This window comes from Abrus precatorius, unplaced genomic scaffold (assembly GCF_003935025.1).
Source record: "Abrus precatorius isolate BTA unplaced genomic scaffold, Abrus_2018 Scaffold7, whole genome shotgun sequence".
Lineage (NCBI taxonomy): Eukaryota > Viridiplantae > Streptophyta > Magnoliopsida > Fabales > Fabaceae > Abrus > Abrus precatorius.
The window spans coordinates 13563204-13635292 of record NW_020874417.1 but is presented as its reverse complement, the minus strand read 5'-3'; the positions used below and the strand labels follow the sequence as shown (position 1 = coordinate 13635292).

At 30.0% G+C, this 72089-nt stretch overlaps 5 protein-coding genes and 1 pseudogene across 6 annotated transcripts; 3 read left to right on the top strand and 3 right to left on the bottom strand.

Annotated features, from left to right (window-relative positions):
• Nucleotides 1-24008: 24008 nt before the first annotated feature.
• On the top strand, nt 24009-26061 carry LOC113872576 (60S ribosomal protein L7a-1-like). Its single transcript, XM_027510228.1, has 7 exons — nt 24009-24084; nt 24177-24227; nt 24301-24502; nt 24587-24756; nt 25304-25432; nt 25635-25727; nt 25844-26061. The coding sequence occupies exons 1-7, from the start codon at nt 24082-24084 to the stop codon at nt 25973-25975; spliced, it is 780 nt and encodes a 259-aa protein (XP_027366029.1). The 5' UTR covers nt 24009-24081; the 3' UTR covers nt 25976-26061.
• A 4638-nt stretch (nt 26062-30699) lies between these two features.
• Nucleotides 30700-33120, top strand: LOC113871507 (annotated as a pseudogene).
• Nucleotides 33121-36625: 3505 nt separating this feature from the next.
• LOC113872252 (probable methyltransferase PMT3) lies at nt 36626-42488 on the top strand. The gene is made up of 8 exons (XM_027509664.1): nt 36626-36796; nt 37763-38261; nt 38988-39152; nt 39244-39426; nt 39551-40145; nt 40721-40833; nt 41095-41315; nt 41837-42488. Exons 2-8 carry the CDS (start codon nt 37983-37985, stop codon nt 42123-42125), a joined length of 1845 nt encoding a protein of 614 aa, XP_027365465.1. The 5' UTR covers nt 36626-36796; nt 37763-37982; the 3' UTR covers nt 42126-42488.
• A 3642-nt stretch (nt 42489-46130) lies between these two features.
• On the bottom strand, nt 46131-50384 carry LOC113873279 (kinetochore-associated protein KNL-2 homolog). Its single transcript, XM_027511331.1, has 4 exons — nt 49648-50384; nt 49386-49444; nt 49106-49182; nt 46131-46320 (listed from the first exon to the last, which is right to left on the bottom strand). The coding sequence occupies exons 1-3, from the start codon at nt 50273-50275 to the stop codon at nt 49138-49140; spliced, it is 732 nt and encodes a 243-aa protein (XP_027367132.1). The 5' UTR covers nt 50276-50384; the 3' UTR covers nt 46131-46320; nt 49106-49137.
• A 100-nt stretch (nt 50385-50484) lies between these two features.
• On the bottom strand, nt 50485-51453 carry LOC113871505 (kinetochore-associated protein KNL-2 homolog). Its single transcript, XM_027508598.1, has 4 exons — nt 51363-51453; nt 51211-51296; nt 50928-51072; nt 50485-50652 (listed from the first exon to the last, which is right to left on the bottom strand). The coding sequence occupies exons 1-4, from the start codon at nt 51426-51428 to the stop codon at nt 50485-50487; spliced, it is 465 nt and encodes a 154-aa protein (XP_027364399.1). The 5' UTR covers nt 51429-51453.
• A 1447-nt stretch (nt 51454-52900) lies between these two features.
• LOC113871155 (nucleolar protein 14) lies at nt 52901-61100 on the bottom strand. Of its 2 annotated transcripts, none has more exons than XM_027508010.1 (13): nt 60656-61100; nt 59537-59675; nt 59171-59241; nt 58882-58941; nt 58585-58797; nt 58365-58493; nt 57270-57956; nt 56368-56560; nt 56069-56262; nt 55223-55327; nt 54379-54518; nt 53798-54076; nt 52901-53691 (listed from the first exon to the last, which is right to left on the bottom strand). In XM_027508010.1, exons 1-13 carry the CDS (start codon nt 61013-61015, stop codon nt 53427-53429), a joined length of 2835 nt encoding a protein of 944 aa, XP_027363811.1. In that variant the 5' UTR covers nt 61016-61100; the 3' UTR covers nt 52901-53426. The 2 variants fall into 2 exon arrangements, with proteins under 2 accessions (XP_027363811.1, XP_027363812.1); XM_027508011.1 differs by having other exon boundaries at nt 59537-59678; nt 60656-60776.
• Between the last annotated feature and the right edge of the window lie 10989 nt (nt 61101-72089).

Here is a 72089-nt window from a genome sequence, read left to right as displayed (position 1 = left end):
CTTCATATATAAAATAATAATAGATGTCTAGAGCCATTAATGGTAAACACAAGTTTATCAATGAACACAAGTTTATATTATCATACAGTTAGGATTACCTTATAACCCCAACTTCAATGGTCAAAAAATTGTATGATACAAAAAGGGTAGTACAACACATAATTCCTATACACTATGTTAATTACATCGATATAAGAGCAATAAATCATGTAAACATAGAGTAACCCAGCTCCCCTTAAATGTTGCAAACATCACTAACAATGAAAGGCAATCTCCAAATTATTAATTGGGAAATGCAAGAAAAAATATATTAAAAAAAGTGTAATACCTTGTTTACAATTAAAAAGTGTTAGCATATAAAAAGATTACCTAGTATTTTTTTTTTCTTATATCTCTTAGGAAAGACACAATTTTAACACACTTAGAATTCATACCCAAAAGCTGAAGGAAGACAGTGTTAGGCCACTAATATGGTCAAGATTACTCATTAACTTGGATAATAAAAAGAAAAAATATTATATTCTTAATTATGTCTCTTATCAATCAAGTAAGTTAGAAACGTAAAAAATAAAATAAAAATCATTCATGTGCTTTCACTTATTAGTATTTAATTCTTTTTGAGAAAAATAATTATAATCAACTTTATTAATTACCTGCAAAATTTAACCCTACACAAAGATATAAGGCCAGTTTGTCTAAGTTTCAAAAACAAGTTATGCTATGATACAATTCTTTAAAAATTTCACAAGATACAAGTTTTAGCTTTTAAGAGGATAAAGTGTAGGTTATAACTTATAACCATTGATTACATGCACAAGTATGATAAAAATTTGTTAAAATCACATGCTATAACTTTGAAGTTTTAACCTCTAAAGTAAACTCATTATAGAAGAGCCAAATACTTTTTTTTTAAGCTTTCTCTATCCATTGAAAAGCTTAAATAATTATTATAAATTTTTTAAAATATTTCTGTATTTAGAAAAACACTTTTCCTCTAAAAGACACGTACAATTGATTCTTACTTTAACATCGTCAATTGTCATTTACATCTATTAGTGAGTTCTATGAATCAACTATACAATAAGATAATGATTTTTCCTATTTCAAAATATTTAACATGATAAGTTACCTCATGCAACCTTTCCTTTTGTGGTACTATGAATTACTGACTAAATTTGTAGCTTTCTCTTTTGTCAATCCCATGATGACACATTCATATGACTTCTTAATGTGCAATTATAAATATATATTTACATAACAAAATGCACCACAAGTTTGTAATACCTTGTTTACAATTGTACCTTTCAAAAATCAAATAACATAGATGAAATTTAAATAAGGAATAATTACTACTTACACTTCCGCCTATAGGTATACTTAAGAACCCTGTGAAATAGACATGGCACATATATAAATGCATAGATACAAAGTTATATGTTATTCAAATACTTTGTTCCTGCAACACAGATGAAAAAAATAAATAAATAAAGACCATGAAACCCTAAGAAATAGAAAAGGCACACATATAACTACTTGTTTAAATCCATTTTTCAATAAGTTATAAATTCAAGACCTCCAAAAACCTAACAGTAGACATACATCTTTAACTTATGCTATGGAATGAACTAATACAATTCTTAGAAGGCTACCACCTTGCAAAAAGGATGTTTATGGATTTAGAAATCAAGAAATTTAGTAAGCGTTTGATTTCAAAAAAGAGTGAGCGAGCAAGATAAGAGATCTTAGATTATGTAAATTTCTTTTGCCATTGAAACCCACGGTAGAGAGAGAAAAGAGTTTGATTTTAAGGAGATTATATGTTTAATAGGAATCCATTTTTAGAGCTCTTTAATATTTTGTCATGATAAAAGCATACAACTGATAAATTCAGATTTTACTAGGTTTTTTAACCAGTTTTCTAAGTTGTTTTTGATAGAAAAATATAATTTAGAATGTGAAAATTGCACAAAAATATATAAATGTTCAATAAAGTCAATTTTTATCTTTAGTAACTCAAATTGTGTGAATTTAATAGAATTCTGATATAATTTTGTTAATTGAACTAGTTTTGCAAGAGATTCTAAGTTAAGAGTCTTGAGGATAAGGATTCAAGAAAAGAAAATAGAAGAAAGTGGCAAATCTGGACAAAAAGAGTGAAGATTCTAAAGTTTTATACTGGAAGTGATCACTATTGGAGCATAATGTGACAATTTGAGGTTAATCTAATAGAGAAGAATGAAAGTGCTCACTATTTCTGTATAAAGTGAACACTACAAAGACCTTGTTCAAGAGGAAGAATGAAAGTGTTCACTATTTCATAAAGTGACAGCTTTGAAGTTGATTCAGCAAAGCATGATGAAAGTGTTCATTATTTCTGTGTAAAGTGAACACTATAATGTCTATATTCAGGAAAAGAGTTGTGCATGTTCACTTTGTGCACTCATAGTGAACAACTTTGTACACTCATAGTGAACATGCGCAAGCCTGTTACCAGGAAAAGAGCTACACGTGTTCACTTTGTGCACTCATAGTGAACACGCGTATGCTAAATTTTAGAAAAACACCACAAAGTGATAATTTTCTTCACTAATAGTGATTACTTCAATCAAGGAATGCTACAGAAATCCTTCTGTGTGATCACTTTACGCACTCATAGTGATTATGCTAAAAAGGTGGGAAAATTATAAATACGAACTTAGTTTAAAGATTTGGGATCTTTTGTCATTTTTTCATTTCTACACCTTAAGAGAGTTAAAAAGGGAGATTAGGGGTGACTTCCAAGCTCTAGACCTTGAGGAATCAAGTTAGGGATTGAAATTATGAAGAAATTCTGCAGTTCCTCTTATTCTACTCTTTCTTTCTCTTTTTCTTTTAGGAATATATTCAGATTTTTTTTTGTTAGGGATTGATAGATACGATTTTGATATTGTAAATTGATTGTAGATCTGGATTCTAAGAGCTTGATTATATTGAACATCTAATTTTGTCCTTGATACAATTCTTAAATTAGTTATTCAATTGAATTGAACCTAGAGGATTTTCGTCAATTGAAGTTGAGTTAATTTCTCATATATGACTTTAATGTCAATGTTATTTATATCTTAGGGATAAGCATTCATGATCTTATGATCTCTTAATTTTTAATGTTTAATTAATTTACACATAAGAAATTAGTGTAGTTAATTGAATATTAGGATCATTGAGTCAAAATTGAACTTTTATTAATCTAGTGAAATTATCATCAATTAATTAAAAAACTTAGAGTTCAAATCTCATTCAATTTTGCAATTGATAAAGAGGTGAAATTATTCTTAATTACATTCACATATCATCTCATTTCTGAACTATACACTCTATTTTACTATTACTTTTTAATTTTTAGCACTTTATTGCTTTTATCTTCAAATGTTCAAAACACTATAAATTTTGTTTGGCTCAACTAGTTATTGATTTGTGATGTGGTAACTGAAAGAACTAATCCCTAAGGACGATACTTAGGACTCAAATAAATTCTAAATTTTATAACTTGCTACAACTATACTAGTACACTTACTAGTTAGTGCTTTCTTGAGCTATGTGACAATGACGATGTAAATCTATTTTGCCAATTTTTTAAATGTTAAAAAATACTGATTTTGTCAAATAAAAAATATGAATGCTATAAGTTATCGACAATTTTTAATAATTGTTATCATAAATTTTTTTATTGATTAATATAAATAAATATATTAATTTATATTTAAAAATAATTTACTAACAAATTATTAATGGTTACTAAATGATTGTCACTAAAAATTATTTTTGTTGTAGTGTATTCATAGTGAGTGATTTGATTTATATTATATGTTTTGATAAAATTTCTACATTAAAAGTTTATCATAATCTTTCTCCTTTATTTCATTAGTCTCGAAGTCCAATAAATAAAAAAACCAATTGTGTTAAGATTTTGGCACACAACCCTCCTCTTTTTAAAATATTAAAAAAGATATTATAATAAATAATATTTTAGAATTTTAATTCTTAACCAAATTTAATGAATTTATTTATTTATATAGCTAACTTCATCTAATGACATAAAGTTTATTATTATTGTTATAAAATATACATGTACTTTTTTTATATACATGCACTTTTTAACATTATTGTCTTAACTTTAATTTTACAAACCATTGTCTTAAAGGAATACCAAAAAACCATTGAACTTATATGGATCACTTTTATTTCAATGTAATTATCATGATTAAACCTTTCACTTTCTTTTAAATATTTTCTGAATTTTTGGTTAAATTTATATGATTAATAAAGTGAAAAGGCAAAGCTATACATCTAATTAAGAAAGAAAAACACCTCCTCACCCCTCAACCTTATCAAAATATCAAAAGTCGTCTTTCATTAAGAAAAAAAAACATATTTTAATAATTGATCACGTGAGTCTTTACAAATCCTTTAAGACTCTTCCTTTCTTTTTTCAAGAAAGTTTTGCCCTCTATTAAGGGTTTTGTCCTAAGGTTTTCTTCATGAGTCTTGCACTGTCACAACTTAAGAAAGCTCTAGCCCCAGAAAGGACTACTCCCTTAGCTCGTCCATTGCTCTAGCCGATTATTATGAGGTTAAGCATCTTAAGCAGAAAAGCTTCTACTAAGGAGTTGGAACTAATGAACTAAAGCAAAAAGAAAGTCAAGATAGATTTTAAGTCTTATTTAGCATATATGAACAAGTACATACAAGAGGATATCCCTGCAGAACTTCAAGCCACACAAGTGCTTTCTAACCCTATTCACTTTGAGTTTGTTTCATATAAAGATAAAGTTATTGAGTCTAAAGACCTAAATTTAGTCTTAGAAGATGACGAAATAATAAAATTTGTTCTTGAAGACTTTAATATTGGTCCTAAAACTGAAGATAATGAAGAAATATTTTAATAATACTCAAAACCTATGCCCTAACCTAAAAATTCTCTCAAAGGATTATGAACAATAGTGTTCTTCACATAAATCAACACTAATAATTAAACTTCTAGAGAAATCTATCAATTTTAACTATATGAATCAAAAGTTAGAAAATATTTAAGTGAGACATGGTCTCCTTAAAATTTTAGACCTTAATAATAAATTTTCCTTTGTTAAATTCAATAATATAGAGAATTATAAGTATGTTTTATTTTAGAGTCCTCAATTGATCCTAGATTTAGGTCAAAGGAATATAGTCTTAAAAAGATTCATGCCTAGGTTTGTATCCCAACATTTCCTTAGAACTTTACAATGAGAAGTTTTTGTAGGAGGTGGAGTGCCTACTTGGGGTCAATATTAAAAATTGACCCACACACCTTTTTGTTTTCTAGAGGCAGATTTGTTAGAATATGCATAGAAATATATTTTAGAAAAAAGTTGATTCCTTTGTTTAGAGCATTAGGTCAAGAATTTAAAGTGAAGTATGAGGGGTTGCATATCATTTGCTTTAGTTGTAAGAGATATGAGCATAGACAAGAAATTTGCTTTGAATTAAATTAACATAATGATGACCACTTAGAGCATTTGGCCAATTGTACTCCTAAGTTAGTTATGCAGGACTCTACTAACTATAGTTAAGCAAATAATAGAATTGTTTAAGGTAGCTAGGAGGGGATATAGTTAAGGATCATGAGCAATTATTGGGCTCTTGGATGTTTGCTAAGAAACCTTTTAGAAAAAAAAAATCAAGTCAATTTTAATCTTTCAATAATTCTAAAAATGGAAAAGGGAGAAAGTTCTCATCAAGATCTATGTTTAATACTTTAAGGAACTCTATCCAAGGAATGGATCAAGACAAAACTGTTTCTAGTGGATTGCCTCACTTGAATCACTCAATCTTATGTATGACTTCAGAATTAACAATAGTCCAAAAACTAATAATCTTCTAAAGAAAGTTGGTAAACATAAATTTTTGTCTAAACCTATGAAATTGGCAAGGGAGACAATTGGTAATCCATAACTAGAGGATTTGTGTGAATCATTTAATGATATAAATAGCCAACCTAATAATTATGATAGTGTAGATATCATACTTATAATGTCTAGAATTCAAAAGGAACTTCATGAAACTAATGAGAATGGTCACTCTATTCAAGATCTAATTGGTTTCAAATTTACTTGTCACGACCCCTTTTTTATAAGGAACCGAAAACATTATTTCTATATCTCTTACTTATTTAACATAGATAAATAATAGAGATTATAAGTATAAAATTCACTTCTCATTCAAAATAAAACAAAGTTTCTTACAATAAATATCCAACATAATAACATAATATTATATTTAGTTCATAATACTAAAAAATACACAAAATTTTTACTACATCATTCCCTCTATATGAGGTCTCAAAATATAATGAAAATGACTTTAATGTAAAATTACTCAACTCTAACTTTTTAACGCTTCTCCACTGGCTCCTCAGCCTGAGAAGTAGATGCAATACATGCTATATCTACTCACGTACCACCGTACAATCATCACAGTACACACGCACACAACAGCATAGACAAAAATGCAAGGGTGAGCTTACCAAAAATAAAATAAAATCATATATATAAAGCAAAATATTTCTCACAACAATAGCCCCATGCCTCATGCATTTCCAGCCCATCTAATATACAACATGAAAACGGTTTTTAACTGGTGTCACAGCCTAAGTAATTTAGAAGGAACCAAGCTGATCTGGGAATGACCCATTTCGGTATCTAGATCCATACAGCATAACACAACTCAGCATGCTCTACCGTTACACGTCTACCCATCTAAACGTGTAATTCGACTCTATAATGATGCAAAACATATATCTCGGCATGATGTAGTACGACTAAAATCATTTCAACAGCTTAGCTAAGACAAGTTTATAATAAATTAGCCAAATCTCAGTGTTATTAAATTAGTTATCAGCAACTACAGCATAGAAAAATAACTTTTAAGTATTAAATCCTTTATATCTTAGCTTTTACCAAAGAGATCTAACAAAACTGACTCAAACCTTTCTTTAATAGCATATCAAACCGTTCAAAACATAATTCATAGACTAAAGTAAGTTTTCCTTACCTTGGAACGGTGATTCACTCTAGATCTACCAAATATTACTTGTTTAATCGCAAGATTCACCAAAGATTTGGCTTTAGAACGGAGTTTCTCCTAAGAACACCATGAACTTTTATGAGAAAGAGAAAAAGAAGAGAAACAAACGGTAAATCTAACTTCAAATTTAAAGAAACTTACTTCAAATCCCTTAGAACGGACGCAGAATCATAGATCTGGAGAGAAATCTAAGTTTAGAAGGGTTTAATATGAGAGAAAATGGTGGTATATGGCATTGGAACCTTTGAGAACCTTGGATAGAAGTGAAGAAATAAAAATTTCGTGTGAAACCCCCTTTTTATAGAAAATTTTTCAAATTTACTGTTCACAACCAGAATTACTGTCCACCGATGGAAACACTGTTCACCGACTTACTGTTCACAACGAAAACATTGTTTAGGATACTATTCACGTCGAAAACATTGTGCATGCGTACTGTACATGTACTGTACGCATATGTAACATCAGAGTGATGTCACTGATGACGTCATGGTATGTCACTGTTCACCGATACTGTTCACTTTTTTTAAAAAAGATAATTTCAAACTTCATCTAAATCTATTCGAATACCAAATAATCATTCAATTAACATTTAACAAGTATAAAATATTATAGATTACAAGCCTAACATTACCTATCAATAGAAACCTCAATATGTTATTCATAATGATCCTATTGACAAGCCTCCAAATCTTAACCCACTATGGAGATAGGTAGGCCAAATAAGGAGAACCTTAAAGCCTCTAAAGATGTCCAAATGTTGGATTGTAATATTAACAATTTCTAGTATACTAATGATGTCGCCTTTCCTTAGAATTAGGTTTTATGAACTGACTATTTTTGAAATGTAGGAGATGCAGGGAATAAATCCTTTTCTAGGCTATTAAATGATTTGATAACCATTTATAAGTTAAACTTTATTTCTCTTTTTGAATCTAGGATTAGTTTGAGTAAACTTATATGATTATTAATAAAATTAGCATAGATGGTTCAGCTAAAGTGGATGTTGTTAGATTTTATGGGAGATCTAGTGCTACTAGAATTTTAGGAAAGTTAAAATCACTATTTTAAAGAAAACTAATCTTTTCATTCATCTAAAAATTAATAATTTTGGATAGAATATTTCTTCCATCTATGTTAGCCCTTAGGAGGGACTGAGAACTAATTGTTAGAAGGAGCTGACTCAATTTGGATCCTCTATTAATATTCTCTAGTGCTTAGTTGAGAATTTTAATTTTGTTCCTTATGAAACAAAAAAGTTTAAGGGTAGACCTACTAACCTCCACCAAATCAAAGAATTTGCAAATTGCTTAGATACTTATGGGTTGCTGGATCTGGGGTTTAAGGGTAATCTCTTTACCTAGCATAAGAGAAATTTTAAGAAAAGAATTGATATAGTTATAGCTAATAAACCTTTACGCCTTTTATTCCAGAATAGTTCTCTTATACATATTTTTCTTTTAAAATCTGATCATGTTGCCCTTTGACTCAAAATAAGGAATAAAAACACCTTTAATGATAATGAAAGGCCTTTTAAATATCTTGCCTCCTGAATGTCTCATAGTGACTTTCACAATCAAGTTAGGAGCTCTTGGCTTGTTTATAATTCTTACACTGAAAATATTTCTAGCTTTAAAACCAATATTACTACATGAAATAGACTACTTCTAGGAATATTTTAATAAAAAATGTTTATTAAATAAATTTAAAGGTATTTCCTATAAATTAGCCTTTAGAGATAACTCTTTCATCTCCAATCTCATGCAATCCTTGTGGAAAGAATATCAACAAATTATGGACCAAGAGAAAATTTTTGGTATCATTAATATAGGACTAATTGGATTGAATGGGTGACAAAAATATTTTCTTTTTCATAAAGCTATTATTTTTGGTAAACATAAAAATTTAATTGAGGCTTTGAAAAATTATAAGAATGAATGAGAATTTTACCCTTTAAAACTCAAACTTATTGCTTTTAATTGTTTTAAGAATATTTATTTTGACCTTAATCCTTATGTTGTAGGTTTGCATGGTGTTAAATATTTTTCCTCTCTTAGGGATTATAATAAATGAAGTTAGGGCTTCCTTCTGTAACATTGACTTTAAGTCTCCTAGCCCAAATAGCCTACATGTTGCTTTCTTAAAAAATCAATAAGACCTTTTATTTTTAATTTTATCCTAAAAAAATTTTAAAATCATGAAAAATAGCTACTATAAATGAATTTGCTATAACTTTAATCCCTAAAATTAAGAATCTTGTATATATTAAAAAGTTCATGTCTATAACTTTATGTAATGTGAGTTATAATTTTTTTACTAAACTACAAGCTAATAGAATTAGGGAGTCTTTACCTCATTTGATTTTTGCCAACCAAACAATTTTTTTATAAAAAGACAAGGTATTGATAATACCCTTATTCTTCAAGAGATTGTGTATTCTTTTGCTAAATTAAAGGGTAGGAATAATTATATGATTTTAAAAATTGACTTAAAAAAAGGTTATAATAAAATTATATGTGATTTTATTGTTGATACTTCGCAAAAAAATTAGTTTAAATGATGAGCTAGTTAATCTCCTTTATTACTATATTTCTTGTCTCTCTATGATTAAAATAATAGTAGCACTAATTTCTTCAACCCATCTAGGGGTATTCATTAGAGTGATCTTACTTCTCCTTATATTTTTGTCCTATGTATAGAAAGGCTTGCTCACCTATTTAGGATCAAATTCTTATTGAGAGTTGGTCATCATTTCCTTTTAGTAGTCTCGATCCCAAGATTTCCCATTTATTTTGTTGATGATGATATTATTTTAGTAGCAAAAACTTATATGAACCAGATTAATATCATCTATAAGGTTCTTTCTAAATTTTGTACTGCCTCAAGTTTAAAAGTAAATTATGATAAATTAGCAATTGCATAAGTATTAAGGACACCTCTCAATTTTGGTAGATACCTTAGTATTCTATTAGCCATGAAAAACCTTAAGGCATGACATTGCCTTCATTATTGATAGGATTAGGAAAAAAAATTCAATGAAAAATGAATTCTCTATTCCTAGCTAGTAAGCTTACCCTTGCCCAATCTTAAGCGAGAATGGATCATATTTTCTCATATGTGCTCTTGCTCAAGCAAGAAATTTGTCGCTTAAGCAAAAATTCACGACATAAATGGGTAGCTCTCTCTCATGTTTTTCTCAAGCGAAAATACCTCGCTTGAACAAAAAATTAGCAATTTTTGTCTAATTTTATCTTTCAAACGAGAATTTACAAGTTTTGAAGGGTATTTAAAGAATTTTCATTCTAAAAGTTATATTGAAAGCCAAGAAACCTTTCTCACACTTCTTTCTCTGTTCTCTCACTTTCCTTCCTCAGAGAAAATCCTCTTGAACCCTGAATCTCTTCTGAATCTAAACTCTAACATCCTTTCCTCTTGATCTCAAGTAAATTTCTTAGAGTTCAATCTTTCAATCTCACTTTTATTTCTCTATTTTCTCCTTTCTTAAAAGTACTCCACGTTGTAATATATAGAAGAAACTTGGTCTTTGGACAACATCTCCTTCGAAACATTGCACTTCCCTCTAAATCTTGAGGAGATCTTGGTCTTAGAAAAATCAACTGGCATGCTTTTGATTGTGAAAGACCCATTGCCAGGTAAAAAGAGTTAATCCTAACCCAAACCCCTATTTTGTTTTGTAGCTTATAAAACTTCAATATTCTTGCTTTGAATTGTATAGCCCTAATGTTTATTAAGATCTCAATGCTAAAAGAGGATTTTTTTTTTTTAGCATGAAAACCAAATGATCTATTTCTGAACATACCTAGATAAGAAAGTTTACGATTTTGATATTAATATTTATGTATAGTTAATATTAGATTATGACTCTGAATAATGTGTTAGAAGATGGTAAACTTTAGGTTAGATGATTTTATTAAGACTAGGAGAGTGTAATCTCCCACAATATATTTCTGAACTGTATGTATGACTGGTCTAAGTTTGAAAGTGTCCAATGTTCAGCATATTGCATTGATTTATATGATGTGAAATTAATTGTATGAAATTTTATACTTTGAGAGACTCATATAAGAGATATCAAAATGTGTAGTATTAGATGATATGTTACAGTGATTTTGGATCTTTATTTAAAAATTGATGCTTATTTTAAAAGGCCGAATTCATGTTATGATAAAAAAAAATTATAGAAAGAGAATTAATGTAAATGATTGTGAAGAATGTTTAACTGTCTTTGAAGGATGAAATCTATTTTATTATGTATATGTGAATTAGACTAAGTCTTGATGTGTGAAGTCTTAGACATGTTTTATTTAATCAAATGATGAGAAACAAATGAAGGAAAATGCATTATTAGTGAAAAGTTATGAAAGAAAATGGATGTGAATATTTGAGAGGAAATATGTGTCATGAAAAATTGACTAAAATATGTATGGATAGTTATAGAGATACACTGAGAGAATAAAATATGAAGATGATTTGAAAATTTTGGGAGAAATGTAGTGTGAATGCATCACATGGCCTCACACTCATTTTCGGACTAGACTACTAACTATACTTTTACTAAAGGGTCCTTTATTGTATAACGCATGTATTATGAGATGTTGATTTATGTAAGAATATATAAAATGACATGGTCTTAGTGTATGTTTTGAAATATTAACGATGTGCTTGTTATGATGATTGATTTGCTGTAAGTTCGTTAATATAATATGCAAACAAGTATTATTTTGATGTATTGTATTTAAGAATATTTCTGTATTATTGTTATATTCATAAAATAAAGATTTAGTGGAACGGTGAATACTCACCCTTACAACCATTTTTTAGGAATTGAAATGAAGGATGATCCATTTTAGGATCATATTCTTTATGGTGTTGCAATGAAGAATCTACTCAGTTAAAATTTAAGTTATATCAAGATTGTAATAATTTTGATTAAGCCTTCATCAGAAATTGATTTTGATATGTAAACAATGTTTGTCAAATTTTGGCACTTAAAAGGGTTGATAAAGTTTATTATAAAATAATGATTTAAATTATATTTGTAATATTTAGCAATTAATTCCCTCAATCTTATTTTTAATGTTAAATTTAAATTGCAAAAATATATTTCTATGTTATGAAGGAGATTTATCTATAAAGTCTTCAAATCTTGATAACTTATTGTTTTAAGATTTAAATCAACATTAACATTTCCTAATTTATCTAAAATGTTACCTATTTTTATTGAAATTTATGAATAAAAAAAATAGGGACGTTACAGCGTCCAGTATAAATTTAATTATTAAAGTACAATTTATTATTTTTTATTTCTAATATTTTTGTAAAAATTTGTGAAATGATTTATTTACAAGAAAGTTTTAATTTCATCACATTTTCATACTAGTTGTTTTAAGATAAATTCACTTTATTTCTTTTATTTTGTCATAATTTATTATACAAATTGAATACGAAATTAGGGATGTTACTAAACTACTATGATAAGATTGAGGGATTGAACTTCATTTATCATCATCTTCATAATTTGGTTCTAAAACACATCAACAATTACCAAAGTTCTATGATTTACTTTTATTATATTCACTAGTTGGATTCTTCTTACCCGAAATTTTAAGATATAATTATTGAGTGATAATTTCTTACCTAAACAATAAATAATCCTAAATTACTAGTAAGAGTTATATAGCATACAATAGATTAAAATCTATTCCTAGAGTCTCAACATATTATGTGAGTTTACCCCAGCTGAGTCCCAAGTTAGTTGTCACACTCAATTCAGATTCTTAGATCATGAATCATTCCCATAAGGTAGAAACAAGCATTACAATCAAGATCAACACACTCAACTCATGGTAAATAAACAAACATATATTAAAAATATCAAAACATTCGAAGTATGAAGATTACATCCAATCTCTAGAGATTATAATAAGAAAATGCAAGGAAAAGATAAGGAAATTAGTTTTCCCAATGGTTCTTGGTCACTTTCCCAAGCTCCTCCACTACTCTAAATACCAAATTAGGCCACTGTGTACTGGGGCTTCAAAGCCCTCTCCGACTCTCCCTTTTTTAGCTAAATCTTCTATCTTTAGGTATTAAGTGAATTCTCGCTAAACAAGTCAATTCTTGCTTAAGCGAAAAACAACTCAAGACTATAGGTCTTCTCGCTCAGGCAAGTTAATTCTCACTTGAGTGAGGACCATTCTCGCTCAAGCGAGAAAACTAGCAAAAGTTCTAGTCTAAATTCTACATTTATCGCTCAAGTAAGAATTTTCTCGCATGAGCGGAACTTGAAAATTTGGGCGACTTCAGCAAATCTGCTTCATCTTAAAAAAATCATAAAAAATAGAAAAAAAAACTTCAAATTCAACAAACCAAATATGCATTTTGAAGCCCTAGATGCGTAGAATCTAATGCAACTAAAATCAGTCAAAAATAATATCTATAAAGGCTAAAAGAGTAGATAAAGGTCAGATTAGCTAAAAATGCGAAATTAAAACATTAATGCAAAACATGCCCAAATCATTTTTATTAATAAGAAATGGTGAAAACTCTCAAAATGAAGCATACGAAGAGTGTTTTGAAGATACAGTAAAGCTATAAATGTGAACATCTCATCAAGCTTTTACTCTTAAGAAAATTCATACATAAAAAAGTGGATCAAATATATTTTATTATTTGACAAAATTAGAGCTAAAATTGCTAGATTTAAATGACATGAACTAAATGCATTAAAATATGAATTGTAAGGAATTTAAGTGCAAAATATATGAAAATGAATCAAATAAGTATTAAAATATACATTGAAAACTACTAAAATATGACACTTATCATATACCACTAAAATCTTCCAAAGTTCTACATTTAAAATTGGATAATAATTTTGTTGATCTATATTTTGATAACGATAAATATTATTTATGAAATATTTAGCTATTATAAAATCTAATGTATTTATAGCATCATGAATAATTTTTCCATTGCTAGTTATAAGATCTCCACTAGACTCAATTTTTATGTTATTAAAAAATTTTATTTATTCTTTATCAATAAGATAACTATTTCGTTATCATTTTAATTAACTAAAAAAATTCAATAATTTTTCCATTGCTAGTTGTTCCTTGTTCAGAGAAGTTTGAAACTTTTTATACTTTTATTCATCTGGAATGGTTTAAATAGGATTTTCTAATTTTTTTAGTTGTTGTTCATATTAATTAGATGAATGCAACTTATGATAAATTAACTTTCCATTTTTAAGGTGGCATATTATGATGGCATTGGTAATCATTTGTCATACTATTTTAAAAAGATAATCTATTCTGTGCAAGCGTGGTACTAGTAAAAGAAATGTGATATTCAATTTTACTCGTAAGAATTTATAATTCTTTTATACATTTAACTTTTCCTTTTGTTATATTTTCTAAAAATAATTATTATGTATCAGTGAACGTAGAAATCAAAGAGTGTGAATTTAGTAAAATTTACACATAATTTAATTAAAAATTAAAAATAATTAAATTTGAAAATTTGAAAAACAAATATTAATAAAATTAAAAATATTGTAATTCAATTAAAAATATTTAATAAAATTATTTGTTCAACTAATTGATAAATACATATGATAGAAATAAAGATTTATTAATTCTTAGACTAAAATTTCAAATCTTGTCATTAAATATTTTAACATAAAAATTAGACTATTATGATTATATATATATATATATATATATATATATATATATATATATATATTATGAGAATGAAAAGATTAAATTTAGGTTATATAGTCATTCATAGATTAAAAGCTATCGCAAGATCAATTCTAAAAGACAGTGAATTTTAAAAAAGTATCATGTAATTTTTATATTTTAATCTTAATTATTGATATTTATTTCTTGTATTTTTATATATAAAAAGATATCCTCATTCAATATATTTTCTATAATTAACTGCTAGGACCCTATTAAATATTAAGTAATACTAAAGTTATAATATTATTTTATTAATTATTAATTATTAATTTTGAAAATAAGATTAAATTATATATTTAATCCTTATAATTAACATTTATTTATAAATTAATTTGTATAATTAGAAAAATTATATATTAATATTTATACAAGTATTTTGTTATATTTACTCAATATCATTTACCTTTTAATCTATGTCATTAATTGTGTCACAATGGTAATAATTATAACAAAACAAAATACTTACCAAAGTTTAAAACAATTTTTTTTATATAGAACTAGTTTATAAACAAAAATTAATTACAAAGATTAATTATACATTTTTAAAAAAAATTAAATATTATTTAAATTAAATATCATTTTTGTTATTATATTTATAGATTTAGTGAATATATAAATTAATCAAAAAATTATAATTATAATTAATTAAGTACTAAGAATAATTCACATATAACAAAAAAAATTTATTACAGTAAAAAAATTGATATGTTAAAATATTTTTCATTAATATAATATCTAATTAATAAAAAAATATCATAAAATTAATTAATGAAATTTTAAGTCATTATAAACAAAAATTATTTGCTTATATCAAAATAGATAAATTATGAGTTTATTTATGTAATAAATTTGATTATTTAAAGTTTTGACTAAGTGTATAATTTAAAATTTTTAATATAATAAATTTTTAATTTTTATAAAAAAAATTAAAAATTTTATAAAAATAATATATTATATAAAAATATAATAAAAATATTAACATTGAATTGTTGATATTCTATTTATTTCTCTAAAAGTTAGATAAAAATATAATATTAAATAATTTTTTATTATTAAAAAATTAAAAATTAAAATTAAATTATAATATATATTTTTCAATTAAGTTTAGTTTCATGTATTTTTTTTTAAATTATAATTAATTAGAATATACATACAGTCTTTATATTTAAGATACTTTTAAATTAATTCTTATAAATAAAAAAATTACATTTTAATTTTTATACAAGTATTTTGTTGTGTTTTATTTTTTTTATAAATTAACAAATAATATTCTAATAAGAAAGACTAAAAAAAGTAAATAACATTAACTAAAATATAATAAAAATTTTATATATGGATGTATTTTTTTACAAATAGATACTAATTCATTAAAAATGATAAACTATAAAAAGTTTTTTATGATCTAATGGCGTCAATTTTACTAATGTAAAATATAAGTTGACATATAAGTTGACATAGATGTAAGACGTTCATATGAAACTAGAAACTTATAATTCAAGAACACACGTCCCTTTTTTTATAGTTAAAATAATGTGTTGCATGATTACATTTCATGTCTGAAAACGTGATACATTCCATGTTTAAAAGCGTGATAATTAAAGATAACTACATTCTATGATCAAGAATAATTTGATAATCTTTCCATAATGACTTTACGAGGTTGGTTAGAAAAGAATTGTTCTCATATCCTAATTTTCTATAAGTCCCCTCTGTTAGATAAAGGATACATTTCTTCCTTTGAAAATCATTACTAAAGACTTTTTTATTCTAATCAACTATGTTATTCTTAAAAGTAGAGACATTATCTTTCTACAATTTAGAGAGAACCCAAGAATTTTCAACTTGGTTATGAAAATCAAGATGAGACAAGGAATTTGAAATTAGTATGATTCTATCTAAAGGAATTGTTATCTTTGATTTTAACCTAAAGGCTTAAGTGATTAGATTTAGGAAAATAATATTAATAACAGTGCTACTAAAAAATAAGACATGTTAGGAGTTGTTGGCCACAGCCCTATCCAGCCTCTCTTTTAGATTACCCCTATGCCACCATATGCCAAGTAAAAGGGTTTCCCTTAACAACTAGGTTTGAGAGACCACACTGGAGAAGGCAATAAGCAAAGCTACTTATAGTATTAGGGTTGGGAGCCTTACGTCCTAGTTTTTCAAAATGGTAGAGAATAGAATTAAAATTTCCTATCAGACTCCATGGGCAGTTGACTGAGAAACTAAACTCTATTAGTTCCTACTAGCAGGAGATCCTAAGGTGTTTTTGGGGACTAGCATAAACTGAAAATAAAATTCAATCCTCATGATCAGAAGTTGTAAGTTTAAGGTGAATAAAATAACTAGACTTGGTTACTAATGAAGCAAAAACTTTCCTAGTGTTCTAGAAGCACTAAATACCTCCTAAATACCCAATGACATCCATTTTTGCATGCTTATCAAATTTATTTTCCTAATTACATTCTTAGCTCTATCAGAACTAATTCTCGGTTCAAACAAAGCCAAGAAATCTAACTTATACACAACTATTAGATCATTAACAAGCCTGTGAAAGGCTCTACCTCTTGCCCCCTACAATTCCAAAATAAGCAATTCATGAAAAAGAAAATGAGGAACTAGTTCACATCTTTAAGATGCTGAGAAAAGGCCTGACTAGAGGGTTGATTAGATTTATCAACATCCATTATGGGTTTTAGGTCAAGAGGCTTTTCAGTAGGTCTCTGAATCTCAGAGACCTAGTCTCTCATATAACTAAGTAAACTTAACCCTCGAAGGTCTTGGATAGACCTACTACTTACTGGGTTGATTAATCTCTTTATCCATTCTATTTATAAGGGTGAAGATTTCTCTATGATCTTTGTTATTAAAGTTGTGGCCATCTTTATCAGTATTGTTCTCATTTATTATTCCTGACTAATTAACCCCTTACCTTCCTTAATAATATTTTCAGTTCTAAATTTTGTTTTACCTTTGATGAATTTCTTAGAAGGAATCCCTTCAGAACCATTTATTCTTAAAGGTTTACTTTTTTCAAAATCCTTTTGACTTTTTCCCCTCCTCCTCAGATCTAATTGGTAGATTTGGATTCCCATCCAAGGCTAGCTTATAACCACTTTCTAGATTAGAACTACCCAAGATATCAAATCTTGAACCTAAGGGCACTTCCTTATTCATCTTCCCATAGATTGGATTAGTTGTTGGGCAATGAGGCCCTACTTTTCTCCTTACAGGCCTCTTGACTAACATTCAAGACCCAAACAGGCCTTACTCCTCTCTTCCAATATCCTCCTGACTCCCTTTGTCTATCACCTTATTTGGTTCTTGGAGAGGAATAGGATCCTCGTTATTATTCTTTGCAAGGTTCATAGGGCAAGGAATAGGTTTAGAGTTATCATTGATATGTTTATAAGGATCAAGGTAGAATTCCTACCTATGGCCATACTTTCCACAGTAAAAGCAGATTAGGTGAAGGCCTTCATCCTCGACTTTGAACTCTTAGCCAAGAACTTTGAAGGAAGCGACAAACTTTTTCCTAAGGTCAAGCTCTACATAGATCCTAACAAACCTACCTCTAGATTGGAGGGAAGTACTAGGGTCAACCTTGAGCATTAGACCCAGATAAGATCCTACCTGCCATAAGAATTTTTCATTATATAATTTAAAGAGAAGGTCCGATATTCTGACACAAACAACAATTTTTTTAAAGGAGTGGTCTTTAGGCTTGAAAATATGCCTCCAGTGTTGAACTAATAGGTTAACTACAAAAATACTCGTTATTCAAATCTAGAATCTTCAGGGGACCATTACGTCCCCATAGAGTACCTAACTTCTTATTCAAGTAATTAAAATTAATTGTTTTGTCTAAAAGTTTAACAATCAGAACGTGTTTCCAAGGAGAACACCATTGTTCATAATCTTCTAGAAGAATTTTCAAATTATGGCAAAGTATTTGTTCAGTATCAAGTAGATCTTGTTCATCACTATCAAGATTAATGTTAAGTTCTTCTAATACCCATTTTACAATATCCTCACCGAGGGTAAGATGTGAATCTTTAACTTCTAAAACTTTATAAGAAACTACATTAGAAAAGTTAGGGTTCAAAAGTAACTGGTCATTCAAAGCATTTTGGCTGTTTTCTTGCTGCCACCATGGGAAAGTAATGACAGAGAGTCGCTACCAAAGTTTATTAAAAAAATATTGAAAAAATATTTAATAAAATAATCTTTGAAACCAAATTTGGGCTCGGAGAGTCGTTTACGTGCAAGAAAAGTATTAGCATCTTACGACATCCATTGATTAAAACGATTATTTTCTAATTAATTATACAAAAATCATTTTAACTTTAAAAATATTTATTTCACTCTAAAAAAAATCATTGATGTTTTTTATTATTTTTTTATTTATCATTATTTTGTAGTCTTATTTCTCATTCTTATAAAAAAAAATTTAGGTTTTAATTTTATATATTTATTTTATAAATGAACACAGTTAAAAGTTTTGAATGAAAGGAATGAATTATATAAAAAAAAAAAGCTATTTTTCTCCTATTTCTATATTAAATAAATTTAAATAAAATATGACATGATTTTTTTTATTTTTTTAAAGTAATAATTCATTTTTTTTATTTTTTATTTTTAAATATAGAGCTAAAAATCTAATTTGAATACGGAAAGTAAATTATTTATAAAATGTTATTCTTTTTTTTATTATCATATTCAATAAATTTGAATAAAATTGCACTTAGTTTTTTTATTAAGTAAAAATTTATTTTTGTATTTTTTTTTAAGTAAAGAACTAAAAATTTAGTTTTAATTGTAAAAATGGATTATTTACAAAATATTATTCTCTTTTTCTTCTTATTTTCATATTAAATAAATTTAAACAAAATTTAACTTAATTTTTAATTTTTTAAGTAAAAAAAATTGTTTTTATATTTTTTATTTTTTAAAGAATTAAAAAATGGATTATTTATAAAATATTATTCATTTTTTATTTTTGTATTAAATAAATTCAAATAAAATCTAACTTATTTTTTTTAATGAAAATTCATTTTTTATATTTTTTATATTTTTTTAAATAAAGAACTAAAAAAATTGAATTTTGACTTGAGAAAATGGAATGTTTATAAAATTTTATTCTCTCCTTTTTTTTATTTTCATATTAAATAAATTTAAATAAAATTTAACTTGATTTTTTAATTCATTTTTTTATTTTTTACTTTTAAATAAGGAAACATAATTAAAAACAATAATTTTATATTGAAAAAAAGGATTAATCATAGAATATTATTGCTTCGTCTCTTTTTCTTTTTCTTTTTCTTTTTCTTTTTCTTTTTCTTTTTTTTTACATTTTTGACATTAATGAAAATAATCATAAAACATTTTTTCTTGACATTTTATTTACTTATCTTTTTTTTAAAATAAAAATAACAATTTTTTTCTTTTTAGAATTATTTTTACTTATTCTTATTTTAAAATTTTCTTAAAATAATTTCAACTTAAAAAAAATAAAAATTTAATTTTCGGACTTGACGGTAAAGTTCTCGCTCCTACGTATCTTCCGTATCTAACAAAGAATCAAATGTCACGTAGTTCTTTTGAAAATTAAGTTTGGGTGAGTTTCAAAGTTTTTTTTTAAAGCTTGATTTTTATTTTATTAGTATTTTTTTATAAATCTACTCATGCACAGAGTTTAAATTAGTACAAGACTACTCAATAAACTCTTATGATCCAAGTAATGTTAAAGGTGGATCCACTACTTTATCAAAATTATTTGGCCGTTGTGTAGATTTAAAAGACCTTTTTTTTAGATAACCAAAATGTCCTATTAAAATTAGATTTTTTTATATATATACAATAAGGAAATAAACGAGAAAGATATAGAACAATAAAAAATAAACACAAGAGTGAACAAAAATAATAAGAAAATAATTCTTATTTGATTTAGAAATTATTTTTTTTGGAATTTGAAAAAAAAATTGGAAATTTTAAGATTTGTAAAAGAAGAACTTTTAGGATTTGAAAATTTTAGATTTTTATAATTTGGAAAATTATTAGAGTTGAAAAAAAATTTACTTTTTAGGGTCTGTGAAAAAAGAATACTTGGGGTTTTAAAAATTGTTTTTAGGGTTTGCAAAAATGACATTTTTGGGTAGAAAATGTTTAGGGTTTGCAAAAAAAAAAAGATATTTTCAGGTTAGAGAAAGAAAATCGTTTTAGGGTTTGCAAAAAGGATGTTTAAAGGTTAGAGAAAAATGTTTTAGGGATTGCAAAATGGACATTTTAGGGTGGAAAGAACATTAGGGTTTTTAGGTTTACAAAATAGAAAGAGGGTTTATCATTGAAAACATGTTTTTAAAGAAAAACTATATTTTGTAGGGTTTTGCAAAAAGAATTATTTTTGGGGTAGAAACAATTAGGCTTTTATTTTTTTACAAAACGAACAAATTTTTCATGTTAGAAAAAAAAAATTAGGATTCGCAAAAAGGAAAATTTTAGAGTTAAAAAGAAAATTAGAAATTTTGTAGGTTTATAAGAAAAGTAAAAGTTTTTAGATTAGATAAACTAGGGTTTGCAAAAGGAAAAAAATTTAATACAGACAAAAGAGAAAATACATAGAGATAGGATGAGTAAAAGAAAAAGGAAATAGTAATTCTTACCGAAAGATAAAGAGAAGTGAATTCTATTTTTGTTGAATCATTTGTGATGACTTAGAGTTTTTGAGTAGACTTTTCCTTCAATCTTCTAGATATGTTCTTTCTAATTGATCTCTAGGACTATGTTTTAACTCTCAGTTGATTTCTTTTAGCTTTTTCCTCTTTCTCTTCGTTTTTTGAGCTCTCTCTCTTGAATCTCCTCTTTCTCTTCGTTTTTTGAGTTCTCTTTCTTGAATTCTCTCTTTCTTTTTCTCTGTGCTCTCAAAGTGTTCCCGTAAAAAATAAAAGGTGTCCACATAAAAGTCTCATTCTCTAAAGACCTAAACTTCCTATTTATAGGCATTTTCTAAAACCCTAGATTTTAATAAAGACTCTCTTATTTTCTAATGATCAGTAATTAGTTTTTTTCTTTTTCATCCATTCTCTTAAAAATCTACTAACTACTAGGACTATTTCTAAATCTGATTTTATATTTAAAAATTAAAAATTTGAATTTAAATTAGTTTTTTATCTATTTTCTTAACCTCTTTAAAAAATTAAGTTATTATATTTAATTTTTATTTTAAAATTTATTTTTGAAAGAGACTCGGATAAAATTGGGTATTCACATGTCCAAAACCTCCTCTAAAATCAGCGAAACCTGCTTTACCTTCTTAGTGTTTCTTTCCATTAAATTTGTCTTTTCCTTATAACGTTTTTCAGCCTCTTGTCGAGCCATGCAGTGCTACAGGCGTTGAACAGGGCTTTGAAATGAAACCATCATCGAAGAAGACACAAACCTCAGCAGAACTTACAACACAATAATAAGAATTTATATGAATATTTATAAAGACCAACTTGAGATCACTATAATTTTTATCCTCATTCAATATATTTTCTAACAATAACTATTAGATCCTATTAAATATTAAGTACAACTAAAAATGTAATATTTTATAAATTATTAATTATTAATTTTAAAATTTAAATTAAAGTATACATTTAATCTTTATAATTAACATTCATTTACAAATTAGTTCACATCTTTAAAAAATATGTTAATATTAATGTAAGTATTTTGTTTTCAATATCATTTACCTCTTAATTTATGTCCTTCATCATGTTACAATAGTAGTAATTTTGACATAACAAAATATTTATCCAAGGTTTAAAACATATTTTTTTCTTCTTTTTCATACTAGAATTAGTTCATAAATAAATGTTAATTACAAGAATTAAATATGTATTTTAACTAAAAATAAAAAAATTGCTAGACTTATTTAAAAAATAAAAATAAAGTACAAAAAAATAATTTTACATTTTCAAAAAGATTGAAAACATATATATTTAAATTAATATCATTTTTATAATTATATTTATTACTTTATTAAATATATAAATTAATTAAAGTTATAATTATAATTAATTAAGTACTAAAAATAATTCGCATATAATAAATTTTTTTATCATAGTAAAAAAAAGAATAAATATGCTTAAATATTTTTTTATGAATAAAATATCTAATTAATAAAAAAAATCATAAAATTAATTAATAAAATTTTAAGTGATTATAAAAAAATTGTTTATTTATATCAAAATAGATAAGCTATGTATTCATTTATGTAATAAATTTGATTATTTAAAATTTAGAGTGATTATGTAATTTCACATTTTAAATATAACAGTTTTTTATTTTTTTTATTTTTTTAAATATTTTATAAAAATATAATAAAAATATTAATGTTGAATTGTTAATATTTTATTTATTTTTCTAAAGATTAGATAAAAGAAAATATAAAATTAAATAAATATTTTTATTAGTAAAAAAATCAAAATAAAAAAAAAATTGAATTATAATATATATTTTCTCTCAATTAAATTTAGTTTCATGTATTTTTTAAAATTACAATTAATTAGAGTATATATATTTAGTCTATATATTTAACATATTTTTAAATTAATTTTATAAATAAAAAATTACATTTTATCTTTTACATGAGTATTTTGTTATTTTTTATTTTTTTAAAATTAATAAATAATATTATAACAATAAAAACTAAAAAGCAAATAACATTAACCAAAATATAATAAAACATTTATATATGGACTGGACGTAATTTTTTACAGATAGATACTAGTTCATTAAAAATGATAAACTATAAAAAAAAAAAAAAATTATGCACTAATTGTGTCAATTTTATTAAGGTAAAATGCAAGTTGAGGTAAATTTAAGACATTCGTTTGAAACTAAATTTTATAGTTTAAGAACATAAGTGCATTTTTTTTATCGTTAAAATAATGTGCTGCATGGTTAGATTTCATGTTTGAAAACGTAATAATAAAAAATAACCACAGATATGTTAGATATTTGTGACGAGTGCAAATAATTATGGTATTTATCTGCAATTACTAGTTAATTGTCACGAAGGCCCATGAACTACATAGATGGGCTGGACCTAACCCGACCCAACAACCCAACGATGTTTAAGTTAATTAGGGTTTGAGCGTTCATCGTTTCCAAAGCCCTTATTCATTCCTTCTCCGTCGCCCCCAGGCAGCCATAACCAGAGGCAATGGTGAGGGAGTCCCATTTAACGGTGTCGTTTATGATGCTCTTTGTTATCAACCCCTTTTATCTATTTACTTATGGTGTGTTTGAACTTAACAGGCTCCAAAAAGAGGTGTAAAAGCTCCAGTTGTAGCTGCGAAGAAGAAGCCAGTGAGCATCTTATTTATTTAATTTTTTGGTCTTGTGTAAAATAATGGATAATAAGTTAATAATGTTATGGTAGGAGAAGGTGGTGAACCCGTTGTTCGAGAAGCGTCCGAAGCAGTTTGGGATCGGAGGAGCGTTGCCACCGAAGAGGGACCTGACTCGCTTCGTGAAATGGCCGAAGACCGTTCAAATCCAACGGAAGAAGAGGATCCTCAAACAGAGGCTCAAGGTTCCACCCGCACTCAACCAGTTCACCAAGACACTCGATAAAAATCTCGGTACGGTTTCCAATTCATACGGTTACACGCTCTCTACGGTTCCTATAATAATATTAATTTTAAGTGGTTTTGTTGTGGCAACAGCGACCAACCTTTTTAAGATGCTGCTCAAGTACAGGCCCGAAGACAAAGCAGAGAAGAAAGAACGTCTTTTGAAAAGGGCGCAAGCTGAGGCTGATGGCAAACCCATTGAAGCTAAGAAGCCTATCGTTGTTAAATACGGTCTCAATCACGTTACCTACCTTATTGAGCAGGTTTTTTATTCATCACTGTTGTTGTTTGTAGATTATTTATACAAATTGTTTTCTGAAAGCCGTATTCTGTTTATCTTTGATTCCTTATTGTTTTGCCTAGCCTAGTACAGTTTGGTCTTCGAGTATGTTACTTTTTCCTCGCGATTTTGTGAATAAGTTAACCCACTCATATACTAAGGGCTTGTTTGGGAGTTGGGTTTTGGAGGGGAGGAGAGGGAAGGGGAGGCCAATGTAATAAATAAAATAAATTTTATAGTTATATAATAATTATTAAAGTAAACAAAATATTAGCACATTAAGTTTATATTAGTCTATCATTTTATGACTTTTATTTCTAAAAATTATGAAAATAAAGAATGCTAATTGAAATATAAAAATTTCTTTCCCCCCCTTCAGGGATTAAAGATAATCAAGATGTCACTTCCAGGGTTCAAATTGCATATTTATTCTTATTGTCAATATTACTGACTCTTGAAGGAGTGAATGAATATGCATAAATATTCTATACTGATGTTTGAGTAATGTAGTTTATTTATTTATTTGGCAGAATAAAGCACAGCTTGTAGTGATTGCTCATGACGTTGATCCAATTGAGCTGGTAGTCTGGCTTCCAGCATTGTGCAGGAAGATGGAGATTCCTTATTGCATTGTTAAGGGCAAAGCACGCCTGGGATCGGTAATTTTATTTAAATTGAATAACCGAGTCAATGTTTTAGAATTTGGACACTGGATAATGTGATCAGGGATAGGCTGAATGTGTTATATAGCTGGTTGATTGTGTTTGGTTTTTGAAACGTAGTAACATTGTTTTCGAAAGTTTGCCAGTATGAATTTTGATTTATGACCTGATTCGGTTTATTGATGTGCCCTTTTGACAGATTGTCCATAAGAAAACTGCTTCAGTTTTGTGTTTGACGACTGTCAAGAATGAAGACAAACTGGAGTTCAGTAGAATCTTGGAGGCTATAAAGGTGGTTAAGTTTAGAGCCTTTGATATAATGGTTCAACTGTGTTATATTTTATGTGTTTGCCGTTTAGTACTCTTTTAATCAATGAAATTAACCAGAGTGTCTTGTTTTCTTTTCAGGCCAACTTCAATGACAAGTTTGATGAATACAGAAAGAAGTGGGGTGGTGGGATCATGGGTTCCAAATCCCAAGCCAAGACCAAGGCCAAGGAAAAGCTCCTTGCCAAGGAAGCAGCCCAGAGAATGTCCTAGAATTGGTTATTTTTTCAAGTCTGAGGTTGTCATTTTTCTATACTTATGGGAGCTTATACAAGTTAAAATGTTTTAGGTTTCATTTCTTTCTGGTAGTTTAATCCACAATGATTGATTTTGATCTTCGATTTCCAGCAGCTATTTTAGACTTAACATGGAATGCTTTCTTTTTTCGGTTCAGAAGTATTTTGTATCGATATTAAGATTTTGCAGTACGTTATATTTAGTACTTATGCGCTTCATATTGCTTAAACTTTTAGACCGTGGTCCTTTTTTCTGCTCTTGACGCCATCTAAGTATATGAAATTTTACTTGATTTAGATCTTTAATTATGGGGTTGTTATTTAAAATTTGATACTTATTTCCATTTTAAAAATATATTGCATTTTAAAATAATGAAACATTTATTAATTTTATTTTTATGAAATTTTATAAAATTTATTTATTTTATAAGAACCTTTGAGTCAAATTAATTAATCACCCATATAATAAAAGTAAAATAATGAAATTATCGATTTCCTATATTATCAACATTTGTTTAATGGGATCAGCTTCTTCTGAATAAACGAATGATACAAGAATCAAGGTGAAGCCCACCTTTAGCACCGTGCTAATGTTAGGATCCAGATTGCCTACAGTTCCCGCCAGAACTGCAAGCTGCAGTTTTCCTCTCGCTTAAGCGACCAAGTACAGGGCTTAAACATGTAGAAATGCGCCTAAGCGGGCAAGAATAGACTTTTAAACGAAATTCGCTTAAGCGAGAAAAAGAAAGATTTGAAGCGAAAATGGACCAGAGAGCCATGTTTTTCAGTCACCTATTTCGCTTAAGCTAATTGTTAATAGCTTAAGCTAATTTAAAATCGCCCAACCTCTCGTAAGCGAAAAAGAAATATTTGAAGCAAAAATGGATTAGAGAGCCATGTTTGTCAGTCACCTATTTCGCTTAAGCTAATTGTTAATAGCTTAAGCTAATTTAAAATCGCTTAAGCCCCTCGTAAGCGAAAAAGAAATATTTGAAGTGAAAATGGACCAAAGAGTCATGTTTTTCAGTCACCTATTTCGCTTAAGCTAATTGTTAATAGCTTAAGCTATTTTCTCCTCGCTCAAGCCACGACCAGCGAATTTAATTGTTATCAAGCGAATGTAAAACAGAGAACACATGTTTTAGGCAGTGTAATTAGCTTGAGCGAAATTTAAATAGCTTAACCTAATTGTGGTAGGGCTTAAGCCAGACTTTTACAAATGCAGCGAACATTTTTTAGCTTAAGTGATTTTTATCAGCTTAAGCGAATTTATCAGATATTACATTTACCTGCACATGCTGATATAATCGCTTAAGCCCATGTCTTTAGCTTAAGCGAAATATATAGGAGCTTGGGCGAAATTGGATGGCTTAAGCGAAAGGTACAAAAAATCCAACCTAATCCTAATACAAACAGCAATTAAGGGGGCCAAAATACACTTGATTACATATAAATTACGTCAAACTTACATCTTACACAAAAAGGAGTTGACAAGCACATAGAAAATGGTTGGGAAGATGACTATTTTTCGGGTAACTGAGTTTCAATTTACAAACAAAAATTCAGAGTAAATGATATTGCAAAATTATTCTAATTACCAATTGTGATAAATATTAAAATCCATTAATGAGAACTATAGGAATAAGTATTCAAGAACTACTAATGAAATTCATTAACGAGAACTATAGTATTAAGCATTCAAGAACTACAAATGAAATTCATTACATAACATAACACAAAATGTTGACTCATTAAAATCAATTACAATAAAATCCCAATTCCAATCATGTGGCTCCAACATTGTCATCCTCTTGCATTGCTTGTGGCTCATCTCCCTCATCATGTCCCTCTTCTTCCTGTAATTGTTGACCTTCTTGTACATCTCCCCCATCAGTTTCCTCAATGTCCTGAATGTCCTCGTGGGGTCCTTCCTCTGGCTGTGGATCTGGATCCTGTGTAGTTTCATCTTGAAATGTGAAGGTAGGGTTATCTCCAGGCCATGATACAGCTGCTGCAAAGGTCTCGGGTGTGAGCCATGGGAAAGCAGAATCCTGACCATGATGTTGGTGTAGAGTGAACCTATGGAAAGATATGATGAAGGTAATGAGGATAATAGTGAAATAAAAATTATAAAAGTAATTAAAATAGTAAAGGAGATAACATTTACTTGTAGAAGGACTCGTTTAGGTGAGTGTAAGCACGATTGTTTGCTGCTAATTGTTGCTCTATATGAGTGAGATGGCATATGAGAGTTGGATCTGTTTGTGGTGCTTCAGGCATAGATGGTTGTGTTCGTGGTTGTGTTGGTTGTGATGCAGGTGGTACAGATGAAGACGGTTGAGAAGAATCTCCTACCGGTTGTTCCATTGGATTGGTGCAATAATTTCTGATGAACTGATAATTAATTGGTTTCTTCAAAGTAATTGTTTGATTGGAGGTGTCTGGAATTGTAACACCTTGGGAAGCACACAGAGCAGTGATTAGTGATGGAAATCCCAAAGGTCTTGTTGTTGATGCAGTATTGGAGGTATTGGACAATACAAACTGGTGCAACTCATCTGAAATTATAGCTGCTATGTCAACAGACATCCCCTCCATGTTGTATATCATATGTGCTCGGGGCATCCGGACATTTGAGGTGTGTGTGGTTGGGGCTATGTTGGCAAAGAGAAAGGATGCCCATATTTGGGCCAAAGTAGTCAAAAACTGTCTTTTGAAGCGCATTGGCTTATTCGCTGCATTTGTTTCACAGGATTTTCCATGGACACATAAGGTGTTAGCTACCGTGTCATCTGAAAAACCTGACAAAGAGCCTTGATGTTGTTGGTATTGGCATAGCTCCCCTTCCCCCAAGGTCAGAGGGTTGCCTAACAGGGCTGATATTGCATCTCTGTCATAAGCAACAGTGTGTCTACGAACCCAAGACTTCCGCTCTGACCTGTGTGGGATCAATGGCCATGCATTTGCATAAAATTCTTTGACAATTACCTCATGAATTTGGTTAGGAAGATTTGCCAAGAATTGTCATTTTCTTCTTATAATCTCCTGCACAAACTCTTCATATTGTCCTTCTTGTAAAGAGACGTTCCTCTCAGGTAGCAATTCCCTACATTGTAAGTCAAGAAATCTCTGAGCCTTGGCCCTAGTTTTTAACCTAAATATATCAAATGATATGATTTCTGTTTCAGCAGTTTGATGTGATTGTTGATGTTGTTCAACAGGTTCATCATGTTGCTGTGAACCTTGCCCAATTTCAGGTCTTTGCCTCTTTCTTTGAGGAATAGACTTCTTTGGTGCCATCCTGAAATAAAAAACAAATTATAAGATTTATTGTTACTCACCTTCGAATTACGGAAGACTGAACATGAGTTCATATAGTAAGATTTTAAACAAATAAAGTATCAGTATCTTGCTGAGTAACAATAAGGTTCATGAACAGTAGAAGGATAACAACTCAATATGCACCAAATGGACAACACCAGAACACAAGGGTACTTGCTAGGTTCGTCTCTAATTCTTCTCAGTTACCATAGTCCAAATTTTATGCAGCAGAAATCGTAGTTTAGGAAGCCTTATTTTAGTTTTGTTCAAAGCAATGCATAAGGTTCATGAATCTATTTTAGTAAGCAAATGATAGGGTAATGCAAGCCTAATTTTAATGTTCTAAACTCTAGCATAGTATTAGAAATGAAATGTCAAGACTAAAGTACATAAACTGTGATTAAATCTCACCTTTCAATGTTTCGCCCAAGCTAAAATTTGTGGCTTAAGCGAAACCTTCAACCTTTCTATTTCCCTATGAATAAATTTTCGCTTAAGCGAACTAAACCCGCTTAAGCGAAAATTACAGAGGCTTCCAACAGAGGCACTAAACCCTTAAACAACCATGAATAACAGAGGCAAGAAAACTAACCCTAAACCCTAAACTTAATGTTCTAAATCAGTCCAAACATAGACACAATAATACAAATCTCATTCATATATCACAATATTGAACACATGAAAGTCTTATAATGTCATGCAGAAGTTAAGAACAACAGAATCGTTAGACGCTTAAGCGACAATGAAAGTGAGTTTTCAGGGACCCCTAAACCACATTGAACAGAACATAAAGCATGCATTATGTACATGAGTTAAAAATGGAAGCTTGACCTTGATCTGAAACTGCGAACAGAGACGTTTGGGGAAGATGAAAGTTCAAAACTTTCAGAGAATAATAGAAAAGGGTTGGAATGGAATGGAAAAGAGACAGTGTAATTCCAGTTTTTTAAAAACCAACAGTCGAATCTTTCGCTTAAGCGAAAAGTCACTTAAGCGAAAATTTTCGCCTTAGCGAAAATGGTTAGCGAATATAGCTTAAGCGAATTAGCTATGGCTTAAGCGAATTTGACAGGAATTTTGGCGCCAAGGATATATAACCTTACTTATTTCTGAAGAAACAAGTTTTATTTATTTTTACTTTTCATGAAACATTCAGTACAGAATATTATCATTGGTTATCGTTAGTAAGGACTTATTACACACTTAGGGTGAGGATAAACGACACAAGTTCGCAGAAAAAAAAATCCATTTCAGGTTAGACTGTGATAAAGAAAGTCTTCAAACATACTAAAGGTGCACATTTTACCATTTCATTTGTTAAATAACATTATTTTGGTCAAAATATTTATCATGTTTACTGGTATTTTATTGGACTGAAGAATGGATGTCGCAAGGAAACCAAGTGTCGGGCAAGAGTTTGAGAGTCTTGAGCAAGCATGGCGATTTTGGTGTGAATATGGCAAGCTGGCAGGATTTGGAGTCAGGAAACAATATTTTAACAAGAGAAAGGTAGATGGTGTCATTACAGGTTGTAGATATGTTTGTTGTAAAGAGGGACATCGAATAGAAGATAAAAGAAAACCCCAAGTCACAAAACATCGACCAGAAACTAGAACTGAATGTCTTGCAAGGATATCATTGTCTTTGGCAAACAACAACAAGTATGTCATTCGTGAGTTTGTTGAAGAGCATAATCACTCATTACAACTTCCTGAGACAACACACATGCTTACTTCACATTGTAATATAACTGAAGTCCAAGCTCATGAAATTGATTTGGCTGAGGCCTCTGGATTGCAACAAAAGGCATCATTTCAACTAATGTCCACACTTGCAGGACATCGAGGTAATGTTGGGTATACTCGACTGGATGCAAAGAATTATTTGAGAGCAAAAAGACAAAGAGGAATGGTATACGGTGAGGTCAGTTGTCTAATGCAATACTTTCAATGACAATTACTAGACAACCCAACTTATTTTCATGCGTACCAAATGGATGCAGAGGAGCAAATCACAAATGTTTTTTGGGCGAATGCAAAGATGGTAATTGATTATGGGTTTTTTGGTGTTGTATCACTAGACACAACATATTGCACCAATCGTGCTAATAGGCCTCTAGCATTATTTTCCGATTTTAACCATTACAGAGGTGTTGTTATCTTTGGGGCAGCCTTATTATATGATGAAACAGCAGAATCATTTCAATGGTTGTTTGAGACTTTTTTGGAAGCACACAACAACAGAAAACCTCAATCAATCTTTACAGATCAAGATCAAGCTATGGCAAAAGCACTTGTCCATGTAATGCCAGAGACACATCATGCATTATGTACATGGCACTCAATGCAAAATGGAATAAAACACCTTGGCAATTTGATGAAAGGGGGAAGTCATTTTTTAAGAGATTTGAAAAGATGCATGTATGACTTTGATAGTTCAATTGACTTTGAGGAGGCTTGGACAAAGTTCATTACAGAATACAATGTTGAACAAAATACTTGGATTACTTCACTGTATTCCATAAAGGAGAAATGGGCATCATGTTATCTAAAAGATTGTTTAACCCTTGGAATGCGAAGTACTCAGCTAAGTGAAAGCTTAAATTCTGATTTCAAAGCATGTATGAAGCCTGGTGTTGACATCAAACAATTCTTTGCTCACTTTGAACGAGTTGTTGAAGACAAGCGTTACAACGAGCTTAAGTGTGAGTATTACTCTCGTCATAAGTTAGCCATGTTGTGACATGAGATGTCACCAATCCTAATACAAATGACCAAGGTTTACACACATACAGTATATAATTTATTTCAACAAGAGTTTGCTCAATTTTTGGCATGTTGCATATCATTAAGGATTGAAACTCCTCCTTTGATTGAATATGTAATCACTAAAGTCAATCAACAAAGGTCATGGACAATTACATTTGATAGTTCCTCAACTACTATCAATTGCTCTTGTAAAAAGTTTGAAACAATGGGCATACTTTGCTGTCATGCTTTGAAAGTATTTGAAGTCAATGATGTAAAGCCTATTCCTGACAAATACATTCTAAAGAGATGGACAAAAGAAGGCCGTCGTGGAATTATTCACAATGTAAAAGGCATACAAGTGGAAGAAGATCATATACTTTCTACTACACGAAAATACCGACAACTAGCATATAAAATGATTAGGTTGGCCTCTGAGGTTTCTAGTTCAGAAGAATATTGTCAATCAGTGGATGACAGTATTAACACTTTAGTGGGCCACATTGCAAAGCTTCGCTTACAAACACAAGATAATGACAAGAATAGGAATGATGGTGTAAATAACATCACCAATCAGGGTACACAACCTAAGGGATTCAAGCAACGACCAACCATTAAGAGGAAAGGGTCTAAAAGATTCAAAGGTTGGGTTGAATTACAAGCAAAAAGAAAGAAGAACAAAACTCTAACTTTAGGTCAATCAGCATCTCAGGTACTTTCTTATGATTACTTTAATTATCAATTAATCCATTTATTTTAACTTCCTTATTATAACAAATGCTTTAATTATCAACTATCATTGAATGTTTTAGGAATATCAACCAATGCTTTCGGATTCATTTGAAGTACATTGTTCGGCGCCTCCATGTTATGATCCTCCTCAAACATTAGTCAATCAATTCAGTTTTACGGATTTGTTAACAGTAAGACTACCAACTTAAATCAAACCAAATATCATGAATTTTTTTTCCATCCATTATTGTTTGTAATGTCTCTTCTTATTTTGTAGGGACAACTTCATGATACCAATACTTCAATCCTTGATCAAATTTGATTATGCAATTACCAAAACTTATTTTGTTTCTAAGCTAAATATGTATTTATCAAATTGCATAATCAAATTTATATGTAATCAAGTGTATTTTGGCCCCCTTAATTGCTGTCTGTATTAGGATTAGGTTGGATTTTTTGTACCTTTCGCTTAAGCCATCCAATTTCGCCCAAGCTCCTATATATTTCGCTTAAGCGATTATATCAGCATGTGCAGGTAAATGTAATTTCTGATAAATTCGCTTAAGCTGATAAAAATCGCTTAAGCTAAAAAATGTTCGCTGCATTTGTAAAAGTCTAGCTTAAGCCCTACCACAATTAGCTTAAGCTATTTAAATTTCGCTCAAGCTAATTACACTGCCTGAAACATGTGCTCTCTGTTTTACATTCGCTTGATAACAATTAAATTCGCTAGTCGTGGCTTGAGCGAGGAGAAAATAGCTTAAGCTATTAACAATTAGCTTAAGCGAAATAGGTGACTGAAAGCTTAAGCGAAATAGGTGACTGAAAAACATGACTCTCTGGTTTGTTTTCGCTTCAAATATTTCTTTTTCGCTTACGAGGGGCTTAAGCGATTTTAAATTAGCTTAAGCTATTAACAATTAGCTTAAGCGAAATAGGTGACTGAAAAACATGGCTCTCTAGTCCATTTTCGCTTCAAATTTTTCTTTTTCGCTTACGAGGGGCTTAAGCGATTTTAAATTAGCTTAAGCGAAATAGGTGACCGAAAAACATGGCTCTCTGGTCTATTTTCACTTCAAATCTTTCTTTTTCGCTTGGGAGGGCTTAAGCTATTTAGAATTCGCTTAAGCCTGATATAGTCGCTTAAGCGAATTTCGCTTAAAAGTCTGTTCTTGCCCGCTTAGGCACATTTCTGCATGTTTAAGCCCTTTACTTGGTCGCTTAAGCGAGAGGAAAACTGCAGCCTGCAGTTTCCGCCAGAACTGCAAGCGATCTGGATCCGCTAATGTTAACCGAGCAATCAAGTACGGGACCAAAATTTACCTTTTTTTGTCTGTTGTCTTGTAGCAAAATCGTTTGGCAAGATTAGACTCAGCATGTGTATGAAAATAAACTTCACATTTGCAGAGATAATAAAGTTTTTGGAAGTACTAGTCATTTTTTTAAAAATAAAATTATCGAGATAATTTGAAAATAATACTAACTTATTCTGAAATTTTAGTTTTTCCTTGATTCACTGGGTTTGTATATCACCTAGGAGATGTTTTAATTATTTTTTCAAAATAAAGCAAGATGCCATTTTTTCTTCTTTGTCTCGAAGTAAGATAAAAAAAAGGGATATTCTTCAAGAGTAGCTTTTGTTAACACCAATATTATACAATAAAATTTTTAAAATTTATTAGTTAAATTTATTTGACAATCTATCCCACATTCAACTATCTAAGTTACTTTGATCTGCCTAAATAATATATTCTTTACTAATTTTTTTTTATCTACATTTCTCTATGTTGTCATGTTCTTTTCTATGCCTTTTAATTTTCATACTAAATGCTTTAAAACAGCTTACCAAAACACTGATTTGAATCGACTTAAGTCAATTTCTTTGGAATTTCATGTTGCTCCGCAAGAGTTTTGATTGATAGTATAAACATAGATGTTAATGCAACATAAACCTCCCAAAGACAAAAACAACAATAAGCAAAATACAAACGCTTGCTATGAAATTTATTAAATATTTCATCTAATTTGAAATTCCTAGTCCCTTGTCTATAATTATTTGCGCAAGTCACGAAAGTATTTTGATGGATCACTCTCAAAATCATCTCTGGGAATGCGATAATTCCTCCCTGGAGCCTTCATAGTCTTCCCTCCTCTATCAGAAGAACACGTCCCAACAACTTTACAAAGCAAAATACCAACACCAAGAGCTGCCACAGTCACGCCAACAGCAGTAGCAACATGTAAAACCTTTTCTCTTCTGTCAGCTTCTACACAAGTGTTGGTCTTGTCACTTTCTCCAGTGTTCTGCGAGCTCTCACAACCACCCATTTTTTGGACCAACACTACCTATCAGTAACGACCCTTTTCTGCTGTTGTTATGGAATATATGGGGTTGGGGGGGCTATATAAATAGATAGATACAAATTTCTGGGAAATATACGAATAGAAGCATAATTATGGTCATTGATATACACACAGAAACTGACTAATAAATGCTCCATCTCTATATTTGTGTTTTCATGATGTTTTGAGAATTGAGAAGTTGGTGCATCCAAATATTAAAGGATATTTATGGATACGAAGCAACACGACGAGGGTGGCTATTGGAGTTCCCACGTAGATTAAATTAAAAATTAATATTTTTACTGAGAAAGTTATAACAAGTATATTTGTTAAACAATTAATAAATAAAACTTTTTAATCAAAATTAAATTGAATGTCTATATTAGAAATTATGAGGAGTAAAGTTTGTCTACTATTGTAATACTTCTTCATAGTTAATTTTTTATTAACTTTTTTTATTTTAATTAAAAAATAAACCAGAAAAATACCATAAATATGGTTATTTTAAAAGAAAAAAAATATGTATTTAGCATTGATTTTTTTATAAAGAACTTATCTTATTATATTCTTCATAAAATTATTTATTGATAAAAGTTAAAACATTTACCTGGTTAAAAAATAATATAAATATTCTCTTATCATAATTTTAATAAAAAAATATTTATTAATTCTGGTTAACGAGATCCTCCTGGTCATCAATTGAAATACCCTTTTTGTACGTTGCTAACTGTACATAAAAGCTTAATATAAATGGCAGATTTAATCACCTCGCAACGCGACTCGTGTGATTTCAGAATTGCGTTGATCCACATCCTCGCATTGTACAAGCGGTTTTTTTTTTTTTTCCCTCTTAATTAGGATAAAATTAAAAACATTTTGCTAAAATAAAGCTTTTATAAAACATATAGACAAAATAATACACGTAGGACAAGTGTGATTTTAAAAATAAGTCAATCCTTATTTTTTTTTAATTCTGAAAATTGGCTGTTTATTAAATAAATAGATTGATTTTAATATTAAATAAAAAATTAAATAAAATTAATTATAATATTTTTAATTGTGAAACTATTTGAAAGCTGTAAATTTGTAGCTAAAAATTTACAATTATATAAGTAATTTATACAATTAAATTATTAGACAAACTAACTATGCAATTGACTAATTTATGCTAAATCACTTTTAAAAAATTTAAAAGCTACCAACTACCTTTATCAAACCTAATCAAAATTTAAAATCACATAAAACTTAAAACATATATAAAATTACATATACTTATGTATTCGTCACAAGTGTTTTTTTAAGATAATTTAGTAATAAGGTTAAGATTCAAATGTTGTCGCGTACAAAGTTATATATATATATATATATATATATATATATATATATATATATATATATATATATAAACTGAATCATGATTGGGTAGATTCTTGCATGAAGCATGGTAGGGACATAAAAAGAGATCACCTTAAATTAACTACCTCAACTATGGGACAGTGTGACACATATCCCTCTCTTCCCCTGTGTCACTTCCCAAAATAGAACATCAAAACCAAACACTGAGATCTAACACGCTCTCTTTCATTTCACATTGCTTTTCTCTGAATCTGAGTTCTTAACTCGCTCTTATCACACCCCAATCAGATTTTATCCGAGTAGGTTTTTTCTTGCCATTCCATGTCTCACTTGCTACCTCTTTTCACTTTCTTTGCTGATTTTGCATGAAGTTTTAATTTTTGCTGGATCTGGAGCATTTTGCAATCTGGGTTTGCTCGATTTGGTCGTTTCAGCGATCATGGAACTGTTTTCATTTGATATTTGATGCACGCAATAGTTCACTTTTATTTGTTGTCGTTGTTTCATTGAGTAGTGGTTGAGTTATTAACTAGTCTTGCTCCTCTTGATGCTGATGTTGCTTTTCCATTGTGTCAGATCTGGTAGTTCCATTTAATTCTATTGCTAATAATTATCATTAATCTCATTCATTGATATTTGAATTCAATCCAATAATGTTTTCAAAATCAGATTTTTCATTGTTTGTCACGTATTCAATTACCGCTTTCTTTTCTTTTCATGGGGATCTATCATTTTCATTGATTAGGTTTCAATGGATTTGTGGTCATCATTGCTTTTACTTTATATATGCTTTTTAATCTTTGTTATTTTTCACTGATGTGGGACGTTTAGTGCACACAATTTGACTGAAAATTATCCTCAGTTACACTCTTTTTACATTTTAGTGCTGTATATAAGGCAATAAATCCTGGATTTGTAGTGCAGTAAATTGTTTTTGGCCGTTTGTTTCTTCTTTTGACCAAGTGCTACTAAGATTGCTTTAACTGGGGGAGCATTTCTGAATCTTTGATTATGTTACCAATTAGTGCTATCACCTTCAATTATTGACCATATCGTCCTGGATCATGCTTGCGTTGTTATTGTCTTTCCTGCTTACATCTTAAACTCTATCCTGCTTGAAAAGAGACAAGTTTTGACTTGGTTCTGTATTTGTATCTGCTCTTTTGCTTATATTCTTTTGAGCTGCATGATTTAATCAAGAAGACAAATTAGTGATGAATTGGTGTATTCATTTTGCTTATTGCTGCCCCCTACCTTTCTTGCAGGTACTTTGAACCGGTGTGTTGATTTTTCACAACTTATGAGGAAGCTGGATTATGATGCTATCTAGTTTGAAATATTGGGGTTGCTACTAGTTGTTTTGGATGGTGAAATTGCTGCTTCATGCCCGGTGAATTAAGGTCTATGCTGTGACCAGTTTTCGTTCATAAGTGAGCAGTGAAGACTGAAAAGTACATTTGAATTTGTTTCACTTTCAACTGATAAATGTCAAGGGGTAGATCTGATGGATCACAAAAGAAGCGTTTAGTTGCTTCCGTTTGTGGTGTGGCAATCTTTCTTGGTTTTCTATACGTGTACCAAGGATCTATCTTTGGTTCTCAAAATAGTGGTTCATCTGCACTTGAATATGGCAGCAAGTCATTGAAAAGACTTGGGGCATCATATTTGGGAGCAGATGATGATGCTGATGGCAAGCAAGATGAATCTTCATCAATCTTAGGGCAGGGAGATGGGGAGGATGATATCGTACCTAAGAGTTTCCCTGTAAGTTTTTGTGCAACCTCAAACTCAAGGCACATTCACTGTATTTCTTCTCAAAATCCCGTTATTGTGGTTCTAATCTTGAGCATATATAATTTTGATTTTGATAGCTGCATCAAACAATGACAAGTGTTGTCTGTTTCCATTGGTAGAAATAGGCATATTAGAACTTTCTTGTTTATTCGTAATGTTTTTTCCCCTTACAAAAATAGGTATAATTTAAACATTTATCCTTTCCTTTACAAAAATAAAGAAGATATCGTTAAATGAGTTGTTTTAATTTAGATAAATATGATTTTATTAAAGTACACACCTTATTAAGTAACTACTATTAAATAATGTATGCCCATTAGATAAGATAAAACTTGAAAAAAAAAAAACCAATTACATATTCATAATCAACATCAAAGTCAAGTAACAAGAATCTTGGTTGCAAAATTAGAATAAATTTCCTAGTTTCATGCATATAAGTAAATAAGTAAGCGATCACAGCATCACCAAAGTAAAAAGAGAAAATGCTTTAAATCCTTCATTATTTTCATCACCATATATCCCGGTTCTCTTCCTCCTCAGGCTCAGATGAAAATCATGAAATTGATTCACCACCTGTGCTGTAAATTATCTTAGTCGTCCCTCATCTAGTTCAAGGTTGTGCATATCATCCAAATGAGGCTCTACTTATGGAACATCATCAATCTAATGGAATTTTCAATGCTGTTGTTTTTGAAGGTTTGTGATGATCGTCATTCAGAGTTGATTCCCTGCTTAGACAGGCACCTCATCTATCAAATGAGACTGAAGCTGGATCTTTCTTTGATGGAACACTACGAGAGACATTGTCCTCCTGCAGAAAGGAGGTACAATTGTTTGATTCCTCCTCCACCTGGATACAAGGTAAAGATCTTCAAATTAAACATATCCTCATAAATACATTTGTATCAATGTTAATCAATGTCAAACAATTGTTGCTTCTGTGGTGTTGCAGGTCCCTATTAAGTGGCCACAGAGCAGAGATGAGGTGTGGAAAGCAAATATACCACATACTCACCTTGCACATGAGAAGTCTGATCAGAACTGGATGATTGTAAAAGGTGACAAGATAGTGTTTCCTGGAGGAGGGACACATTTTCACCATGGAGCTGATAAGTACATAGCTTCAATTGCAAATGTAAGGAGCATGGCTCTTTGTTACTGAGTTTGACAGTGTTGGTTGTTTGATGCGTTCCATTTATTTAGAAATTCTTTAATGTGATGGATAAAATCAGTATGTAACATTCAGTTTGTATTGCCAGATGCTCAACTTTTCAGGCAATAATCTTAACAACGAAGGAAGATTGCGGACAGTGCTTGATGTTGGCTGTGGTGTTGCGAGTTTTGGAGCTTATCTTCTATCATCTGATATCATTGCAATGTCCTTGGCACCCAATGATGTCCATCAAAATCAAATTCAATTTGCTCTAGAAAGAGGAATTCCTGCATATCTTGGTGTCTTGGGGACTAAGAGACTCCCTTATCCAAGCAGATCATTTGAACTTGCACACTGTTCTCGTTGTAGGATTGATTGGCTGCAAAGGGAGGGAATACTACTCCTTGAGCTAGACCGGTTGCTTAGACCAGGAGGTTATTTTGCATACTCCTCTCCTGAAGCATATGCTCATGATGAAGAGGATCTAAGGATATGGAGAGAAATGAGTGCCCTTGTTGGACGTATGTGTTGGAAAATTGCTGCAAAGAGGGACCAAACTGTCATCTGGCAAAAACCTCTCACAAATGATTGCTATATGGAAAGAGAACCTGGCACTCGCCCTCCTCTTTGCCAGTCTGATGATGACCCAGATGTCGTTTGGGGAGTGAATATGGAAGCTTGCATAACACCTTACTCTGACCGTGAGTACCTTTTTTCTCTTAAGTTATTTCAAATTTCTGTTTTAGCATTTTATTTCTTTGCCTTCTAGCTCTTGCTTTTTAACTAGCAATATATTGGTGCTTCTTTTCTTGTCATCTTCATATCGTGTTCAAGATCCACCAGGTGAAAACATTGATTTACAGGGCTGATTTATGTTAGTGAATGGCTAAAGAAGAAGCTATGATATTAGAGCGATGTATCTAATGTTTGCTGAATAATAAATACTAAATTGCAAGTTACATGTAGATAAGCTGTGGTAACAAGTTGTATTTAATATCATCCATTATTTAACCTGTTTTGAGCTGAAGCTAAATGCTCCTAACTAAACCCGTATTTTCTGTTATTTGAGATAATCTTAGCTACTGTTTATGGAAGTTGTGCAATTGCTTTTAGTGCATGTAGCCTATATTCCAAGCAGATAAAACTTGACCCCTTTTTTCTTTATATATGGATTTGGATTTATTGTGAAACAATTTGTATTGAGCTTGAAGTTTAACTGTTTAACGAGCTGTGGATATAAGATTCCACCTAATGAAATTTTTGTTGATTTTATCAGATGATAACAGAGCCAAGGGTAGTGGATTAGCTCCATGGCCTTCAAGATTGACCAGTCCTCCTCCTAGATTAGCTGACTTTGGCTACTCAAATGAAATGTTTGAAAAGGATACGGTAATTGGAATTTGTAATTATTTCTCTGTCTTAACGGTTTTCCTAAGGTGTGCCATAAATCAACAAATAGTAAGTTTTTATTGAAAAATGTAGCATTTAATGTTATCAATGCATTGGATCCTTTGATGTCTTGTGATGCCCTTGGGTACACATTAGAAAAACTTAATTTTAAATAGTCTTTTGTTCTTGTAAGCATGTATACTTTATAAATAAGATAGATATAATTAGATAAATAGGCTTAACTTTTGTTTTGTGGTCCAGGAACTATGGCAAGGAAGAGTTGATAATTACTGGAATCTGTTGAGTCCAAAAGTCACGTCAAACACACTGAGGAATGTGATGGATATGAAAGCAAACATGGGTTCATTTGCAGCTGCTCTTAGAGGCAAGGATGTTTGGGTGATGAATATTGTACCTCGTGATGGACCAAACACACTTAAGGTTGTATATGACAGAGGCCTCATCGGGACTACTCATGACTGGTATTGAAGCTGGTTTTCCTGAAATAAATATTGCTATATTTGATATCTTTCTATGCATTAGTCTCATTTGATGGTATCTGATTTCAAGATTCATGTTTTATCTGGACCTTATTTTCTGAATTCTAGCAGTGAAGTTTAACATTATATATAACTGCAACAGGGCCTTGTTTTATATTTATTTTTCTAACTAACACCTTACAAGATCTTATCTTAATGACAATAATTAATATTAAATAGTATTTTGGCACCAACAAGTGGTTGTTTAAGTGGTACATGCTTGATTCTCTTTAAGCTAGGTCTTGGATTCAAGTCTTGTCTACGGAAAAAAATCCACGCTAAAAGAGCTAGTCCCACTATTTTATTAATGTTCCTGTCTCGATCATAATTGTTTCATGAAAAATGTCTCTGGTTTAGAACCTTAAGCACATAATGTTAAAAGATAATGATTCGAAAAACATTATTTTCAATCAATCATGATCATGAGTTTGCATGTGATCGACTAAACTGAAATATTTTTACAGGTGTGAAGCATTTTCAACATACCCCAGGACTTATGACATGCTCCATGCATGGACTGTCTTTTCTGACCTTGAAAAGAGAGAGTGTAGTCCAGAGGATCTATTGATTGAGATGGACCGTATGCTTAGGCCTACTGGTTTAATTGTCATAAGGGATAAACAACATGTGATTGATTTTATCAAGAAGTACCTAACAGCATTGCACTGGGAAGTAGTTGCAACTTCAGATGCAAGTTCTGACTCTGACCAAGATGGCAATGAAGTTGTTTTTGTCATCCAAAAGAAATTGTGACTCACCACCGAAAGCTTAAGAGATTCAGAATAGGACAACCACAGCCATATGGCTTTTCCACTTCCACTTTCTTATATATTCTCTGCTGCTACAAGGGATCCAAAGCATGTCCCCAATGTTGGAAGCAGTGAACAACTTCATTTTGTAGCATTATTACATAATATTTATCAATTCCCTTCTTTTGATTCTCATTTTTGTGATAATGATGCAAGTTATTATTAAGCCATAGGCATTATGCTTCTATAGGGTATTCATTATTTTTCCCTTCATTTGGGTATGATGTAAGCTACTTAATAATCATATTAGAACTTGTCACTTATACATGCATTTTTGTGCATGAAATATCATATTAGTTTCTTGCTTTCATGTTACAGTTTGTAGTGCCCAAGGTACAACTTAAAACGGGAACACTGTAACTTCCAAAATCAGTGTATCTATTCAAAGATTATAAAACTAATAAACTATCACTAACTGTAGATTCTAAATTTCTAATCTTTAATTGATCTTTGGTTTAAGCTAAGATATGCGGGTTATATTTTGCCTTAAGCCCGAGTAAGAAATCAGGTATTCTTTCTTCCTTATTCACCTCCTTTGTTCAATGCAAGGCTTATATTTTTAAAATTCCATTGCGTAAATACCTACTTTTGATCGGGCATTGGTGATTATAAAATTTCAGAAATGCAAGATAAGGAATTAAAAATTGAAGAAATCATATAAAAAATTTATGATACAAAGCACAATAGTATTATAATTGCATTTTTTAGTCACCTTAATTTAGATTATGTGCCATTTTGATTTTTTTTAAGTGTTTTTGGATAATTAAGTCTTCAATTTTTAAATTAAGCAATTTTGATCCCTCATCAAATTTTTTAATCTAAAATCCACAACTTTTTTATTTTTTTTACTTAAAATCTTTAAAAATGAAACCGATTAAATGTTGTTTTACAAAAAAAATTATTAACCAAAACATCAAATTACACTATAATGAATAAAAAACATTATTTTCATATATTATAAAGCCCTTCAAATTTAACAAATTTTCCACAAATTTCTTAATTTTAAACTTTTGAAATAATTTTGTATCCCAAATCCATCTGGACCCTCAAATAATTAGACAGAAAATAGTAATATGATGATACAATAATTAATAAATATTTTTTTATTAAAATTATGATAAGAGAATATTTATATTATTTTTTAACCAGGTAAATGTTTTAACTTTTATCAATAAATAATTTTATGAAGAATATAATAAGATAAGTTCTTTATAAAAAAATCAATGCTAAATACATATTTTTTTTCTTTTAAAATAACCATATTTATGGTATTTTTCTGGTTTATTTTTTAATTAAAATAAAAAAAGTTAATAAAAAATTAACTATGAAGAAGTATTACAATAGTAGACAAACTTTACTCCTCATAATTTCTAATATAGACATTCAATTTAATTTTGATTAAAAAGTTTTATTTATTAATTGTTTAACAAATATACTTGTTATAACTTTCTCAGTAAAAATATTAATTTTTAATTTAATCTACGTGGGAACTCCAATAGCCACCCTCGTCGTGTTGCTTCGTATCCATAAATATCCTTTAATATTTGGATGCACCAACTTCTCAATTCTCAAAACATCATGAAAACACAAATATAGAGATGGAGCATTTATTAGTCAGTTTCTGTGTGTATATCAATGACCATAATTATGCTTCTATTCGTATATTTCCCAGAAATTTGTATCTATCTATTTATATAGCCCCCCCAACCCCATATATTCCATAACAACAGCAGAAAAGGGTCGTTACTGATAGGTAGTGTTGGTCCAAAAAATGGGTGGTTGTGAGAGCTCGCAGAACACTGGAGAAAGTGACAAGACCAACACTTGTGTAGAAGCTGACAGAAGAGAAAAGGTTTTACATGTTGCTACTGCTGTTGGCGTGACTGTGGCAGCTCTTGGTGTTGGTATTTTGCTTTGTAAAGTTGTTGGGACGTGTTCTTCTGATAGAGGAGGGAAGACTATGAAGGCTCCAGGGAGGAATTATCGCATTCCCAGAGATGATTTTGAGAGTGATCCATCAAAATACTTTCGTGACTTGCGCAAATAATTATAGACAAGGGACTAGGAATTTCAAATTAGATGAAATATTTAATAAATTTCATAGCAAGCGTTTGTATTTTGCTTATTGTTGTTTTTGTCTTTGGGAGGTTTATGTTGCATTAACATCTATGTTTATACTATCAATCAAAACTCTTGCGGAGCAACATGAAATTCCAAAGAAATTGACTTAAGTCGATTCAAATCAGTGTTTTGGTAAGCTGTTTTAAAGCATTTAGTATGAAAATTAAAAGGCATAGAAAAGAACATGACAACATAGAGAAATGTAGATAAAAAAAAATTAGTAAAGAATATATTATTTAGGCAGATCAAAGTAACTTAGATAGTTGAATGTGGGATAGATTGTCAAATAAATTTAACTAATAAATTTTAAAAATTTTATTGTATAATATTGGTGTTAACAAAAACTACTCTTGAAGAATATCCCTTTTTTTTATCTTACTTCGAGACAAAGAAGAAAAAATGGCATCTTGCTTTATTTTGAAAAAATAATTAAAACATCTCCTAGGTGATATACAAACCCAGTGAATCAAGGAAAAACTAAAATTTCAGAATAAGTTAGTATTATTTTCAAATTATCTCGATAATTTTATTTTTAAAAAAATGACTAGTACTTCCAAAAACTTTATTATCTCTGCAAATGTGAAGTTTATTTTCATACACATGCTGAGTCTAATCTTGCCAAACGATTTTGCTACAAGACAACAGACAAAAAAAGGTAAATTTTGGTCCCGTACTTGATTGCTCGGTTAACATTAGCGGATCCAGATCGCTTGCAGTTCTGGCGGAAACTGCAGGCTGCAGTTTTCCTCTCGCTTAAGCGACCAAGTAAAGGGCTTAAACATGCAGAAATGTGCCTAAGCGGGCAAGAACAGACTTTTAAGCGAAATTCGCTTAAGCGACTATATCAGGCTTAAGCGAATTCTAAATAGCTTAAGCCCTCCCAAGCGAAAAAGAAAGATTTGAAGTGAAAATAGACCAGAGAGCCATGTTTTTCGGTCACCTATTTCGCTTAAGCTAATTTAAAATCGCTTAAGCCCCTCGTAAGCGAAAAAGAAAAATTTGAAGCGAAAATGGACTAGAGAGCCATGTTTTTCAGTCACCTATTTCGCTTAAGCTAATTGTATAATTAGATAAAAAAAAAAACATGACTTATTTAGTACCGCACTTGATTGCTCGAATATAATTAGCTTGATCGCAAATCGTAGAATTCACCTTGATTGTTATATCTTTCTTGGCTTAAATATAATTTTGATACTTCTATTATATTATGGCGAAGATTTTTATTTTAATTCTTTTAAACAATTTTTTAATTATTTTTTTATAAATTTTTTATTTTTAATCCTTGATGTTGAAATGTTCAAACTAAAAAGTGACAATATATCAATAAGCAATATCAGTGTTATGAACTAAACAAAAATTTATTAAAAAAATAATAACTACAAAAATTTATTTAAAGGGACTAAAATTAAAATTTTGCTAAAATGTGATAGACAAAAACATATTTATCTTTATTCAAACGATGCTGATCCCACTAAACAAATGTCGAATAAAATACAAGAAAAACATTTAGAGGGTCATGTCAAGTGCATTTAACCCAAACAAAAACAAAGGTTTTATTCAACAAAAAACATTCGAGTCTATGAGAAGTTTGTGCAAATGAATAGTGTACAGGTAGCATCTTTTTCAATTCCAAAATATTTTCATATTTTTTTGGGTTAAATGTAGTGTCTAAACCGAAAAACACCAGGACTTAGGCTATCAAAACAATCTTGAGAACTAAGAAGTAAATAAAATTCCTATTTTGTGTTTAGTAATTTTGGTGCAGTCAATAAAAAAAGTGGATGAAATATCGAAGTTGAGAGGCGAACTTAAGTTGCACGTAAGAAATATACAAAAAGGTATTCGGCCTAACCATGATATAATTAAATCATTACACATCTGATTCAGTTAGTAGACACTAACATGGAAAAGATATAAAAACAATAACCAAAGAGGGTATAGTTACAGAGATGACCCATACCGCGCATTAGGCCTTTAACTCCTTGTCGCACATCATGCTGCGCGTTTGATTGTTAAACCTGTTAAACAAGATTACTATTTCAAATCTCAAAGCCCAAGTGAATTGGTATTACTCTCAAAACTCTAGTGCAGGACTCGCCATAATACCGCGAAACAAGATTAAACGTTTCTTTGCAAATATTTATTGATAAAAAATTATATAATCATGCTAAGTTACTATGAAGGAAGATAAGTCTGTTCAGTAGCTAGTTACAACTGATGGATTCAGGGACATATGGCACACCAAACAAAAGACATGAGTAGAATATAAGGAGAAAGGAAGGAGAATAAAGGTAGGCATTAAGATGTATCATGAATGTCTTTCGGAAACTTTCTCCCACTACCCACCTCTATAAAATAAAAATACATGCGTTAAAACCTGTATTGACTCTTGGAATAACGAGTATACACACACACACACTATCTATATATATATATTGCATTCATATTTTTTAATCAATTTTTCTCTTATTTTTCACCTTAATTTTCCCGAACCTAATATTTCTAGCACATAAATGTCAAAGGTATGACAGTAAGAGGGGAAACATGAAATGGAAGCAACTTGGGTGAAGCAACATTACATGAAAAAGAATGTACTTGTTTGACTTTTTTTTTTTTTACAATTTCTGCCATGACTCATGATCCGCTATTACTGACTCCTATTCGTAAGATTTTCTCAATCTCATCTCTTCAGTGATCAACCTTGCATCTATCGACGCAAAGTACATAATGTATATAGATTAGGTATAGTTTTGACAGTTTGTTTTCAAGTAGTTATTTGTGTTATGATTAAGCTTTTGTTGTTAAATTTTAGTTAACTTTTATGCACGGAAAATTTGAAAGAAAATTTATTAAATACTGATTCCAAAAACAATACTTTTCATGTTAATCAGTACTAAATTTTGTACTGCGTGCGATTTATGGGTTTATAACATACTTATTTTTATATGGTTAAGTATTTATAGTATATTATCAATAATATTGAATAATTGCATTTTTATGCTAAGTACATATTTAATAAAAATAATGCAAAAGTTCGAAAACTCCAATTCTGAATGAGGTAAAATAACTTGATTATTTCTGTTAATTTGACTTTAAAATATGCAACTATTTATAATTAATGTTCCATTTTTTTCAGTCCTTGAAAAGTGGTAGTGCAGGAGTCAATAAAGTAACGCTGTAAAAAGTTCAGTTTAAATTTTAGATAAAATATTTTAATTTATAATCTTTGATCTTGATATATTGATATTAGAACTTCGTATGACATTTTTTTTAAAGTAGTTTTTTGCATTTATTGGGTAAAATATTAGAATATTTGTAATTATTATAATTTTACACTATATTTAAAGTTGTTCTATTTAATGTCTTATATTAGATTGTAAACAATATGAATTGTATTTTAATTAACTAAATTGCATGTAATGAGAATGGGTATGGGAATTTAGGTACCCAGAGCTTACGGGGATAGAAATCAAAGTGATTATCTAGAAAATATAGGGACAAGTAATTTTATAAAATGTGGGAATGGAGATGGGTACGGTAGTACCCATCCCATTACCATGCCTAGTGGCTCGCCGTTGCTATATAACAAGCAATCAAGCACACCGCAAGATGTTTGAAACAGCAATAACTCGACCCAAGTTTAGTACAGCACCATTACAAACAGAATCTCAATGACTGTTGTGAAGCAAAATGTAGGAAGTCAATAGAATGACTGCACTTGATGATGTGATGTCTATAAATCATGAAAAAAAAAAAACTCTATTCAACAAGGTCATAAGATAGTAGGCTTGTTTGTGTTGCCACCATTCACAACGGGGTTCATTGAAAGTGAATAATTTTCCCTTTGATAAACCTCTCTTATGTATGAGTGTCTTGGAATTCAGGATTCAAATTGAACATCCATTTTTAATGTTCCCCAAACGGGCATGTCTGTAGGGATATTACAACAATGCACACAGGAAATCGGAAGATAAAGAAACAAAACTGGACATGTCTGTAAGAACACCAAAGGCGGTTTAAGCAGCCAAAAGGAAGAGAACATGCCTTTAACAAAGGCTACCAAGCTAAAGCATTTCATGAAAAGCATCTGCTAACTGCTAGATCATATGTAAAGATGATTTCTTTCAACAAGAGTTTGACCAACAAAATAATAATAATAATTAGTATTTCTGCTTCTGGGGTGAATGAGAAATTGAGGCTTAATGGTAAACTGCATAATTCAAATAAGACAATGGCAACAAAAATTACAGTTGAAATTTGTCTTGAAATTAAATGGAACAAATTGCTTTTCTGTCATCTGAGGTTGCTATTTTCATGCACTACCATTCACCCAAGGATGGAGTGATTTATGAGTTTTGTTGGTGTGATTAGGAAAAGTGCAGAAAATCTAAGACTTGCTACTGGTTTGTCATGAGAAGGATTATTATGCAGAATCAAAGAGAAGTCCCAATTCTATTCGACCAATTTGGACTTCATCATTCAACTGATTTGGACTTCTTCATGCCAGAAGGTACAATTATTTGGACACAATGCAGGTTCTGCAAATTGATTTGGAACTGAGGACAAGGTTCATTTCCATGGGGTAGGTAACGTTATGAAGGAAGATGAGCCAGCTAATCCTATGAGCGATTAGTTACAAAAAAGTAGGAAGGTATATAAGACCAACATAGTAGCACAATCAGTAAAATAAAAAATGTATAACCATGAAACATGCATAGATATTTTAATTTATGGAAATGTCATCCACATATTGAAAGTTATAATCTAATGAATTGGAATCTGTCTTAACAATGACAGATGTACCTGCTCAATGATGCTTAAGTAACTCTACAGGGTTATACCAAAGATGCACCTTCCTGAATTTCTGTAAGCTCATGGTCCTGGACATATAAAGAAATAGTTAAAAGAAAATAGTAGTAAGATTTCAACTTTTATCTTATCCCGCCTCATAAAGAAAAATCCTACATATGCAGTCCTAAAGAAATGGTGCATGATCAGTTTTTACAAGAGATATGGTTTGGTGAGCAGGATGTCTACCAATGGGTAGCCAAAAGATGCACAATCACTCAAAGATATCACATACCGCATTGTAAACTGGTATTTGATTTCGCCAAAACTCTAAAGGAGGTAGAAGCAACCTACCTGCAACATAACCAATTAATAAAGAATATAGCCTGAAGTAAATGACTTCTCAAATTACAAAATAAAAAATGACTAACAATATCATTGGGTTAGAGAGTTCGATAACATGAACAAACGTGCATGAAAATCACTTAAAGTACATCTATAATCTGTAAGCCTAATAAGATGGAGTAGTATGCATAGACAATAATGAAAAATTTTACCAGATCTGGATTTTCTGAAACTCAATGCCTCTGCAGAAACTGAGGATGTTTTCTTTTTCCTTCCCTTGACCAAGTGGCTTACATCCTTTTCATGCAGATTTTTCTCAGAAGATGAAGATTTAGTCAGTATTTGCTTAGCCCTGCCCTCTTTTGTTTCAACTGTCACTCTCTTTTTCTTATAACAGACATCACTCTTGGCTGACAAAGTTCTAGAGAATCTGGACACAGATTTTGTAGGTATCTGCTCAGATGATGGCTTTACTTTTCTCCGCAATCGTGACTGAATGGGTGTTGCTGGATTTCCCAGTCCCTCTAAATCACAGTTCTTATTGCCTTCAGTCTTTGCTGACGATGTTCTAGAAATTCTGGAAACAAATTTTTTAACAATCTGCTCAGATGATGAGTTTATTTGTCTCTGTGATTGTGACTGAATGGGTGTTGCCGGACTTCTCTGTCCCTCTACATCACAATTCTCCAAGGCCACTGAGGTAGTGTTCTTCAATTTATCTGGATTCTTCGGGGCAGCTCCAGAAGCTGGCTGCTTCTGCTGCTGACATACTCTAATACTATGCAACCTCGCACTATGTCTATTCCCACCACTACCATAAGCTACATTAACCCCACCCATCTCCTTCGACACATCGCATTCCTTTTCAGGGAATGACTTCTCACAATCTCCCAGGGTATTCTCTACTGATGTTAAAGTAGGAACCGATTTTTCCACAACTGTAACCGCAATTAATTAAACCATCCATATAGAAACTAGGTATAGGAAATGATACAATGAAAATAAAGCATCAAACAACTATAAGGAACAAATAAACATTCGCAAATCATTTACAAGCATTCATTACCATTATCAGGTATGATTTCTGGACTAGTTGCTGACACATCATCAGGAAAAGCACTACCAAAATCAGAGCCAGTGCTTGATTCTTCTCTGAAGCAATCTAGAGCACAGCTTTCCCAGTCTAGAGGAAAGCCAAATAAAAAGTGGCTGAAAACCTAGCCATTGGGAACACAAACAAATTACAAAGTGAATATCATAAAATGAGGGACAGGTACAATTAACATCAACACTAATGATAAACAAGATTTTAAAACAAGGGTTATGAAAACACCAAACAAGAGATTACTTTTTGCGCCACTCTTTTTTGCCATTCACACCAACATTTTTATTATGACTTCCGGAATTTAATTTTCAGAGGTGCATTTAATGCTTCCAGAAGTGAATTTTACAAATGACTTCTTGAAATTAAATATATGGAGTGATTTTACACCTGAGCGGTGAAACCATTTTCGAGCGTGCGCTGCTCGTTGATGAAACCACTGAGGAGAATGCATATCCCATCCACAGTCGCCAGAGAAAACAGATCGTATCTTTTGATAACAGGAGCAGAAACAAAAATGCGCAAAGCCTCATGCCTAAATCACAAAACCAAATGACCAGAGTCATCACACGAACTCATCAATGCGACCTTGTTCAAAAAACGACATAAACATTGCAGTGAAGCACAGGCATTTCAAGGCGAAACGAAAAACCCTAAGTGTTCCTGGTCTTACTTTCTGGAAGAGACACCAGCGACGGCTAAACGCTTTCCTTGGGAATCGGTTTTGGCTTTAACGAGCCACCATTCGTATAAGGAGACCTTGGGGAAGGGAAAAAAGAGCGTTAGAAAGAGGAGAAGGAAGGAAGAAAGGGTGCATCGAGTTACCGTTCGTTGGAAAGAAGATGAGTCCGTGTGGGAAGGAATTGCTGCAGATGGAGTGGAGTCCAGCATTTTCCGATACACAAGCTGATTTTCAAAAACTTGCGGGAATTTATAAGGGTGGCTCAAGTTCATTCAATAAATTTGATGGTTAACTGGCCACGAGTTATCTCTGTGCCTATCTTACCCAAATTAGGATTGGCTCAACCCACTTACAAATAAAATATATTAGTTTTAATATTATATATAACTAAATTATAAATCAATTAAGTATATAATTAAAATTAAAGTATATATTTTAAAATAAATAATATCAACTTAAATATGATATCATGGATGCAAAATATTATTTATTAAATTTTGAAGTGTTATTATTAATACATGACTTTTAATAAGTATAAATTTTAGAAGGAAATAAAGAGTTGAAGACCTTAAAATACACTAAATTTAATGCCAAAAAATCATATTCATCAAAATTAACATTAAGTGAGGACAAATTGGGAGTACTAAAGCCATTATTCTTCATTTTTCAGTGGATAAAACTCTATTTAATAAGCCTTAAATATATTTTCTAACTTATAAACAACATCTATATATTTGTGAAATATTTAAGTTATTAGATTGACAACATGAGATCATATGAGACTACTAATATCTATAAGTTTGAAATTATCCATAATCACACTGTCGAACTAAAGCAATTATTGGCAATGTCAAAACCTTTGAGACTGAATTTAAACACTCAACAAGATGAATAGTTATATGATCATATCACATTCCTCCACTGCATCCACTTGTCCTCTGAAACTTTTTCTAGCCATTTCACATATTTCTGAAATTATGCACACAGGCAAGAAGCTTTGCCTCCACCTAGTCCCCCTTTCTCATTTGTTGTTGAGTTTTAAAAAAAGGTAAGAAACATTACAGAGTTCATATCTATTTCAAATTAATATACAAAAATAAAACCTAAAAAAATTAAAACAAATAATAACTCATCAATGCATTAGAAGACATTTACACTATTTTGTAAAAATAAAGGCCAAATATCTTTTGTGACTTTACATAGACTATGCATTATCATTTGAAATAAGATGATGGCTGTTAAAAAATCATGTTTTAGCTCTTCACTTTTTTCTCAGAAATCTTTGTTGGTTCTAGTTAGCATCATAGATATCAAATTTCTACTTTTTTCCTTCCATCTACTATTTCATGAAAATGCGCTATAGAAGTGCGAATACGGGTAACCCAGGTAGATTACAGCAATCAGAATACTTGGAGAGCAATACTGTAGCCAGTAGGAAATTTCGAAAACATCGACTGAATTCCATACAAATCTCACGCTGAAACACAATGATGCTTCCGCTAGATAAGGAGAGAAAAGGAAGAGAGAGAAATGAAAGGCTGAATTGTGAACGTAAAACAACTAAACTGTAAACCAGTGTCATGTTATTGCATACTTTTGGTATTTACTTTTATCAGCTTGGTAATACAGTTCAAAGCAAAAATGAAATCAGATTCATTAAGGATTAGGTTCATTTTAGTGGGCTTAAAACTTGTTGAAACCATTATATTACCTACCCACTGCATGGAAATAGTGAACCACATTATATTACACTTTGTTTTCCATAAAGAAAAATAGACAGGGCATTGAGGACATAACATTGAAAATTCATTTGCAAAATTGTGTATTTTTGTTCAACCAGAGTGGCTGAGAATGTTTACAAAAAACTAAGACAAAATTGCATCTCCTTACGATTCTCCTAATCCCCAAAATTCAGTAAGTACATCAGCCACACCTGCCTTTCCAGCAGAATGATTGGAAAAAATGAGCATAATCCTAGTCATAAGGAGATCTCCAGATCGTATTATCAGCTTTGCTTCAACTCTCCAGTAGTGAGCACGGAAACAAGGACCTATAACCATCATAAATAATCTAACTATGTTCCTCCAATCCAGGCTAGATCGCACAAAACCAATTCCTGGAACTGATGAATATCAAGGGTAAAAGCCCCCACAGGTTTCAACACAATGCAGATGCAAAATATGCAAGCAACAGGATGGCAGTCACTGTTATCTCCTTCTCTTCCTCCCTTTTCCTAGTTGTCCAGATTTAAAAGCATGTTCTTGCTCTTGAAGGAAAGCTCTAGCTCTTCCGTACTTTTCCACTCTCTCTTTTTCCAGTAAAGACCTCTCTTTTTCTTTTACCTCAAGCAAGAAGTAGTTGTCTTTACGCAGTTCACGAGCAGCCCCTTTAGCTTCACGCTTCAACTGTCTCTTCAATTTTCTCATTTCAGCTCGTTCACGGTCTGGATCATAATCTCTACCCTTGACATAGCTGCAGACAAATACGACATTCAAGTGCATAATTTAGAGTTGCCGTTTCTGATTCGCATGGCTAGTCAACATCATAGAATGTAAGCAAGGGAAAACGAGTGACTTACTTTTCCTCAAACTTCGGATTCAGTAATTTGATAGGTACTGGCTTTTGTTTCCGCATTTGAAGTGGTCGCCTCAAAGTGTGATGTTCGTCCACTTTCAACTTGATGAGCTCAGCCACTTCTTTAATTTTATCTCGTAATGCATTTGGCATATTTTTCTGTTCTGCTATCTCGAGTAACAATCTCAAAATTGGTAAGAATATTTCAGGAAATGAACTGAAGCCTTCATAGACATTGATGTATCCTTGTAAAGTTTCAACAGTTACAAACAATACGCCTGCCCTGTAATCAAAGAATCATAATTAGCCAAGATAAACAAATCCATAAACCTTGAAAAAGAAATCAACCATCAATGTTCTGAACATAGATGCCATCAACATTAGCGGCATCCAGGATTAGTCTCAATACTATAGCAATGATTAAAGGAACAGCTGTTGATAATGCAACTCAAAGCACACACATCCCGATGCCATGCCTTCCCGACCATCTTTTTCTAAAAACACACATGATGACATTCAAAAACCAAAATCAAGAGAGCCCAGCAGAAGAACCTGTGTGAAGGGTGATATCAAATTAGTGGTTACCTGAAACTATCAGAAGTGAAGAAAGAGGAGTCTTCCGGCATGTCTATTATCTTAAAGAAATTCAGTGGGCTAATCTCATTCACAGTCTCATGTATGCACAAGAGAGGCTTGAGAGCTTTCAGCTCCATAAGATGATATAACTGGAAAAAAAAAAACACAACATGATCGTTTCAGTGTCCAACCATAAATTGTAGTGACATTATGCAGTGTAGCACCAAATTGATGATATTGTACCCCAAAAGTAGGTCTAACTAGACTATGAATTTACTCGAGTGAATATCATAATAGTTCTCATGCATTGAACTGAATCTCAAACGCAAGAATGTTCTTCTACAAACAATGTTCACTTATATGTGTGTGTGTGTGTGTGTATATAAAACAAGGAAAAAGCAAAATGGTCTTTCCTTATTTCTAATTTACAATTGAGTCCTAAAGCTAGTAAGCTACATAATTAGGCCTTAGAATTGTAGACTAGGAAAAATGGTGTGTGTGTGTGTGTGTGTGTGTATATATATATATGAGCATCATTAGAAATGTCCAAGAAAATGGACAGCAATTGCTTGAACGTGTTTTCTCAGCTGGATTTTGCAGTGGCTAAAGAACCTTTTACAAGAAAGGAGTGTATTGTCTAAATGGAAATATATACAACAATAATTAGGACTAGTTTAAAGAAATTTGGTTTTTTACGAAAGAACTTGAATATTAAAAAACTTCTTAACCAAATAACAGTGGAAAATACTAACACATAAGCTGAGGTGGTTAGTAGTCCCCATGAATAAAAAGATGCATACATGTACACACATAATATGTTTCAAAATTCAAAGTGTCATCGAAGAAGCCATACCTGGGAATCTTCTTGTGAAATATATTTACTTTCAGTAGTTGCCAACAGCAAAGTTTGAAGAAATATTATTGCTTCAGGACAGAACTTTCGAGACTGTCTAAATACCTGCATTTTATATTAAGTACATGAGAAAACTGCAAATGTAATAAATGAAAAACAGGGAAAATCAAAGTTCAGCAATGCAGTATCTTAAATTTTGGACTAAGGCCTAACTCAACTTCAAAAGCTAGTTCATAAAGTGAAGATTGCTTTAGTTTTGTAAGCTTTTATTTGGTCACATATATAGTTGATGTGAGACTTCAACACATCCCCCTCTTGTTCAAGATTGGACATCTAAAACATAGAAATTGTAAGACTGATGTTTTTAAATATTGCACTGGGAAAGATGTAGGCCAGGTACGTAACACTGAGAAAGTTGTAGGACCAGGTAGGTTGCACAGGAAAATCTGTGGGGTCAGGTTTTTTAATCAAGAATATCCCAATATCAGGTCTATGATAGGCTTTGATACCATCCTAAATTTTGGTTTAAAGCCTAACCTAACCTCAAAAGTTAGCTCATAAGGTGAGGATTGTTATAGTCTTTATAAGCTCTTATTTGGCTATATTTGCAGCCAATGTGGGGCTTCAACACAGTATATAGCTTGGATAGCAAAATGTCCAAAATCAAAATTCATTCACGAAAACAGATCCCAATTATGGATTTTTCCACACAGACTAGGTAAGGTCCCACCATTCCATGATAGAATTTAAATATAGTTCTTCAGAACTATTTATTGAAACGCCATATGAAAAGTTTACAAGATAAAAATAAATTCAATAGAGTATCTTGCTTCAGGATGTACTTACAGAGAGAAGCATAGTGCATAAGAAAGAGCCAATAGCAATATCCCGACCAGATACTATTGGGCAACGCATCAGATATTCACAGATCAACAATGTCACAGGAGTCATAACTGGATGCCTGAAGTCAGAGCATGGAAATATCATGGACCATAAACGCAAGAGACACAACATCTTTGAAGAAGGCCAACAGCTACTTTCTGTGATAATAGAAAAATTTTAGACCATGTGTTATCTACCAATTCATAGTTCACAATAACTGTTAAGGCAAAGAATGCAACTATTCAACTACATTTCATCTTGACCTGAGTTCTTTATACTCTCAACAAATTGCTTTCTAGTACTTTCAATTCGGCGACGAGCACATATTGCAGCAAAGTATGGAATTTCCATACTCATCTCTATCAATGGTTTCACCAGCATGTTAAGTAACTCAACATTCAATGGTTTCGTATTTGCCAAAACAGCAAAATACTGCAATAATACTCCATAAAATACCTGAAAAAAAGAGAGAAATGTTATAAATACATCCAATAAAGTCAGACAAACAATGATAATAAACCACAATTTCCTGATAAATATATTTGGGAACAGAATGTAAAGGGAGAGGGGTATGATTTACTGTTCAGTGTTCATGCCCTTGTACTTTATTGTTCAGGTTGTTGTAAAGTTACATACTGTCCATTCTTCAGCGGCAAAAATATCAAACATCCTTATTTAATATATTATTTCAATCATACATTTTCTTTTTATTCAAGTTACCTAGAATTAGATCAATTCAAATTTCAAAGGGTTAGGATTTGTTTAGAAATTAGGTTTCAACCATATGTAAAGGGAATTGTTGTGATGTTCTTAATTAAAAAGCTTATTTTATGATTTTCCTGATTGTTAGCCAAGACACTAGCCCTCTGTTGGCTGTGTAGCACCTCTATTTGCCAATTATTTTCTCTCAACTTCTTTTAAGTGCTACAGATTTATTAGTATCAAATCTTTTCTGGAAGAATATTTTATCAGTAGACTGTAGGCAGCAACAAGAATAAAACCAACAAGAACCTATACTTTGCAATATAGATTTTTCATTAATTGTCAATACCAAACTCTACCCAAGTCCAAGAGATTGCACTTTAACTAATCACAGATAAAATGCAGCACAGGGAGAATATTTTAATCTTAGCAAAAAGTAAATAGAAAGGGAAGAGTTTCATACTTGCATTTTCTTTCGATTTTCTGCTGCAAATGTGATGGGATTGCTTTTCCGAATTCGATTGATAATCAAAAGAATGTCAGAATTTGAATATTTATCCACCAGAGAACAAAATTCTTCAAAGGTCTTGGGAGCTTGAATTATAAAAGGGATATCCAACTCTTTTGATTGTTTTCCTCCAACATCTGTCTTCTTGGCACCCAAAGAATCCTTATCTCTTTTCACATTTTCAACAGAATCCTTTTTCTTTGCCTTTATATGAACCCCAGCATCCAATCCTTTTACTCCATCTATTTCTACTGCATCTTCTATGTCCTCATCATTATCATCTTCGTCTTCTGTATCTGTACCAATATCATCATCATCACTTTGTTCCCAATCTTTCAAAGAAAGATCCTTCTCCTTTTCATCAAGATCCTCATCTGATCCCTCTTCAGCATCTTCAGAGCTACACAAATCATCAGAATCTTCACCATCATCATCTTCACTATCAGAATCTTCCTCATCTTTTCTTGCAAGAATCTCATCAACCCAACCCTTCTTAGTCACAGTTTCTTGATTGACAGAGAAGGAATCACCAAGATCATCCCCAGAGAGTGATCTTGGTTTCTGTTTGGATGGCTTTTCTGAATCTTCATTGTCTTCATCACTTGAATCTTCAGCAGCAATCATCCTCTTCTGCCTCTCTTCCTTAAATTATGAATAAAAGGATTAATTAGTTGACTCTATAAAAAATAAAGGGATATACAACTTTACTACAAGAGTAGATACTGGATAGCCTATTTCCATGACTCGAACCCACAACCACTAGGCTACAAGGCATAAAGTTTACTAAAGTGTCAAGGCTCACTCACACTCTAAAAATGATACAATATAATACTAAAATATAGATAATCATGAATTTAGTTTAGCTGTCCTAAGTTTATTCACATCCCTACAGTTAAGCCATAACAATAATCTAAACCATCCTAAACAGTAGCTAAGAAAATAGAGCTATGATCAGAGCTCAGCCAATGGTAAAAAATGTGGGAAACTGCTCCTTCATACATAATAGTAATATACTATAATAACAAACTTGTTTAAGTCATGTCCTCATACCTCCAATTGTTCTAGATGTTCTTTCTCCTCCTGAGCAATCTCTTCTGGTGTCTTTGTCCTATTTGAAGGGCGAGCTCGCATTTCCAATCCCATTTGTTTGACAAGTTTGTCATAATCATCAGGTTTTTCCTGCCATAAAAAAGGTAGTTGGAATGTAGTATGTTCTTATAATACAAGTAAGTTACCAGGGCCACAAAGAACCCTCATGGATAAAAAGTACCTGCACAAAAGTATCCAATGTGCGAGTAGCAGACAAGTGGTCCTTACTACTATGTTCATTTGAAATACTTTTGTTCACCAGAGCCTTCAAAGCATTCATCTTGTTGGGTTCAGTCAAAGATAACAGGGACTCAGAGTGAACCAAAGAAGTGAAGTTCCTATCCAATTCTTCCACTAAGTGTTCATTTTCTTCCTTGTCTTTTGCTTTTTGAGCCTGGAAAATATCAAGAGTGAAATTGAGAACAAATATAGAAGACAAATAAACTACCACAGCCCTGATCAAAGAAATATCCCACACCTTGTAAAATTTGCTTTTTAAGATGATTTCTTCCATCACTTCCTTCTTGCTTTTATGTCTCTGCAGAAGAAGCCACCGTTCAGAACCAGTTTCACGGTATTTTAAATACAGTACGAATAACAAAGAAGTTTAGCAAGGATAGGATATTAAGATCTCATAATCACCAAAGGAGGAAATTACTAGCAGATTATACAACCCATACATGATACATAACATCATGTATGCATAATCCCATGATAACAGGCAAAAATAATAAGGGTATCAATATTCATAGCATAACACCACTTACATTTTCCTCACCATCAACCGCACTGATTTCCTCTGGAATCCGCACACTACGGTGAACCAAATCCAATTTCTCTGCAAAACCAGCATTCAACATAAACCCAAGATACAAAAAATAACACAATAAGCATACTAAAATTGCCTAAAATGTTCATTATGTTACGATTGAAGCAAATTGCATGAGGCTATCATAGTAAGAAATAAAATAATCAAATCAGTCACAAAAATGCCGTTGAAAAGCAGCACAAGAAGTTATCCTGGAACTAAAATTGCAGAATGTCTAAAATAAGCCATTATTTCAGCACTCAAACCATCAATTACATTACATAATTACATTATCTCCCCAAACAATCATGCATTGTTAGCATACCATCAGTTTCATTAACATCATCCTCAGGAAGCATTTCATCCTCAAAATCATCTCTTCCAAGAGAATCAATTCCTTCAAAGTCATCTTCTTCTCCATCGGACAACTGATACTTGCTCTTCTTGCTCAGCTTCATGTTCACCTACAAACCCCCAAACATGAGAAAGAAACTTTCTAAATTTAGCCAAAGCAATGTTATAAGTCCTGTTCTTTTGTTAGTCCTGACTTTATAAAAAGGCTTTTATTTTAGGGTACGGTTCAATAACAGCTTAATTAAGTATTTATTCAATAAACTTTTATTACATGAAGAGTTTCTACCATAAATTTGACCATGAAATTTGTTGACATATCTAACGGACCAGCTTAGTTAGAGGCCAGCATGGAAAGAGAAAAGGACAAATTGGAGGGTAAAGGCCACATCAGCCTGCAAGGGAATTCAGAATTGATTATAGAGAAGGGACACACATCAGGTGATTCAAATATTCAGGGTTTGCACAGAAGCTCAAGGAAATAATAATGAACCCTCAGCTATGTTGTTTTGTGGAGTGAAAAGAAAATAATGCCTAAGGAGTGAAAGGAGAGGGTGTGTAGAACTTGATGCTTGTGGCCTCTTTTTCTCCTCCTCCTTATCTTTCTTATTCTTCTCCTGTGACTACTCTTTCACCTCTGTACTGGCTTGGTATCTGATGATGGGATAGCAAACATTTTCTTCCTTGTAAGAAAACCCGTTGAAATAACACTATGTATAGAGTACATTTTGTCTTTGTTACAGACTTGATTGTGGTTTATTTGAGTTCCTTACACCATAAGCTGAACATAGCTTATTTAGATAAACTATACGAAAACCCGTATTGGAATAAGCTGAAAAGAGCTTGTGAAAGTGATAAACCATTTTCATAAGCTCTGTATACACACTTCCAAATTCCAATTGCACCCTTTTTTTTTTTTCACTATCATTTTGCCTTAAAAGAAATTAAAGTAAACGTGATTTTGAAAATTTAGGAACTAACGAAGGATTGTTAAAAACTAAAATGGCTAACACGAACAAATTCAAAGACTAATATAAGGTTATACTTAAATAATAATAATAATAATAATAATAATAATAATAAAGAATAGAACCTGGCGTTCGCGTTGGGATCTCAAGATGGCTTTCCCGAACTCGTCAAGCGCGTGGTCTTTCTCACCGATTCGCTTATCGAGGAAGAGTGAGGACTTGGTGCTCTGTTGGTACTCTTTGAGGAGTGTGTCGTTGCGCTTCTGAATGGCGAGGGAACGAGAGAGGCCCATACGACGTGTCTCGCCATTGCGTTTCTGGCCGAGGACGTCGAATTTCCTTTTGGACCAGATGGACTCAAAGGGATTGTTGGCCTTCGGAGCCTTCACTTTCATAGCTACGCCTTCTGGACCCGACTTGTTGTTCTTCTTCTTCTTGCTCTTCTTCGATGGGTCGGTGCTGCTGCGTTTTGATGATTTCGCCATGGCTTTGCTTGCAAGCACACAGCCGAGGGTTTAGGGTTTACTATATTACTTTTGGGAACCGATGCATTATGGCAAATGCTCGATGCGCTTTTGAATTTTGTACGAATAGTATAATAATAATCTTCCAATCAATATTAAAACATAAATAAATTTTAATAATTAATGAAAAAAAAACTCTATGTTCAGATATTATAATTATACAAATTGTTTTAATAAAATATTGACTTAGAAATTCTAAGTCATTATTAAAATAATTAAATTTTAAATTATTAACTTAAATAATTTTAATTTTAGTTTAATGTTAAATTGTGATATATGGCATTAATACTACTAATATAACTTACATGAATTTGTATAATTATATTTATATTGTTATTACTTAATTAAATTTAAATAATAATTAATTTTAATATGATAAAAATAAAAAATAAAAATTTTGATTATTTTTCAAAATAAATTATATATAAAAAATAAATATAACAGTTAAACTTCATTTATATATTACTTTAAATATTTTAAATCTTAATAATAATAATTTAATTATAAATTAGTAAATATATTTCTGTATTATATGAATTTATTTATATTTTTTATTAAATTATTTTATTTTAAAACAAACAAAAAATTATAATTTAAATATAAAATATAATAATAAAATTTTATTATATTAAATAATATCAAATATAATTATATTTTATATATAATTTTTTTATATATTTTATATTTTTTCTTCCTCTTCAACAATAAAAATTGTTATTCTTTTAATTGATGTAAACATAAAAATAAAATTTTAAAAATAAACTAAAAATAAAACTAAAAATAAAAAAATTAATTATTTTTAAATATAAATAATAAAAAATTATTATATTATTATTGTTATTAAATATTTTAAAATAAAAAAACTATATATAGAAATGTAACAAAAAATATTTTTTAATAAACAATCAATTTTAGTATTATATTCAAAGTAAAATTTATTTGAATGAATTCTAATTTTTATTTTTTAAGAATTAAAATAAATATTAACATAAATTTATTTGATAAATTAGGTATAAAATAATTTATTTATGGTTTTAAAATATTATATTTAAATTTGACTTATAATAAGTGAATGTATACTAATAATTAATGATTCTAATTTAAAATATTTTTTAATTTTTAAATTAATAATAATTATAAGAATATGATATTATAAATAATTATATCAATACAAAAATATATATTTATCTTACTTTATATTTTAAGTATAATTTAATTTATAGTTGGAGAATGAATTTTAAGTTTATTATATGATTGAATATTACAAAAAAAAGTTAAAAGCATTCAAATTTTAATTCTAATTTAAAAAAATAACAATCACATAATTAAAATATAAAATATTAATAAATAAATATAGTTTGAAATGTTAATATTAAAATTATTGAAAAAATATTTTTTATAATATTTTAAAAATTACTTCATGACTTTATTTAATTGTAGATTTTTTTTTTCTAATTATAAGAGAAATATTTGAAACATGAAAGAAATATTAAAAAGTTGAAAAGCTATAATTTACTGTTAAAACAAATTATATATATATATAAAATAAAAATATATTCAACTTATTTTATATTTAAAATATTATAATTTATTTATTTATTCATTTATTATAGTATAAAAATATTAAATATGCAAATATAATAATTACAATAAAATTTTTAATAACAAATTTATATATTACCTTTTATTATAATGATATTTAATATTATTTAATTTATTGTAATTATTATAATTAATTACTTTTAAACTAAAATTTAAAGGTATAACTTAAAAAATAACAGTTCTCTTAAAATTTAATTAAAAAATAATTTTAATTAAAATATGAATAAAAATAATAATAAAATTTAAATTATCATATCACTATTTGAATTTGTCATAATCAAAATTTTATATAATTTTTTTGAAATTCTCGTATTTAAAAAAATTACAAATCTTATAATATTAATATTGTTGTGAATTTGTTATAATTAAAATTTTATATTAGTTTTATAAAATTCTTGTATTTAAAAAAAATATAAATTTTGTAATATTAATATTTTCAATAATATGTACATCATTTAAATCTTAATATTAAAATGACAATGAACAATTAAAAATTTAGTTAAAAAAATGAAAGTATTATTAATAGTTATCATAATAAAAAATATTAATATAATTTTTATACTCGAATAAATTTATAAAATAAGTAACATTTGATATGTCAATATTGACATAAATTTTTGTTAATCCAGATATAAAAATAAAAATATCACTTATAATACATACTTGACATAAATTTAATTAAATAAAATATAATGCATGATATCACTTTAAAATAATGCAATTTTATATTTACTCAATAAATAAAAAATACTTTTATGTAATTTACTGCAACAAAATAAAATATGATATATATATATATATATACTTGCTTAAACAAATGACTCTTGAAAAATTTACATTATTGTAATACACAAATACAAAGTAATATAATATAAAGAATTATTGACAATTTTTTAAGAGTTATGCAAAAATTACTTATTATATAAATGGAGATAAAGATATGTTTAATGATATATTACAAGATAAAAAAATTAATTTAATATATGTTATCTTTTCATCAATATTATAATTTATTTGTCTTTTTATTATAAAAATAATTTAATGATATATAATACAAAATTATAATTTTATAAGTGTGTAATTTTTTTATTTTAGATATATTTTAATTTTTAATACACTCTTTTAAATATTAAATATATTACACTAATTAATAAAATTATTTAAGTTAATACCATACAAATTTGAATAAAACATAAAACAACTTATATTATTTTATTTTAAATAAAATACTAATTTAAGAGGTTTATCAAAAATATTTTAGGTTATTTTTGAATGATTTTAAGTAATTTTTTATTTTCAAAATTTATGGTGAGTTTTTTCATTTTTTTATATAATCAAATTTAATAATTTTTTATTAAATATAATTTATTGCTAATTTGTTATTTTCATTCTTAATATTGTATAATTATCAATGTAAAATTTTTATATATAATTAATTTTAATAAATTTTTCTTAAATACAATTCAAATATAATAGTTATAAATCAATTATAATTTAAATTTCAAAATATGTGAAACATTGTAATTAATTCCAATAATTTTTTATTAAATATAATTTATAGTTAATTTATTGTTTTTATTTTTAATATACACCAACATCTATTTTAATAATATGTGTGAATAGAATTATATGTGACTTTAAATATTTCAAATTATATTACCAATAGTATATGTAACTTTGAGAATTCTAAAGTTTGATAAACGTAAATTTTGTTGTAAATGTAAATAATAATAAGTAGGTGTAGTAAATTTTATATAGATTTATTTATATGTTTTAATTAAATTTACTTATAAAAAATATTTTATAAATATTATAAAGATAATCAAAATTTAACAATATTATATTTTATTTATTATTAGTATATTTAAAATTTCTTTAAAAAATGTATTTATAACATGAGATTTTATTATTTTTTATAATTATTTTCTAAATATATTTTTAAATATTTTTATTTATAAATTTTAAAATATAACATAAATAATATATCAATTTTATGATATAATTTTAGATAATATAAATTTAGACTATTATAGATTAATTTAGTTAAAGAAATATTGATAAATTTGATATAATTTAATCAACTAAAATAAAATTTAATACATGATATCACTTTAAAATAGTGCAGTTTTATACTTACTCAACAAATTTAAATAAAATATATGAATATAATTTAATTAAAAAAATAACAAATATTAATATTAATAATATATGTATTTAATTAAATAAATAACTCTTAACCTTAACATGATTTTAAAAATATATAAATAAAGTAAAATGATAAAAAAAACTTTTAGAAAGTTTTTATAAGTTGTTTATAATAAAAAAATCATTTTTATTTAATTTATTTAATTTATCATAAATACAATTTAATAATTTACAACATAAAATAATAATTTAATAATATATAATATAAAACAGTAATTTAAATCAATACATTCAAATTTAAGAGTATCATACCAAGAACCTTGATTAAACATTGAATGCAAAGTGTTGGAAATAGAATAAATTGTCAAGGATAAAATAGGTAGAAAAGAATTTGGCTAGTAAAAATTTGCAAATTAGAAGTTAGAAAGAAGAAGTAAGTTGGAGTTAAGAGATCACGAGATAAAAGAAATGTTCTAGGGTAAGATGTATCATTTGTCTCATACTTGATCAATTTATAACCATTTGTTAATATTTATTAATTTAACAGTTACAACATAAATATACACTCTATCAATTCACATAGGTTGTATCAAAGTAAAAATCAAAACTAATAAAAATTAATCTGAGTGTCAAGCGGTTTGATATCGCTTAAGTAAGGTTTAAAGCAACATAATTAGATCCTCTCTAGCAAAAAATGTTTCCATCTTTTTCCAACATCAATCTCCTCCCTCCATTTATCATCAAATCTAAAACAAATATAAATCATACATGCTTTTTATTCAATCCATATTTTTGCACACTCAAGCCTAAAATTAATACAAAGAGAATAGTTAGACAATCTTATGCACGACTACCTTGATAGAATTTTCGTTGATTTAAAATTTATATACATTATAAATATTTAATTCAATAAAATAATTTTTCAAAAATTTATATTTTTGATAAAATACTTTCGTATAATATATGAGTTAAAAATACTAGTATTAATATATATATATATATATATATTAATTATATTATATTATTTTAATTAAATCTATTATTTTTCTTACAATTTTAAATTCAAAAGTTAAAAAAAAAAATTTATGTATCCACTTTCTATTGTTAATATTGAACTTCTCTACTCTAACTCTATTTCATTCTCAATGTTTGTCTCATTAAAACTTAACAACTATGAAACGTTATTCACTATAGTTAGTTGTCAATACCATCATAAGAGGTCACCAAGTGATCCCACACGCAGGGGCAACCATTATACAAATCTATTTCGTTGTCACTCTGACATTGTCAATCGATCAAATCTCACACAAGATAGGGTTATCACTAACAAATAACTTGTATGTTTAGTTTCGCTTATTATTTCTAAAAATTTTAGTTTAAAAAATTATTATATTAAGATACATTTAGCATTTATAATCTTTGAATATTTATTTTATCTGTTTGTACCTTGTTTGACAACTACATATTAAATTTTTGTATTATTATGCTACTTATGTGAAGTTATATAAACATATTTTTCTTTATAAATATTTTTTTCTTAAACAAGCGTCGATAATGGGTACAAGATGGGTATGCGGGTACCCAGATAGTACGGATAAGGGAATTAATGTTTATACCCACGCGGGTATGGGGCCGGGTACAGGTATTTTTTTTAAACACGGGTATGGGGATTGATACTATAGTACCCTACCCACTATCATCCCTAAGCAGGATGTCATATGAATTGTTAGAAAATTATTCATGCTCACTTATATACGAGTATTCGGATGTCGATGTTATGTTTACAGAAAAAAAAAATATCAAGACAAATTTGATAATCAAAGTCGTAAATGTTCATAAGATATTCTTATGGCAAGAAAGGTCAGGGAGTTAATGATCTTGAAATAAGAATGTTATTAATTTATTGATATGTTTAAAGATACAATCCTTTAGCAAGCTCTATGTCTCTTTTGATCATAATGTGTTGAATCATTTTTTTAATAATTTATTTAGATATAAGTCTTATGAATTTTAAAATGACATACATATTTAGATAGTTTAATAGCCTATTTATAAATAAACTTAATGACTTATTGAATATCTCAATATTAAGTATATCATTAAAAAGGCTAATAGGTCAAATTAAATATAGGTCAGGCTTAGGCTTCCAAATTATTAAACAGGTCAAGCCTATTTATACAAAGAAATAGACTTTCCACAAATGAATTTTCCACTAGAGGTGTTAAAAAGCTCAACTGGCCCAGCCCTAACCCTAGCCCATGCGGGTTAAGGCCAAAAAATCCTATAGACTAAAAAGTCCAATAAGCCCACAAGGCTAGGATTAGGGACAAGGTTTTAAGGGCCTTTTTAACAATTACAAATTTCTAACTTAATTTTAATTTTATTCTTAACTATTAATCATGCCAAAATAATATCTTTACTCTCTTAAGAAGCAACAGTAATAATTTTTAACTTAATTTTAATTTCATAATTTCATTTATGATAAAGTTAACATTTCATTCAAAATCAAATACAGCCAAACACAAAATTGAAAACAAGCTTAAAGTGTTGAATTAAAATGATACACTTACAATAAACAATAGTATAGTATTAATTTAAATATAACATTTGATTTACAAAAGAATTAAACAAGGCAATTTCTTTCTAAAGACTTAAACTGATCTTTCAAATTTAGACCTCTATTATTACTACGCTATAAGAAAATTGGAGAAATTATGGATTTTAAAAAACAAAAGAATGCTTATGATTCAGAGTATAAAAATATGTATGGTTTTACTAGAAATTTCATGTCTGATGTTTGCTAAGGTGAGTACATCAAATTTTTGAATTATTGTTCACTTGTGAAACAACTTCCAAACATCCTTGTCAACCAAATCCTTAACTAAATGAGCCCTGAAAATGCCTTCCTCGTCTACCAGACTTCTTAATTGTCGTACTCCATTATTGAAGCCAACATAGTGCATCTTATTAGGAGGTAGATATACTACCCTATATAGAGGCCTCAAGCACTAATGTCAAAACAAAAATACAAAAGAGGAATTAAAAGTTCTGCAGTTACAATTTGAAACTCAATTTAATAATTCAGCAAAAACATAAAAGGAGAAACTTTGCATGAGGGCATCAAACTTGATCATGCATCATTACAATATACAAATGAAAAATATACCAATTTGTTGTGCTTGATAGATAGCATAATGACAAGTGAAAGTACCATAGCCCACAATACACACTGCAATTTCACTAAGGCTAAAACTAAATCAACAAATTTGACCCAAAAAAAATCAACAAATGAAGTATTGAAGACACAACTTATATCCATGCACACCACGATCAACCACTTGCCAAATTAATACATGCCACAGATGTGATGTTTAGCATAACATCAAAATACTGGTGAAAAGCATGGCAACAACTTGTTGACTTATATTGTTCATATCAAAAAGCTCAAGGATGGAACTTCTCTTCAATCCCAAGAGTTACACAACTGGTACCACTACTTCCTCCCACAAACCTCCAACAAGGATCGAATGGTTTTCTTTTACAACAACGTGGCCTCTAGATTTGCCGTGACGTTGACCCCAAGAAAGGAGCGGTAGAGGAGTAGGATGAGGCATGAAGCTTAGAAAGTTGGTGGAGAGTTAGGGAGTTAGGGTTGTATGATTTGGGTAAATTTTGAAATTTTGGATAAAATTTCTGGGTCAAGGCTAACACATGGATAACCCTACCCTAACCCATATATTATGAGCTAAATAACTTAGGGCCAAATTATTATTTTTAATTAATATAATATTTAGGACTGGATGGGTTATTTTAGAGTTGGGTAGGGCTGGTCCCATGGCCTTGACCTTTTTTGACAGGTCTATTTTCCACAAGGAATGGACTTTTTTCTTTTCTTTTCTTTTCTTTTTATTTTATTGTTTTTTTTTCTTATTTTGATATTTTGTTTTGTTTTGTGTTCTACTTCTTTAGCATTAAAGCGACTTTTGTAGTGGTGAGGTTCAACACCGCATGTAGTGTGTAAACTCATGGCATACCATATTCAAGGGGTGAAAAACAAAGAACACGATGAATAAAAGAAGAAAGAAATACTTCTTATTTTAATATTGCAATAGTGATTACATATTATATACAAGAATCAGTTATAACAAAACAAACTAATTGATTTATAACAAGATTGTAACTAATAATAGAGAGAAGGCTAATAGGCTAATATCCCCCCTCAAGCTGGGGAATGAATATCATTCATGCCCAGCTTAGAACAAATAAAATGAAAAGCATTAGAACAAATAAAATGAAAAGCACTAGGAGCTAAGGCTTTTGTGTAGACATCATCAAGTTGTTGTGTTGAAGCAATAGGTAGAAGCTTGATCAAATCATAAAGCAACTTATCACAAACAAAGTGGCAATCAATCTCAATATGTTTGGTTCTCTCATGAAAGACTGGATTTGCTGCAATGTGAATAGCATATTTATTGTCACAAAACACCAAGGCAAGTATAGGAGAAACACCAAAGTCATGAAGCAAATATGTGAGCCATTGAATCTCATAAGTGACACTAGCAAGAACATGATACTTAGCCTCAGAAGAACTTCTCGAAACTGTGGCTTGCTTCTTAGATTTTCAGGATATAAGTGAAGAACCAAGGTGGACAAAGAACCCAGTGATGGATTTCCTAGTATCAATACAACCAGCCCAATCAGAATCGTTAAAAGCTTTGAGCTGATGTTCACTGGTAGAAAGAAAGAAGATTCCTAGTCTAGGAGAAGCTTTAATGTAACAAAGAATACGATAAAGAGTTGCGTAATTATTGGTAGTGGATGAGCAATGAAATGACTCAAGTGTTGAACAACAAAAGTGATAGCAGGTCTAGTATTAGTAAGATATGTTGTAACACCCTGAATTTTGTAATATTGTTTGATTATTAATATAAATGTATAGATTGATGTTTGAATGAATATTTGATTGTGTAATAATTTGGATGTAAATATGGTTGTGAAAATGTATGTATATGTGGTTAAAATGTGATGTAGACTTGTGCTTAAGCATGATTGTTGATGGTTGACTTATAATTGAGTTGGAATAATTTGAAATGTAGGCTGAGTGTGTGCTGCAGAGGCATTCTCACTATAACGAGAGGATTCTCGTTGTAGCGAGAGTGTCTTGGGCGAAGGGAGTGATTTTGTTGAGTTCTCGCTATAGCGAGAAGGCAATAGAAAATGGTGCATTTCTGGGTGCAGTCTTACTGTAGCGAGAGGGTCTCGCTATAAAAAGATTCTGCAGAAATCATAGTATAATTTTCTCTGAGATTTTCGTTGTAGCGAGAAGAGAATATCTTGTTGTAGCGAAAGCGTTGCGACCAAAGGAGTATTTGAAGAGTTTAAGATTCAGGAAACGCATTCTCACTATTCTCTTTTCATTTTCCTTTCAATTCTCTCAACTTAAAATTCATTCTTACTGATTAAATTGTCTCCATAACTGTTTAGGAGTAAGATTGAAGGTTAAAAATGAGTTTGGGGCATTTGGAGGTAAGTTTTGATGGTTAGGGTTTCAGTTTTTCATTCCTCTTCTTGATCTCTTAGGTTCGCATGGAGTTTTCCATGTGTTTTAGGGACAAAATCAATGTGGGGACTATTTTCTACCATTATATTGTGTTGGGTCTTCGATTTGAGGTAAGAGAGACTCTACCCTATCTCATTTTACTTAGAATACGTTTATTGTGTTGGGTATTGTAATGTGATTAGAATATAATGTGGGATGATGTGTATTTGATAAGAATGATTTGGTTGTGATTAGATTTTGATGAAAATTTGGTGTATAACATAATGTGATTGATATTAAGAAATGTGTGTGATAAATAGTAAATGTTATGTATGATGGAGTGACTTGATTGCAATTGAGTTGTGATAAACATATGGCGTGATTGGGTGTAATATGACCGAATAGGTGTGGACATGTCATTGTTGACAATGAATGATGTGAAATGGTTGAAAGTGTATGGAAATGGCATGGTAAATCGTGAATGTGAATGTGTTTGAATATGTTCGAAAACTATGAATAGTTCAGCGATACACTGTAGGTGTTGAAGATGGGGTGGTAGAAATATCTTGAAGAAAAGAGGGTGGTGGTGACACCAACAATAAGTGTGGGTGCACCATAGGCCGCACACTCTCTTCCTAACTCGGCCTCTGACTAACACTTTTGTTAAGGGGTTCATGACCGCATACGTTGTATCTGTGAGACGAAGGTTATCCAGCGACCATCCATGATGTGAAACTGAATAAGTCCCTGATATTAAGGGTGTCAAGAAACTGTGATCACAGTGTTACAGTGAGCACGACTAACGTGCAGTGAGTCCACGTACATGTGTGAATTGTTTGATGGTATAATGAGCGTACCTGTGTGTAAATGAGAATGAAAATTTTAAATTATTGCTTTGTGTCTGTTGATGAATGATTTAAATTATATTAGAAATGTGTGAAAGTATGTCATGTGAGTCTCTATGCTTGTGTGTGTATGACAGTGTAGAGTATTCATCTTTACATTCATTTTTCAGGTGATCAAAAAAATAGCACCGGACTTAGTGAATGGAGAGATGAAATTGCTATAGGACTTAAGAAACTGATTTTTGAACATTGATGTATTTAATTTGGTCCTATAGCACGTATTTGATGCAAATTTGTAACCCTCCTTCATTTGAAATGCTTTATTGAACCATGTACTGGGAACCGTTTAAATGAAAGTTTTTATTATTCTCATAATTTTTTCAAAAATTAATTATTTGAAAAATTAAATTAAAGTGTTACATATGTCAACCTGCCAATCAAGCATATGTATGAAGAGACCTGCAAGTCAGAAAGCAAAGACCCAGAAGTTTGATGCAATTTGGTGCAGTAATCAGAATGAGTGGAAACAGGTTTGGAATTCAACATGTCAGTGTCAGAGAGAAGATCCAAAGCATATTTTTTTTTTGAAAAATATTAATACCAGAAGCTCCACAAGCAACCTCAAATCCTAGGAAATATCTCAGATCACTGAGATCTTTGATATTAAAAGTGGCATCCAATAAGTCTGTAATGTGAGAAATGGCAGAGAGATCATTTCCACTAAGAACAATATTATCAACATAAACCAATAAGGCAGTGAAGGAAGCCCCTCTCTTCAAAGTAAAGAGAGAATAGTCAGCGGAGGACTGTTTGAAACCATGAGCCACAAGAAAAGTGGATAATCGAGCATACCATTGACAATTGGCCTATTTCAACCCATAAAGAGATCGATGTAACTTACAAA

Bases quoted from the DNA above. Each gene is read 5' to 3' on its own strand.
- LOC113872576 (XM_027510228.1), top strand. The intron at 24,757-25,303 runs GTTTTTTATTCA...TTTATTTGGCAG, and splicing joins TTACCTACCTTATTGAGCAG to AATAAAGCACAGCTTGTAGT. The intron at 25,728-25,843 runs GTGGTTAAGTTT...TTTTCTTTTCAG, and splicing joins GAATCTTGGAGGCTATAAAG to GCCAACTTCAATGACAAGTT.
- LOC113872252 (XM_027509664.1), top strand. From the start codon at position 37,983: ATGTCAAGGGGTAGATCTGATGGATCACAAAAGAAGCGTTTAGTTGCT. The intron at 38,262-38,987 runs GTAAGTTTTTGT...TTGTTTTTGAAG, and splicing joins TCGTACCTAAGAGTTTCCCT to GTTTGTGATGATCGTCATTC. The intron at 40,834-41,094 runs GTAATTGGAATT...TTTGTGGTCCAG, and splicing joins AAATGTTTGAAAAGGATACG to GAACTATGGCAAGGAAGAGT.
- LOC113873279 (XM_027511331.1), bottom strand. From the start codon at position 50,275: ATGGGTGGGGTTAATGTAGCTTATGGTAGTGGTGGGAATAGACATAGT. The intron at 49,445-49,647 runs GTAAAATTTTTC...GTTATGTTGCAG, and splicing joins TTTCAGAAAATCCAGATCTG to GTAGGTTGCTTCTACCTCCT. The intron at 49,183-49,385 runs GTATGTGATATC...TTATATGTCCAG, and splicing joins AAATACCAGTTTACAATGCG to GACCATGAGCTTACAGAAAT.
- LOC113871505 (XM_027508598.1), bottom strand. From the start codon at position 51,428: ATGCTGGACTCCACTCCATCTGCAGCAATTCCTTCCCACACGGACTCA. The intron at 51,297-51,362 runs GTAACTCGATGC...CCCTTCCCCAAG, and splicing joins CATCTTCTTTCCAACGAACG to GTCTCCTTATACGAATGGTG. The intron at 51,073-51,210 runs GTAAGACCAGGA...TTTGTGATTTAG, and splicing joins GCTGGTGTCTCTTCCAGAAA to GCATGAGGCTTTGCGCATTT.
- LOC113871155 (XM_027508010.1), bottom strand. From the start codon at position 61,015: ATGGCGAAATCATCAAAACGCAGCAGCACCGACCCATCGAAGAAGAGC. The intron at 58,942-59,170 runs GTAAGTGGTGTT...CTTCTTCTGCAG, and splicing joins CGGTTGATGGTGAGGAAAAT to AGACATAAAAGCAAGAAGGA. The intron at 57,957-58,364 runs GTATGAGGACAT...TCATAATTTAAG, and splicing joins AACATCTAGAACAATTGGAG to GAAGAGAGGCAGAAGAGGAT.